Consider the following 69,956-nt stretch of genomic DNA (forward strand, 5'->3'; position numbering starts at 1 on the left):
AACTGCACTTTACAGGAACAGTGACCCAGTTGGCTGGGGTTTTGATTTGTCTCCCTGAGATAGTGCACACAGAGCACTTTCTTTTTAGGGGTGATGGTGTTCATTTGTCAGTTAGGTGCTGAATTGTTTCTGAGGCCTCTGCAGTGAGGGTTGCACACCTTTCTAGTCAGGAAGTGGGGTGGTGGGAGCTCAGCCTCAGCTGGCCTTGCAATGTGGCCAATAATGTGTGGGTGTTTGGTTAAAAACAAGGTTTGATGTCATCCTGAGGCTGGGTGATTGTTGAAAGGGGACACATGGCCGATATCAGAGGTCTTTGCATCTTGGAATGCTGGATGTTGTCCCTTTGAGCAAGAACAGCAAAGTACCAAAGCCAGTGAAAAGCTGGTGATGGTCATTTGGTGATCCTTGAGTCAGGGGTGAATGCGCTATAGCAGCAATTCCCAAACCTGATCCACCCACCCCCATTCCACCCATTCCCCACCTCCCTCCAGCCCCCTGTGCTATCCTACCTGGGGCAGCCAATACCTGGTGCCTGTTGCCACTCAGAGCTGGCCACTTGACACTACCAGTAAGGCCAGCCCATGCTCTCCAGAGAGTCATGTTTGTTACTACCAGAAAGTGTGTTGTGCTGCCAGAACAGAGTAGGATTGGATCATAGGATTTTTTTTTGTAAAACAACAAACATCAAAAATAATGGCCAATGGGGCGCCATTCCATGGGGCGCTGCCTCAGGTCATGGGCAATGTTGGCCAATTCCTGTGGGGTATAGTCTTGCATGGTCCGTACTGTCTGTACAGGGGCCCCCAAAGGCCCCTTGGCCTTGTTGGTGATAAGCGGGCGGGCCTGCACTACAGGTTGTGCCACTCAATCACCCATTTCCTTATCTAAACTTGCACCTGCTGATTCCACCCAGGGGGCGTCTCTGGCTGAGGAAGGGTTCAGAGGGCCCTCTCGGCTGACCCCACAACCCTGCCTCCTTTCCCCTGTACCCTTTGATTCGGCCAGGTGTGCTGCCAGTGCATCATTAAGGCCTTCCATCACCCTGATAATTTTTTTAGCATTTGCCAGGGCCTCCCCCTATGCCAGAATTTTCTTTCTCTTTATGTAAATTACTCCTTTAAACTTGGCGATTTCCTTTTTCAAGGCTTTTATCTCAGCACCCTCCCCACTCAATGTTCTGAGTTTCCGCAGGAAGAGTATGCCACGCTTGACCCATCCCCCAGGTGGTGTAGGATTTGAAAAATGGTCAAAAAGATATGGTGGGAGCATTTGCTTTCCATGTAGCAAGGTTTAGGGCCTCCCAGATCTGCCAGAGATCTATTTGTTCTGCTCTGCTATTACACAAAGGGGAAACTAATTGCTTTGGGTTTAAACCCAAACTCCTGGTACCAAATTGTTCTGCCAAGCTCCCTATTCTGAGCTTTGCCTAGAGATCCTATGCCTACTTTAAGGCTAATTAGTTCCCACAGCTAGATCTAGCAGACTGCAAGAACTACTTGTGGCCCAGCATCAGCAGGAAGGAGACCAGTAGGCGGCCAGCAGCAGGGGTGAATCAAGGGTGGAATAGGGAGATCCTATTTTCCAAATTCTGTCTCTCCAGCCTGGCCCAGACACACCCATTGCTACTCTTCTGATCTCTGCCAGCAAGAGCTGGCACTGAGCTGAGGAGTCCCCAAGGAAACCACCAGAGAAGTAAGTAGAATTTTTCTATACTTACCTCTCCAGACTGATTGGTCCTTTGCCAGCACATAGGATGCAAGTGGTTGCTACACTCCTGCGCACCAACAGAGGATAGTATTGGGCCAGAAGTATCTGCTGACTAACAGCCCAATCCTATCCACACTTTCCTGGGAGTAAGCCCCATTGACTCTAATGGGACTTACTTTTCAGTAGACATGCATAGGACTGGGCTTTCATATTCCATGCCAATGAAAAGCAGACATGGGGTGCAGTCAATATATGTGATTTTAAAATTTTTTTAAAGTGCAGTAAGTTCCCCTTTGCACATGTGTGTCTCTGTGTGGCAAATAATACTGTGCCATGAAAAGGAAAAAGGCTCAAACCACATATGTAACAATGCTCTTGATCTCAAGGAACATATAATTCTATAATAGTTCCACTTAGGGCACAATCCTAATCAGGTGTGCTCAAAGTAAGTCCTATTTTGTTCAATGGGGCTTACTCTCAGGAAAGCGTGATTAGGATTTCAGCCTTAGTATGTCATCTTTACCTGGTGATAGCTGTCTGGGGTCTTTCACTGCTAGAGATTCCCCTTAGCTGGCAATGGCAAGGATTAAAACTGGGAACCTCCTGCATGCAAAACCTAGGATTTACTACCTCGGCTTCAAAAGTACACTTTGAGAGAGGGAATATTTCATTCATTTCAGACCTTATCTGCCTGCTCACAATGTGACCTAGAATATTTCATGTAGCCACAGGCACCCTGAGCTTTCATGAAATGAAGGACAATGGCTGCAAGTCAAGTTTTTGTAATCTCTGAATCTGACATGCTGTTTCTCAGTTGTTGGCAACAAATTGGCCACCTCCCTGACCTGAAGCTGTAATTGTGACAAAAACTGGCAATATCTGGAGTGAAGTGGGAGACTGCGAGGAGGCAAGAGGGAAGTTCAGTTCAGTTCTCCAGTTCCAAAGTAAAAACCAGTGGCTTATAGGTCTTAGGGGTCCTTGTCCTGGCCCAAATGTTACAGTATTTTCCCCCATCCCAATTCAGCATGAGTGTGCGCTTTGCACCTAATCCTAAAGCACTCCTGTATGCTGGAGTCTGGTCTAGAGTCTGCTAGAGGTCTGGTCTAGAGGGTAGAGCCTCCATTTGCCTGAAGATTAACATCCACAAGGTCGCCAGTTAGAGGCCACCGGCACTGTGCGACCTTGAAGCAGCTGACAAGCTGCAGCTGAGCTGTTCCATCTGCTCGGAGCTTGGGAGGATGGAGGCCAGAATGTGAAGCCAGATCGGAATGAAACACCTTGAATGTAGTTGTTCTTGAAAGAAAGAACCTTCTTTCAATTTGTAAAAATCCCTGCGTGGATTTAATAAGCCTGCCTATGTAAACCACCTTGAATAAAGTCTTGAATAAAGACCAAGAAAGGCGGTATATAAATACTGTATATTATTATTATTATTATTATTATTATTATTATTATTATTATTATTATTATGCTGTCACAATGCATTTGACTTTCAAAATGAAATGTTTGTTTTGCACATTTATTAATTAAAATATTTGTAATCAGTGTCAAGATGGCTTACAAAGCATATCCCCCCTCCCAAAAGTACAAATGTAAAATGCATCATATATAAACAAAACAAACTTGAAAGATCACAGCGACAATTCCAGCCAGCAGCAGCAACTGATGTTCGGAAAAGCAGTCCAGAAAAGGCTCACAGTCAAAAAGCCAGACAAGGAAGGACCAAAGCAAAACTTTCCTAAAGAGGGAGTTCCACAGCTTTTGGGCTACTGCAGAAGAGGCCCTGTCCCTGCTTACTGTGCATTAGAGTGGAGGCACACAGTACAAGGCCTCCTTAGAGGATTTTAACTTATGGGCAAGTTTGTCAGAGAGCTGGCTAAGGGGTGTAGTCGGGGCAGGAGTGGAGCTCAGGGACTTCTGCTATGATATGAGTGGTGATGTCATTAGCTGGAATGCTCAGGTATGACCTTGAAACTTTTTCTCAAAGGACATTGACTGAGAAAGAGGCACCAGGCTCAGCAAAAGGCAAATGGAGAAATTTGCCTAGGGGCATGTGAACATCTCAGCCCTTTGTCTTTTGCAAAGGCTGGGTGACCTATATTGCTCCTGTTCCATTAACAGCTCAATCCAGGCCTTCCCTAGGTTTAATGAATTTCCTGTGGCTGACAGCAGTGCATAACCAGACTGGATCAGCTGCTGAAATTTCCAAACACCCTTCAGAGGCAACTCCACATCGCAGCATCACAAATAGTGGCTTATTCTTTTTGTGTGTATTTTTATCTGGCTTCAAATACAATTCCCCTCAAGATGCAGGAATGATTCTTTTGGGACCTGTGGGACAGGGCTCTTGTGTCTTCAACAGTGCCAATGCCGCGATGCACCAGGCAGTGGAGCAGAATGAGATTCTGGGCCTGTGCATGAGGGTGGGGCCCCCTAAATTCTCTGGCAACCTCTTTGAAAAGCATCATCACCATCACTTCGCTAAGACTGCAGGCAGTGAAGTAATTACATGGCTGTCACGGACAATCAAACATGAAAACATTTCCTTTATTGCTGCTTCCCTGCTTGCCTAATACAATTCACTATTGCCTTACAGTGTCTAATTAAAAAGTCAACATGGCATCTTAGAGTACAAATGAGAGACTGGGAATATGGCCAATAAAATAAATTAAAACTGGACTGGGTGGATACGTAGCCACATGTTGGAATAGTTCCTGACTGCATTCTGGGCCTGGGTTTGCAGGACTATGCTGCCTCCTACTGGCTCTCTTACAGGTTACAGATTTACAGGTGCAGATAAGAAAATCCACCTGGACATTATTAAAGAAGGCAGCTTCTGTCCAAGAAGGGCGCAATGATGTCTCAACCTCATATTTCCTTTATTAAGACAAATGCCAGGGTGAGGGATACTTGCAGGGGAGAATCAGTAGGGAAAGGAGATCCATGTTGGCAACCTTCAGTCTCGAAAGACTATGGTATCGCGCTCTGAAAGGTGGTTCTGGAACAGCATCTAGTGTGGCTGAAAAGGCCGATTCGGGAGTGACAATCCCTTCCACACCGGGAGCAAGTGCAGTCTGTCCCTGGTCTGTCTCCCTGGCCATGGGCCTTCTTTCTTTGCCTCTTTGCCTCAGCCTGTTGGCCAAGTGTCTCTTCAAACTGGGAAAGGCCATGCTGCACAGCCTGCCTCCAAGCGGGCCGCTCAGAGGCCAGGGTTTCCCACTTGTTGAGGTCCACTCCTAAGGCCTTCAGATCCCTCTTGCAGATGTCCTTGTATCGCAGCTGTGGTCTACCTGTAGGGCGCTTTCCTTGCACGAGTTCACCATAGAGGAGATCCTTTGGGATCCGGCCATCATCCATTCTCACAACATAACCGAGCCAACGCAGGTGTCTCTGTTTCAGCAGTGCATACGTGCTAGGGATTCCAGCTCGTTCCAGGACTGTGTTGTTTGGAACTTTGTCCTGCCAGGTGATGCCGAGGATGCATCAGAGGCAGCGCATGTGGAAAGCGTTCAGTTTCCTCTCCTGTTGTGAGTGAAGAGTCCATGACTTGCTGCAGTACAGAAGTGTACTCAGGACGCAAGCTCTGTAGACCTGGATCTTGGTATGTTCCGTCAGCTTCTTGTTGGACCAGACTCTCTTTGTGAGTCTGGAAAACGTGGTAGCTGCTTTACCGATGCGCTTGTTTAGCTCGGTATCGAGAGAAAGAGTGTCGGAGATCGTTGAGCCAAGGTACACAAAGTCATGGACAACCTCCAGTGAGATGCTTAACCCTTAACCCCCTACCAAATTCCCCCACAAAAATTCCCCCCATCATATCACATTTTCTCCCTAGCCATGATACAAACCTGGAAAAAAGTCCAGCTTGGAAAAAACACTCGGGGTGCACGTGTGTAGAAATGATTTTTGCAGATGAAAATTAGCAGGCGTTCTCACTGATCTATCCCTGCAGTCTCCATGTTTATTTTTATCCTGCTCTTCTTCCAGAGAGCTCAACGTAGTATACACATTTCTCTTGTCCCTTTTATCTTCACAACAACTCTGTGAGGTGAGTTAGATAGAAAGAAATGACTAGTCTTGATCTTCCAGTAAGCTTTTGGTTGGTGAGGAACTGAATCCAACACTAACCACTGTACCAGCGGTTGGCAAACTCGCGACCACTGTGCAACAAAAAAACAGCCCCTGTTCCAAGCACTGTTCCAGCCATGCTGCTGCTAATCTGTCCACCTGATCTATACAGAGCAATGCTCTGTGCTGTCACGTCTATTGCCCATCACCACAACAGGATTTGCGCCCAACTTTCAGGCAAACGCAACTGCCCAGAGTATTGCTCTGCACAGATTGGGTGGACAGATTAGCAGAATGCGAGGCAGAATGGTAAACTCTGCTCGTAATGGGGAGGGCGTTGCTTTGCACCGGATCCAGCCCACAGGCTGTAGTTTGGCAAACGCTGTACCATACCATAAGTTACATCAGCAAAAACAGGTTTTGGAAACATAGAGTTACCAAGGTAATGTGCCTAAGAGTATGGAAACTGGAGTTGCACAGAATTCTGATGTGAGGTTTCACAGAGCTTACACCACAGCACACTGACATGAGCATATCCAATCTGATCCATGGGACTCAAGATCAAACCAGATATTTGGGGTAATAAAAATAGTGAAGAAACCATAGCTGAGCTACAGCAGGTTGCCTTACTGAATAATCGTTCCATCAAAAACTGAGTCTTCCTCACTCATCGCAAGGACATAATGTGATAGAGGCCTCAGGGGACCATAGCCAAAAGAATGGGTAAAGCTTCTCTGTAAAGGAGGTCCTGAAGGTGAAGAGAGGTTCTGAGTTGCAAGAGTTGGAGAATGTCACCCGTCCTGCTTCATAGTCCAAGCTGACCAGAATCCTGCGGGTTGGAATGTCTGTCTCTGGTCTGGAAGCCGACGTTGCAGGAAGGAGCTGGTATGGGCCCAGCTCCACAGCCCAAACACCGTGTTCTGGATCAAGTACCACCGGCTTCTTTCTATCCACAGATTCTTGAGCCACACCCAGGGCCCAACCACAGTGGCCTTTCACATCCACCAGCCAGTGGTGCCGGCCGTATAGGAAGCCCTCGGAGCCTAGAACACAGAAGGAGGGGTAGAACCTTCTAGAAATATTGCAGTGAACTGGACAAACGTCTCTGCGGCTCACGGTCCTCAGGTCAGCTGAAATGGCAAGGCTGGGATGTGCTGAATCAGGATCCAGGGTCAAGATCTCTGCAAGGACAAAAAGCAAAGTTAATGCAGTGTGTATGTAATATACAGCAGTTGTCAAACTTTTTAGCAATGGGACCCACTTTTTAGAATGATAATTTGTTGGGACTCACTGGAAGTGATGTCATGGCTGGAAGTGACATCATCAAGCAGGAAAATTTTTTAAAAACCCCATAAGACAAATTCAAATCAATTAAGTAAATTAAAATTTACAATAAATATGTTTAAAAAATTATTTAAAATAAAGAAAAACCCTCCAAACCCTCCCAAGCAGTTGATGATCTGTTTTTTAAAAAATCCCCTATCATCCCAAAGTCTGCAATCGTATCCACACTTACCCAGGTGTAAGCCTCATTGACGATCATTGTTAAAAGCATATATATAGTAGCCTGTTCAAAGTACAAATCTGTCACCTTTCCCCAAATTCAGTCTCATACCATGATAGCATCAAGTCTAATACATTCAAAATAGAATACACATTGAAATGAATTCTAAATTGAAATTGAATTCATTAAATTGTGTTGTGACTGTCATGAATATGTACAGTTCAGGCCTAGTAGCATTGCAAGGCCTGAACCAAGCTAAAACAGTAACACAGAAGTGGCTTGCATTTCCTAGCTGCTAGGATTTACAACACAATGGAAGATGATTATGTAGCACCTAGGCAGCCAGAAAGACGCCCATCAAGGATGGAATGCAGCTGCAGATCTCCAGGGGGGAGGGAAGAGCTGAGAGGGTGAACTTCCAGCCCCACTTCTTGTCTCTTGGTGAGAGAGGTGGTGGGTGCACATCGTGCCCCGCCAGGACCATGTGGCCATAGGTAACTGGCCTGAGGTTCTACAAAAGAAGCTGACCCAGGTGAGGGTTAGGAAATAATAGAGTTAGCCAGTTAGCTTTGTTGTTTTATGCTGTTATGTTTCTTAGAAGTTTTTATGCCTCTAGCATTTGCTGCCTTTTGTAACCTTTTTGTAACGCTATGTATTTAATAAAGTAGAAAATCTTTTTACCATGTTGTTTCATTGTCTGTTGGGGACAAATGTTCAGAATCCTGCCTAGCTGTTCAGCAAGCTACCAAAAATCCTCTAAGTTCTAAGGGATCTAAGTTCTAAGGGTTCTACCTGATCTCATCTAGTGAATTTCTAAGGGAAATGGAAACCTTTGACTCCTTCCAATTTCATACTTATGACATACCACCATTGATACTAACCTCGCATCTCAGTCATGTGCTCCCACAGAACAGTCTTTTTCCTAGTTAAATGAAAAATTCTCTCTTCCAGTTCAGTGGTCGACTCCGGCACCCATTTTGGAAATGTCCAGTTTTGACACCTGCAGGTGAGGAGAGAGAATAAAGCAGAGACAACAAATGACAGCATCCCTTGCTTACAAACGATTAATGATTCACACAGCTGGAAGGCATGTCATAGTTGTGTAAAAGCCTACTACGCTTAACTGCAGGGAGAAATGACTGAGCACCCTCCCACCATACAATGGTAAAACTAGCACCCTCTTAGAAAGCCAGAGAGCTGTGAAGAAAAGTTGGGCTATGTGAAAAACATCACACAGAACCCAGGAACAAGATGCTTCTCTTAGCCAGAAGGAGAGGCAGGAGCAAGGAATCTGATGACTGGAAGAAGGTACTGGAAATAGCAACGAGGAATCCAAAATCATGATGGCTGAATAGGGACAGAGTAGGCAATGGGAGAAGAAGTACAACTCTGTGGAAAAGAGAGGCAGAGCAGGAACTATAGAAAGAATGGATCAAGGAGGTGGGAAAAGACCTCATACAGGTCCTGGGGCAGAAAGACTGTGTACTACTTGTAGAAAGGAAGGGAGTAAAAAGACATATGAATGCTTGGAAAGCTGTGGGACTGTGGAGGGTTTGGACCTTGAGGTCAAAGGACATTAAGGCCAAAGACATGAATATGCGGAACAGTCTGTATTGATTTGAGATTTGGGCCTTCAGGATTCTTTGACAACTTAGAATAGAAAGAATGAAACAACACCCCAAAACACTTGCTTACCTGCTTAAGAGAGTTCCAACATCCTAAGAGAAAAAGAGAAATGCTAGGGTGAGAACTAGAATTTTGAACAAAGGGAAGTAAGCTAAGAGGATAGTCTTCACAGAACACCAATTCATATGTTCACATTCCTTTACGCAAATTCATTACGGGTTACAAGTCATAGTAGGTATGTGCAAGCTCTTGGTTTTTAGAGGCAGGCTGCCTCTGATTGCCAGATGCAGGGGAGGGCACAGGGACACAGATTGTGTCTGTTGTCTTGTGTGCTTCCTGGGGCATTTGGTGGGTCACTGTGACATATAGGAAGCAGACAAAGCTATCAGCTAGTAACTGCTATGAAGGTCATACATACATACATACTATGAAGGTCTTTCTTCCAACTGCTATGAAGGTCTAGAATTTTGGACTAGATGGGCCTTTGGCCTGATCCAGCAGGGCTCTTCTTATATTCTTATGTTCTTATAGCTACATGGAACAAGTAATATAAGATGGACTCTCTATGTGAATGCCTGATTGGGCGATGGCTCCAATAATTTTTCCCTCCTTCGGGTATGGTGACCAGGTGTGGAGAACTTGGCTCATTCATTATGTTACCAGCATTGTAGAAGAGAGAAGGTATGCTCTCCTTCACCAGAAGATAGTCATATGTTACCTCAAGGGAATGGTTAAAGCAGCACACTTGTTTGATTCCAGAAAACAGTGTGATAATTATTTCTTATGGAACATGGAACCCTAAACAGAACAACATCCCATAAAATTACATGCATATGTACACACTACCCCTTTTCTTTCCCCTGCCCTTTCTTGTCTTCCTGAACCTCCAGTTTACCTTGAGAAGCTCAGTATCTGGCTGCTGACACACGTGCTCCAACTCGGCGATCAGGCCTTGCAGCAGTGGTGCTCCCTCCTGGACCCTCCTGTTGTTCTCCTGCTGCATTCTTCTCAGGTTGTGGGTCACTTTGGACAGCTCCTGCAGCAGGTGGCTTTCTCTGTCCTGCAAGATCTTCTGCAGGCGCTGGAACGTACAGACCATTCGCTGACTCTTGGCTTCCGCACGACCCTACAGAGGAAGGAAACATTAACACCGAAAGCAGCCTTAAATTCATGTGACACTCTCCTGGGGGAGGAATATTGGTAACAGCAAACCAACATTCCTAAAAGTCAGCCTGAGCAGCACCTGCCATTGCAAATATTCCTTTTCAATAGACTATTGGAGGAGAATGCCATTGAAGCAGACCCATACCCAACGCTCTCGGCCATGAGCTGAAGGCTGGCAACAGCAGGCATAAACACAACCCTTGTCAGGGAAGGGAAACTTACCACCAGCATCTCCAGTCTCTTCCCTCTGTTTATGGCAAGGATCTTCCGACTGTCCCTCTCGCTTTTTAGCATCGCCAAGTGATGTAGAAACTGCACCTGTCCGCAACAAACAGATGAAGTCCACAGCTAAGAAAGCGGATCATTCTCGGTTCCATTTATTTTTCTTTGTCACAGGTCCCCATGGAGATACAGGTAACACATGCAGCTCTTCCAAGATCCCTGTGCACTGCTGAGAGGTGCAAGAACACAAGTCTTTCCAAAAGCAGCAGCTTCTGCCCTGGGTATCATGTGCCCACAAGGGCAGCTCTGTTGGATCAGATCAAGCCCTCATCTCATTCAGCGTCCTGTGTCCCAAAGTGGCCAACCAGATGTTAATAACCAGGGGGACACCATAATGACACTGATTGGTGGGCAATTAAAAGGCAGATTGAAGGAGGTACATCTTCACGCATAATTACTCTGTGGAATTCACTGCCACAAGATTTGGTGATGGTCATAGCTTGGATGGCTTTAAAGAGGTGGATTGGACAAACCATTTTCTCCTACTTCTTCCAATAGAGATTAGATGTTATCGGGAGGCCCACAAGCAGAAAATAAAAGCATGCATCTCTCCTGCTGTTGTTCCTCTGCACATGATATTCAGAGGCATACTGTGGCTGACAGGGAGGTAGTAGACAGGGAGCCATGACATCATGGCTAGTAGCCATTGGCTGATTGTCATTCATGAATTTGCTTAAAATTTTTGAATATTTAAAAATAATATATTCGTCATTTTTTATTTCTTTAAAAACCAATATAAAAAAATTTCACATATAGTGCCAGTTTGAAAAGGCTAATCAATTTTTTTTTGGGGGGGGGGGAGGGCCTCTCACCTACATTTGCAAGGGGATAAAAGTGGAATGGGAAAGATTATCTTCACAGGACTTGTGAAAGGGAAATGTATTTGCAATATAAGGGCCGGAATGCCACAAGGTCACTATGCAGGCAGAAACAGGTATCAGCTGGATGGGTGCTGCACGTGTGGCTTGCCTCCCGATCCTACCGCATGGCCTGTAGATGTAAAGCCCTGCTTTAATTGCTTACAATCAGCTGTTTGGGGTGGGGGTGGGATTTTGTCAAACAGCAGAATTTTAGTACTGAAACCAAGGATCAGCATGCATTAGGTAAGGGCGTTATCATCTAGCTAGGTGGTGATGGAAAGGAAGAGGTGAAAGGGAAGCAATGCATTAGTCATTATTAGTCAGAAGATGTTTTTATTCCAGCAAGCCTTTGATGCCTGATGGCTGCTTTTAATTGTTTTTACTGCTGATTTTATTGCTGCTGGTTGCTTTTTATCTATTTTATTGCTGTTTTTATGTATTTTTTGGATGCATTTTAATGTATTTTATTATTTTTAAATGTTGTTAGCCGCCTTGGTTGCCTTCCAGGGAGAAAGGCATATTACAAATCAAATAAATAAATAAATAAATAAATAATGTACAGTACGTTACTGGGCTGGGGCACTTCCTTGAGGAGCAAAAGCTGCAGCATAAATACTGTTAATAATAATTTGGGGCTCTTCAATCTAGAAAAATGGCGCACGGGGGGGACGACATGATCAGGACACACAAAATTATGCAGGGTTGTATAGAGGGAGGTTCTTCTCCCTCTCGCACAACGCTAGAACCAGGGGACATCCACTAAAATTGAGTGTTGGGAGAGTTAGAACAGACAAAAGAAAATATTTCTTTACCCAGTGTGTAATTGGTCTGTGGAACTCCTTGCCACAGGATATGGTTATGGCATCTGGCCTGGATGCCTTTAAAAGGGTACTGGTCAAATTTCTGGAGGAAAAGTCTGTCATGGGTTACACATGTATATGCAACCTCCTGGTTTTAGAAGTAGGCAACCTCAGAGTGCCAGATGCAAGGGAGGGCACTAGGATGCAGGTCTCTTGCTGTCTTGCGTGCTCCCTGAGGCATCTGGTGGGCCACTGTGAGATACAGGAAGCTGGACTAGATGGGCCTTTGGCCTGATCCAGCGGGGCTCTTATGTTCTTACGCTCTGGAGTTAAGATGCATCTCCTCCTACCCTTGGCCTGAAATTCAGTTGATGGGGGCCTGAAACATGCAAGGTTGAAAGATGTGCTTGCTAACAAGGCATGCGTCACTTCCACTGTGCTGGAATGGGGACTGTGCTGTAAATCCAGCTCCCTGAGCATATGTTACCCAATTCACACTCCCCCGCCATTTTCTGTTTTACCTTGTACTCCTCGGCCGCCTCCTCCACAGGAATCACCATGTGAGCTCTGTGCTCCTGGGATCTGTCACAAACTACACAGATCAAGGCCTGGTCATCCCGGCAGAAAAGCTTCAGAGCCTCCTGATGTTTCTTGCACATTTCTTTAGCAGCTGGCTTGCTGCCAGCCCTGGAAGCTGGATCTGCAGGAGCATGAAGTTGGGCAGGGGCCAAGGCCAACTCCTTAGCCCTTTCGGCCACTTTCCCCAGCTGGGTGTTGGGCCTGAGTTTTGCTTGGCGGGACCTCTTCCTGCACTGTGGGCAGTCGAAACTGGTGCCCTGGCCTCCCCAGAACGTGGTGATGCAGACCCTGCAGAAGTTGTGATCGCAGTTCAGGACCACAGGGTCTGAGAAATAATCCAAGCATATGGGGCAGAAGAGCTCTTCGTGCAACGCCCGGGTGGGATTCACAGCTGCCATGGCTGCTGTAGAGAGGAACACAAAAGTCAGTTTGCAAACGTCCCTTCCTGGCCACCTGCCACAGCCTGCCTCCTCTTTTACTTTCACATTCAAAGTAGGCAGAGCCAAAGCAGAGAAGCTGTGAACAGGAGGGAGGGGAATTCCTCTCTGGCTTCTGAGAGAGGCTGGAGCTGTAAGACCTAGTGATTCAGTTAGTTGCCACCTGCACTGGAAAAAAAAAACAAACCAGGTTGCTCCTGTGCTTTTTAAGCACTGCAGTGATAGAACATCTGCTTTGCAACAAAAGGTCCCTGGTTCAATCCCTGGTATCTCTAGGAAGTGCTGGGCAAGACTTGTCCAAAACTCTGAAGAGCCAGTGCTAGTCAGTGTGCTAGAGGGAGCACTCATCTGACTCGTCATTGTAAAGTTTCATATGATTTGACATGCATGATAGAACTTTATGCGTGTTAGCTGCATTGGTAAGTTTGCAGTGTATCCCCAGCTGCAAAAGAGCAGTGATCCCATTTCTGCTCAGCCCAAAACACGAGCCTTGTATTGCTTTTGATGCCACATGAAAAGGTTCCAGGGTGCTATGCCGAACCAAAACTTGAGCATGGGAGTGGGTGGGTTGGTGGTCCCGGAGAATGGAAAGCAGGAAATGTGTCCTGTTCCCTTTCTTTCCACCAGGAACATCTCTGTATTGTGCAAGGAGAGAAGCTTTTATAGCTTTACCGTTCTCACCCACTCCACCCTCCCCCCACGCCAGAACTCTTCCCTGGGGCATTTGGTGGGCCGCTGTAAGATACAGGAAGCTGGACTAGATGGGCCTATGGCCTGATCCAGTGGGGCTCTTCTTATGTTCTTATGTACCAGAAGCTCCTGTGGGCTTGAATAGGCCAATCCCTTCTTTTTCTGCCCTCCATTTCCCCCCCCCCCAGCTATTCTGTGTCTATTTTTCCCTGTCTGTTACTTGGGCAACCAAAAGCTAGCTCTCCCCATTCCTCATCCTGCCTATCTAATGGTTTTTCAGTTACCTTAGTAATTATGCTGACATGCTGTAAGGAAATTTCCCAGGGAAATTTGGCTAATTAGCTCTGAGCAGGGTACATTAGATCTTGTTTTTCCCTGCACACTGATGTGAGTTTACCTGAGCAAGGAGAAAGTCATTGCACTTTCCTGATTGGCTTATCTCAAGTTCTGGGAAAGGTAGGGTGATGGAATGAGATAGACGGTTTGGCACAATGAGAGGATGCGGGGACAAAGGAGCAAATAAGCAGCCCATCTTGGGGCATTCCATGTATAAATGCTTTTATGCGAATGCCCGAAGTCTACGAGCAAAGATGGGAGAACTGGAATGTCTGGTGACAAGGGAAAATATTGACATAGTGGGCATAACGGAAACCTGGTGGAATGCGGAGAATCAGTGGGATACCGCAATCCCGGGCTATAAACTCTACAGGAGGGATAGGCAGGGGCGTGTTGGAGGTGGGGTGGCTGTTTATGTTAAGGAAGGGATAGAATCCAGCAAAGTAGAGATTGAAGGTGGGTCCGACTCCACTGTAGAATCTCTGTGGGTTAAATTACCAGGCTTGTGCAGCGATGTAATACTGGGGGCGTGCTATCGTCCTCCAGACCAGAAATCGGATGGGGACCTTGAAATGAGGAAACAGATCAGGGAGGTGACAAGGAGGGACAGGGTTGTAATCATGGGGGACTTCAATTATCCTCATATTGACTGGGTCAATTTGCGTTCTGGTCACAATAAGGAAACCGGATTTCTTGACGTGCTAAATGACTGTGGTTTAGATCAGCTAGTCACGGAGCCCACCAGAGGACAGGTGACTCTGGATTTAATTTTGTGCGGTACGCAGGACCTGGTTAGAGATGTAAACGTTACTGAGCCATTGGGGAACAGTGATCATGCTGCGATATGTTTTGACGTGCACGTTGGGGGAAGAATACCAGGCAAATCTCTAACAAAAACCCTTGACTTCCGACGGGCGGACTTCCCTCAAATGAGGAGCCTGGTTAGAAGGAGGTTGAAAGGGAGGGTAAAAAGAGTCCAATCTCTCCAGAGTGCATGGAGGATGCTTAAAACAACAGTAATAGAGGCCCAGCAGAGGTGTATACCGCAAAGAAAGAAGGATTCCACCAAATCCAGGAGGGTGCCCGCATGGCTAACCAGCCAAGTTAGAGAGGCTGTGAAGGGCAAGGAAACTTCCTTCCGTAAATGGAAGTCTTGCCCTAATGAGGAGAATAAAAAGGAACATAAACTGTGGCAAAAGAAATGTAAGAAGGTGATACTGGAGGCCAAGCGAGACTATGAGGAACGCATGGCCAGCAACATTAAGGGGAAAAATAAAAGCTTCTTCAAATATGTTAGAAGCAGGAAACCCGCCAGAGAAGCAGTTGGCCCTCTGGATGGTGAGGAAGGGAAAGGGGAGATAAAAGGAGACTTAGAGATGGCAGAGAAATTAAATGAGTTCTTTGCATCTGTCTTCACGGCAGAAGACCTCGGGCAGATACCGCTGCCCGAACGGCCCCTCCTAACCGAGGAGTTAAGTCAGATAGAGGTTAAAAGAGAAGATGTTTCAGACCTCATTGATAAATTAAAGATCAATAAGTCACCGGGTCCTGATGGCATCCACCCAAGGATTATTAAGGAATTGAAGAATGAAGTTGCAGATCTCTTGACTAAGGTATGCAACTTGTCCCTCAAAACGGCCACGGTGCCAGAAGATTGGAGGATAGCAAATGTCACGCCTATTTTTAAAAAGGGAAAGAGGGGGGACCGGGGAAACTATAGGCCGGTCAGCCTAACATCCATACCGGGTAAGATGGTGGAATGCCTCATCAAAGATAGGATCTCAAAACACATAGACGAACAGGCCTTGCTGAGGGAGAGTCAGCATGGCTTCTGTAAGGGTAAGTCTTGCCTCTCAAACCTTATAGAATTCTTTGAAAAGGTCAACAGGCATGTGGATGCGGGAGAACCCGTGGACATTATATATCTGGACTTTCAGAAGGCGTTTGACACGGTCCCTCACCAAAGGCTACTGAAAAAACTCCACAGTCAGGGAATTAGAGGACAGGTCCTCTCATGGATTGAGAACTGGTTGGAGGCCAGGAAGCAGAGAGTGGGTGTCAATGGGCAATTTTCACAATGGAGAGAGGTGAAAAGCGTTGTGCCCCAAGGATCTGTCCTGGGACCGGTGCTTTTCAACCTCTTCATAAATGACCTGGAGACAGGGTTGAGCAGTGAAGTGGCTAAGTTTGCAGATGACACCAAACTTTTCCGAGTGGTAAAGATCAGAAGTGATTGTGAGGAGCTCCAGAAGGATCTCTCCAGACTAGCAGAATGGGCAGCAAAATGGCAGATGCGCTTCAATGTCAGTAAGTGTAAAGTCATGCACATTGGGGCAAAAAATCAAAACTTTAGATATAGGCTGATGGGTTCTGAGCTGTCTGTGACAGATCAGGAGAGAGATCTTGGGGTGGTGGTGGACTGGTCGATGAAAGTGTCGACCCAATGTGCGGCGGCAGTGAAGAAGGCCAATTCTATGCTTGGGATCATTAGGAAGGGTATTGAGAACAAAACGGCTAGTATTATAATGCCGTTGTACAAATCTATGGTAAGGCCACACCTGGAGTATTGTGTCCAGTTCTGGTCGCCACATCTCAAAAAAGACATAGTGGAAATGGAAAAGGTGCAAAAGAGAGCGACTAAGATGATTACGGGGCTGGGGCACCTTCCTTATGAGGAAAGGCTACGGCGTTTGGGCCTCTTCAGCCTAGAAAAGAGACGCCTGAGGGGGGACATGATTGAGACATACAAAATTATGCAGGGGATGGACAGAGTGGATAGGGAGATGCTCTTTACACTCTCACATAATACCAGAACCAGGGGACATCCACTAAAATTGAGTGTTGGGCGGGTTAGGACAGACAAAAGAAAATATTTCTTTACTCAGCGTGTGGTCGGTCTGTGGAACTCCTTGCCACAGGATGTGGTGCTGGTGTCTAGCCTAGACGCCTTTAAAAGGGGATTGGACAAGTTTCTGGAGGAAAAATCCATTATGGGGTACAAGCCATGATGTGTATGCGCAACCTCCTGATTTTAGGAATGGGTTAAGTCAGAATGCCAGATGTAGGGGAGGGCACCAGGATGAGGTCTCTTGTTACCTGGTGTGCTCCCTGGGGCATTTGGTGGGCCGCTGTGAGATACAGGAAGCTGGACTAGATGGGCCTATGGCCTGATCCAGTGGGGCTGTTCTTATGTTCTTATGTACCACTTGCACTAGCTATGATTCGTAACATATTGATTGGTCCACATTAGGAGGAGTGGGTGGCCATCCTTTTCCCCACACTTCAGTTTTACCTATTTAAAAAAAAGGATGGGAACTCAATTTGATGTGAGATGCATTTGGTAACTTTATTAGGGTAAATTCTTGTTTCCGGTTTTTTTTCATTTGTGGACATGTAGCAATTGTGTTTGCTGTGTGAAGTGTGGAACAGCCTTTTCTTTTCCCTCTCCATCTTAGCACCAGGCTGCAATTCTACAACAAGCATTTAGCACAGGGCCAATTTCATTTCTGCTTCTTGAGAAATACAAGACATTTCAGATCTAAGTTTGCTCCCCAAATCTTTTAATAGAGGATATTTTAACAAATTATTTTATGCTCCAAGTCTTATAAGCAACTTATTTTTCTTGTCACATAAACTCTCCACTCAGCTATGAAGCTTCCTGGGTGATCTTGTGCCAGTCACTGTCTCTCAGCCTCACTTACCTTACAGGGTTGTTCGGAAGACAAAAGGAGGAAAGGAACCATGCACACCACCCTGAGATCTTTGGAGGAACGGTGGAATAAAAATGTGAAAGCTAAATAAATAAATAAATCAAATTCAGCCAGTCTTTTTATTAATTGATGAGGCAACAAGTTCAAAATCTCCTCCAAACGATGCACCCTAGAATAGGGTCAGATGTGGGGAGAGGGCATTCACAAAGAGAATTTAATGTGAAAACTAGGCAACTGTAAGATACAGCTTCCTGGCAGGAGCTTCCAGGATCCAACCAACATGTGAATGTATCCCTGAGGACATTGCATGGACAAGATTTTACAGGATCCAACCTACAGCACCCAGGATGATGTGTAGCTATACAGTGGTTGACCAGTAGTTGCACGATTAAGGTACTACACATCATTACGGTCCAAAACCTTGGCGCAGTGAACAGGTTAGTGCTGAACACTGTGAGAGAATCATTCCTGTGGGTGCTCTATGAGATGGGATGCATAGCAGCTACTGATGCTTCTACTGCATCAATGACCTCTAGTTTCCAAATCAAGTTGGTGCGCCGACCGCCACAGGCAAGCACCATCACAAAGTCTGATGTCTCGAGACCTTCCAACATTCACTTCACTGTTCATTCTCCTGGGTCTTGAAGATAATCCAGCTGCCCAGTATTGGTTTAACTCTACCAGCTCTCATGACTCAGCTCTGTCAGGACATGATCCTTGTCTTACAGTCATCTTCTGGAAGGTCGCTATGGCCTGTTCCATCCGCTCCAGCTCTGAACGGAGCAAAGAAATCTGCGATGAAAAGAAGATGGTTATATAAGGAGATGGATAAGGCACTGCAGTAGGTGAGAGAAGGAAGTCTTATGGACCCAGAGGCACAACTAGGGCAGAGTCTGAGGGGGTACGTGACTGCCCCTCAGGCTCTGTCCCAGTTATGGAGGAGGCACTGGTGATATCGCACCCCCAGTTCCTTCTCCTATGGAGGCTCTGCCTCAAATGAGTGCCCCTCATCTGGGGAGAACCCAGAAATGACATCATGTGATATGTCGGGCAGTGCATTAAATCCCTGAGTGTACCTTTACCTCACAGGTGAACTGGGTGCTCAGGAAACATGGTTTCCTCAACATCCCCTCCCCAGCTCACATTATGGATAAGAGCCTCCTTCAAGAACAGGAGAAACAATTAGGATTTTGTTTTGTTGAATGCCTAAATGTAAAGAGAAAACCTCTTTCTGAAAGAATAAAGTATTTTAGAAATAGCTCTCCACAATCTTCTGGCCCTGGAAGAAAATCCTTCCCTCTGCCTCATGGCAGCCAGTACCTTTTGCTGGTGATCCGATTTGGTTTTTAGGGAGACCTGCTCCTGATATCTGGCCTCCTGAATTCGTGCCGTGAGGTCTGACAACTGCCGCTCCAGTTTCTGTTGCCGAGATGCTAGTTTGAGGAGCTCTTTGGGCGGGTCTACCAGCCCCTGAGACAAAAGCAGAACAGACAGTCAGGTTTACTGCTTGATGAAGTCGAAAAGATGAGAGCCTGTCTTCAACTACACCCCACCAATGGCCCTTTCAGGCATAAACCAATCTGGTCATCTTACACTGGTCTGTACATATTACATAAACGAAAGTTGTAATTTTCCCTCAGTACATTTCAGCTAGATACCATCTTTCTGTACTTGCCTTGTGAACCATGACTTCAAACCCAGAGGTCTACCAATTAGGAGCCTTACCTGTAGAGCCACATAGACGCTGGTGTGATCGTTTGTCCTTACAGCCACACAATCTACAGGTGGCTCTGTTCCTTCGGAATCATGGAGGATCCTCAGAGACCCTGCCAAGGATAGAGTCTGCAGTGGTTCCTGGTACTTCTCATATACACCATGGGAAACTGGTTCTGAGCAAACCAGATACACTGGAGACAGGAAGAAAGATTTAAATACAGATTGTCCTCAGGAGGTCAAGAGAATCAACCAGCTAGTGCTGGTAGAGAAACCTACTATATCCTGTGCAGTGCATGATAGGAAGTCTAATTTCCTACACTAGCCAGGTGAATAATGAGATAGTGCAGTTTTCAAAAGATAACATCTCTTTCCCCGTGTCCATCCCCCCCACCACCACATCACTTGGTGCCAAACCTGTGCCAACAACATATTTGCCATTTTAGAGTAACACAATTTAAGCAACCATTAAGTGGTGCCTCAGAATATCAGCCTCATGGGTATGATATACCCTGCTATCTACTTAAGGCAGCCCCCCTCAATGCAAAAAGGACTAGGTAGGACTAGTTTACCAGGGAGTTGTTCCCCTCTCCTGGCACACAAGGTTGACTTTACTCTCCAATTTTAGTAGCAAACAAAATTATCTTCCATAGTTCATCAGACCTCACCTGCTGGTCGTGCTTTGGTAAGCTGATACGTTGCTCTCAAGGAGCGTACCACTCTCACAACTTCCTGTACTACGAGGAAGTTTGCTTCTTCCTCAGGGTGACACCAATGAGCCTGGAAGGAAAACAAGTAGAAAAATGCCCTTGAAAAATATATTTTTTCTCATAGAGCAGAAAATACTATAACTTACTGTAATTTATTCATTATGAGAAATTCAGAATAAAAAGGGCGGTGATGGCTTGATAAGGTAAACTTCATATGAGGTCAACTTGTGAAAATATATAAGTGAACCTTGAGTGACTCTGGAAGACAGTCCCATTCCAGAGACAGTTCTCTCTGGAATGCCAGAGCCCCAGGTTAATTCAACCCAGAAGTGGACTCACCAGATGTTCAGGGCTTGGGTATCTGGCCACACAGATGCTGGGAGGGGCCTGGGAGTCCATCTTTGGTAGCCGCTGCCACAGCTCCTCCGTCAGAAAAGGCATGAAGGGAGAGAGGAGGCGCAGGGCCAGATCTACACAGCTGCACAAGGTCTGACGGGTGGATTGAAGTCGAACTGGATCCCCACTCCTTAATACAGGTTTTACTGACTCCTGTGTATAAAGAGAGACAGTAATATTACAATGATTTAGGGCAACTGCTTAGTCCTGGAGACTCACTTCTATGAATCAGCAAACTCCATAATGATTGCATATTTACTCAGCTCTGCCTATGATAAAAAGCTCACAGAAAACTCCCAATCCATATAATTTTATTTTAAAACATTTATATCCTGCCTTACTTATCCCATGAGGGAAGCGCAAGGTGGCTCAGAAATTTAAGAACACTCAGTAAAAAAAAGTGACAAATTAAATCTAACAAACCACTTAGTAAAAAAATAATAGCAAATCAATCTAAACATCCAAAAACATGACAGTGAAAATGGAACCAGATAAATCAACAGCAAACAACTCAATAAAAGCCCCCTAAGTCCCCACCTGTCCCTTAATCTAGATCTATGTGCTTTCACTGCTTAGGTTAAGATCCAGCCCAGTTCATCATATTCCCAGGGGGTTCAGAAGCCATAGCGGCAGGTGATGGGAAGCTCACCAAGTAGACGTCACAGAAATCGTGCAGCCAGAAGAGATGAACAGAAGACGCAACAGAGTGTAGTTCACATTCCTCAAACTGCTGGGCACAGTCTTCTACAGTGTGATAGAGACGGCTGAGGATCCACCTGTCCATAGGGGAGCTGGCGAAGACCTGAAGAAGGCAGTAATAGAGACAGGTACGCCAAGTCCCCTTGTGCTTTTCAACCAAAAACAGTCCTCAAAGCAGCTGACACAACAAAGGAATGAGATGGTTTCTTGTCCCAAAGGGGCTCATAAAGACAGGGAGACAGCACTGAGGAACTGTACTGCTCATTAACTCTATGTTCTAAGTACAGTACAGCTTTCTTGCAATGCCACTCAACACCAATAGATGGCAGCAAAACTACACACTTCCATCTCCCTAGCCCTCAGCAGTTGTTATTAACCTTGTAAAATTAGGAGAAAGGGCAACAACATGCCAGCAAGCCTGGCACTTTCCCTGAAGAGAGCATTTTTCTGAAGAGGCAAAGATCGTCCCTGTGATTAAGAATGCACAGGGATTGCCAAAGTGCACTTGTGCTGCCCTTCTTCCCCCAACCAAACACTGATGTATGCATTTTAATAACATCTGCACAAGGCTTACAAAGATACCATATTGGGGGTGGAAAAAAAAGAGGAGGACAATCCCTGTCCATATGATGGCTTCTTAAAATTTGCTTCTTGACAACCCTAACTATAGAGCTAGAAGGAAAAGACGACAACGAAGAAGACCACAACAACAAAGACGGGCGCAACATACTATTTTCACTTTTGGCTAACAAAATAAAAGCTGCAACTTGGATGGCAGAACTGTGAAGCACATGGGGGTAGCTTCTCTACCCTACACTGCACTTATATGTAATTGATATGTGGAACTTCATGCCACAAGATGTGATAATGGTGTCTGGCTTAGAGGGCTTTCAAAAGAGATGGGACAGATTTACAGAGGAAGTGTCCCTCACAAGTTGCAAGCCATGGTGACTGTTTGCAACCTCTGGGTTTTAGAGGCAGCCCATCCCTGAATGCTTGCGTGCTCCCAGAGACATCTGGTGGGACACTGTGAGATACAGGAAGCTGGACTATATGGGCCCTTGGCCTGATCCAGTGGGGCTCGTCTAATATTCCTACCACTTCTCTGCATTACTATTCATGTCCAAGATATATCCAATTATTCAATGCCCATTTAACCACAAATTACCTTAATGTTTTGCCCCTTACAAAGAAAGACAACGTTATCCTCTATATTCACCCCCTCTACACTGCCACCCCTCCAATCTTCCACTTACCTCTTCTGTACGCAGTGGGGTAAACCCTTCTCCCAGGGCTGCCAAGGTGAACTTTAAAGCATTCCAGACTTTATTGCAGAAGCGATTTGCGGTTTCTACTGCAGCTACATTAAGGTTAATGCTGTCACCTAAGGCAAGGATGTACCTGTGAAAATCTCGATTTCTGAGTCAGTCAATTCCCTCCCAACCCAGTTGGGACACCAAACTGAAGCCAAGAAGACCCAAAGACCCCTCTGTATAATATGTTATAGTAATTCCCCATTTCAGCATCAAGGTATGTTCGCAGTCGACTGCAATAGGACATGCCCAGGTAAGTGCATACAGCCATTCTATGAACACTTCATTTAAGAGTAAATTCAATTGAACATAACACTACAATAAGTATAGGTACTTCACAGGAGGGGACAGGGTCGTTGCTTGATTTGACAAATTTTGACTTAGTTAGGAAGGTCAAGCCTAAAATTTGGTCATGGGCAATTCTCTCTCTCTCTCTGCCTAACCTACTTCGCAGGGTTACTGTGAGTATTCAGAGGCGAGAAGGTGTCATACAAAAGTGGTAAACACCATATTGCTGAATATTACCGGAGTAAACTCACCTCTACCACTGCTCAAGTCTAAACTATAGAGCAGGAGATTTGGTGACCAGAGTCCTTTGAAGGGAAAAGTTTCCAGCTCCCTTTAACCAGCCACTTCTTTTTGTTTAATTTATGGCTGCATTACAGATACTGCTGTCCCCACCCCACCCCACCCTACCCCATCCCCGGGGAGGGCATGGAGCAGAAAGGTCTCAATGCCGTTTCTTCTCACCTTGTGCACAATAGGAGCAGAGGGCGAACCGCAGTGCATCAGTGCCACATTCTGGAATGCCCTCTGGAAAATCTTGCCGCTGGAAAGGATCAGAGTAAAGGCAGAAGTGAGGGTGGCCAGGAGCCACCAAGACAAATGAAGCCAGGGAGAAAAGCAGAACGCACCTGGCCTTCCATGGCAATGGCAATCTCCCGTGGATCTAAGTTGCTGCTTTGAAGCTTCTCTTGCAGGGTCTGGAATGGGAAGGCAGATTCAGAATCTGTTCAGAACCTGTTCGGACCTCATCTTTCCATTCTGCCCAGGCACCATGTGGAACATGCGGAGTCCTCGTCAACTGGGGGATAGGGATGCTCTGGGCATCACATCTGCTGTCTGGCATCCCAGAAGGCCACGTAACACGACTGTCTAGAGCAGGGGTGTCCAAAGTTTTTGGAAGGAGGGCCACATCATCTCTCTGACAATGTGTTGGGGGCCGAGGGGGGAAATTAATTCGCATTTAAAATTTGAATACATTTACATAAGTTTACATAAATGAATATATTAAAGATGAACTTATATGAATGAATGAAGGTCTTGCAATAGCTCAAGGCCTATAAAAGGCCTTGCACAAAGCAAGGCTGGCCTTTCCTTTGCTGCTGCTACTGTATCACAGATGTGAAACAGCAAGCTGTGGAGGAAGCCCTCATCCCATAGCTCATGCGAGAGGTCAAACAGTCGCCCTCACACTTAAAGCAGTTGTGTCAGGCCAGTGCGGGCTCCAACAAAATTCTGGAGGGCCAGAGCTAATTGGAGACTGTGGGCTCCCTGAGGGCCGCATTGAGAGACCTCGAGGGCCGCAAGTGGCCCCAGGGCCGGGGTTTGGGCACCCCTGGTCTAGAGCATCCCTATTCCCCAGATTTGTCCAAATCCCAGATCCAACTCCCAGGCCGGGGTTTGAGCAGCCCTGAGCTAAAACATCTGTTTTTGATGCAGTGATTTGATAGACTTTCTTCCCCCCTGAACCAACTTGCAAGTCCTGCCCCTCACCCAGAGCTGCTATTTTCCTCTGCAGCTAAAACATGCAGGTACTTGTAGCTGTATGGAGTGCCCTCCTCAGTTAATAACAGCTCCAGGAAAGGGAGCCAATTTACACTGGGAAAATCAGTATGGGAAGAAAGGGTTAACCCCCCAAAGGGAAAAAAAACAGGTCATGGACACAATTCAATCCAACCCCTCATTACTGCTTTGGGGAAAAGAAAAGGACAACAGGGAAACCAATCCCCATGCAAATCCCTAGTTTGACACTCCGAGTGCAGGAACTTTTCTTTAATGTTGCAAGTTGCTGAGGAAAGAGAGCCGACGTATGCAGGAGAAAAATGGAAAGCATGAGCTGAACGCTTTGAAAAAGAAATACCTGCAGGGAAGCCCCCTGAATAACGTGTAGGGGGTCAATCACGTTCCCAAGGGATTTACTCATTTTCCTCCCATGGGCATCACGGACCATGGAGTGAAGAAAAACCTGTAGGACAGACAGCTCTGCTAGTTATCTTCGACTTTGACCCATAATCACACTCACCCTTGCACAACATTATGTGCCATGGTGTGTAATAATAATAATAAACTTTATTTATACCCCACCCTTCTCCCCAAAGGGACCCAAAGTGTACAGACACACAGGACAAATTCCTATCAATGGATTTTCATGGGATTTGCACTTGGAAATACTCATTACATAATTATGCATTAATTTGTGGTAACAATGAATAATGAGTAATGAGTAATAAAACAAAATGAGTAAGATGCAGATTGAAAGGGATAACATTTTGTTTTTCCCTGGAGGGACTCAGTTCTTATTCTACCCCAAGGTCAGAGGGTGGAACTCACTGATCCAGAAGCACGTTATAAGTGTGGCTAAGTATTTAGGTTCACTTCTGTCAGTCCCATAGATCCTCCCACAATGCCCTTAGGTAGCAGATATACCGGATTTCCAGCAACTATATACCTGAGAGAAAGGAAGTTCTCCAGTGAGCTGTTCTCCCAGCATCACCATCCGGGCTACCCAAAAGAACAGAAGATCACTTCCTGTCTCCAAGAGGCTATTGGGATAGAACTGCTGAAGGTCAGCCGTCTGTGGAGGAAGACACAGATGGCCCTGAAATCATCACGACTTACAGATAAGAACATAAGAAGAGCCCTGCTGGATCAGGCCAAAGACCCATCTAGTCCAGCTTCCTGTATCTCACAGTGGTCCTCCAAATGCTTCAGGGAGCACACACGACAACAGACACAACCTGCGTCCTGGTGCCCTCCCCTGCATCTGGCAATCAGAGGCAGCCTGCCTCTAAAACCAAGAGCTTGCACATACCTACTATGACTTGTAACCTGTAACGAACTTCTCCAGAAATTTGTCCAAACCCCTCTTAAAGGCATCCAGGCAAGATGCCATAACTACCGCAGGCACCTCACTATAGTAATTTTCCTGGGACATTCCAGTCAGTTAACCTTTTATTCTCCTTCCTTCTGCTGCAGTCTGGTTCTGCTTTGCAAATGCTTGCAAAGCAGGTCTGTTTTTTGAAACACCAAGATGGGATCCTCCTTCCCAGGCTACAATTCAGTGCACCATTACTTAAGAATAACACCCATGGAAAGCAGTGGGTCTACTTCTGAGTAAAAAGAGTTGCAAATATCTCATCTCTCTGCTGTGAATTGAATTGCACACTCTCAGTTATGTGTTATGGGTTGTATATTGTATGTAGAGCCAGACACCTTAAAAGTGGATTTGATTCATGGTGGTTCCCAACCTTTTTCACTTGCATATCCCTTGGCAGCCCATTTCCATAAATTGTACCCTTCATATTAGCAAAATGTTTGTCATTAAAAATACAAGCCCGCATCTCCTCCATATGAAAGCCCAGACTTCATGTATTCATCACATATTTTCTCTTTTTATCTGTTTGAAGAACAGAAGATTCTGCCTTTGCACTGTTTTGCACCAGAAGTGTGCTGAGAAATTCTGGGTGATGGATCACTTTCCATATTATGTTTCAGCTTTTTTACTGTGCTGGTTTTCAATCACTGGTTCATACATGAATTGATGACCAAAAACTAGCTATTCGTGGGGCCTTCACAGCCAGCTAGCTACCTCCCTTCCTGCCTTGCTGGTCCTTGCAAGGCATTCTGGAGCAGGCCCTGCCTTTTTCTGCCATTATTCCATTCAAGTACCCCTAAAGGTCGTGTTGACTGTCCCTGGGAGTACATGAATACCAGGTTGGGAACCACTGTTTTACTGGTATGTAGTTTATAGTGCACTTACTCTGATAGTGTTTACAAAAAGGTTGTGAAGACCAGCATTTGATAAAGAATAAAAATGTATCTTATGATCTTTCACTATGTTTTTAATAAATTAGAGACTACAGTTCTTAGGTGACAATTAGTGGTAGGTTATTTTTCAGAATCTGGCCTCAGGTAAAATCAGACAAAACTATAGTCAGACACCCCCCTAAGTTTAACCCCCAACTTATCCAAGGGCCATAGAAAATTCCATGATTGCTGGCTCAAAACCTGCCCTTGACTTATCTGTGGGGTTGACTTATAGGTGAGTGTCTGGGTCTCCTGTCCTTCTCTTTTCAAAGATCGGCATGACATTGTTAGATAGTTAGATGTCTAACAGAGTCCATTTCCTCCACCCAGGTCAGTTTCCTTTTGACTCTGGATCAGTCTCAGGAGCGAGACATCACAGTATTGCAGTGAAGCTGCGTGCTTACCATGTACCTTGGAATCCTGGTTTCAAGAGCACTTCATTGATAAGGCAATGTCTGGAAACCTCAAGTCACATTCTCAGGCTCAGTTACCCATGTGTAAAAGGGGAAGACTAATGACCTGGCTCATGGGGTGCTTTCAGGACAAAGTGTTTTAGTAAAAGTGATCTTTCTATGTGTTATGAAGGTTAAACAGATTTGCATGACAAAAGTTATGCAGGAGACATTAGAGAGCTTAAAATGTTTTTACTCTACTCAAGAAAAGGCTATCTGTTCTACTTCTCCCAAATCTACTCACCTTATGGGGCCAGCCCAATGCAGCAAAAGGGAAGAGACCAGATGAGAACCAAGTATCTAAGACATCCGCATCTGGTAAAGGAAAAAGCAATGCAAATCTTCCATTTAAAAAAAAATCCCTTGTGTTAAAAAATAAATAAGGCTAAGGGGCTGGGAGAAGATCTGAAAATGGAGGAAATAAAAGGAGACAAGCAAAGATCTGCTACAAGGGATGCACACACCACCCCAAAGATATCTCTCTCTCTCTCTCTCACACACACACACACACACACTCACACACACACACTCGTGTGGAATACGTTTGTTTTTGCTTTAAAAATAGCTATGGTATGCAACTTCTATGGTGGCTTTTGATTTTTGGAAAGAAAAAAATCTACATAAATTAAAAACTAAAAGAAATGGAAATAATACTAGGCAAGTCATTATGGTCCATTATGAATTCAGTCCAAGTACCAGTTCATGTATTGACCCAGACACACTGCCACCCTCCCTCCCTCTCTCCCAGAAGCGTGAATAGTTGTGCTTCTGCTTCACCTCTCACAAGCTCCAGGGCTTCTACTGATTTTCCCAGCATGCCTGCTGCTTTTCTCCGAGCTTCTTCTTCAGTTCTGCCCACTACCCATAATCCATCAGCCTCCTCCTGCTGCAATACACACAAAAGTAAAATTCAGGTTGCATTATAGCTGGGGTTGGGAGAAACCAGGGATTCCAATCCCATCTACAATAAGTTATGTTGGCACTTACCTCTCCGATGTTAGGTGATCCAGAAATTAGGACCCGATAGGCTGGAATCTGGTGGCCCCACCACAACTGGCGAGAAATACACCAATCACTGAGAATCAAAATAAAACCATTAGGATGTTACAAACAAAATCATCTCAAAATGGGACTCAAAGCCTGCCTCCTACGAATGATAAAGGACATGCAGTAGCACTCAGGAGCCTCTGCTTAGGGAGCTTGGGAGGAGGAGTAGATAGCATACTCTAGACTTGGACTAGAGAAACCAACATTCAAATCCCCACTCAGCCACTCTAGCAGATTTGGTAGCTGGGACAAGACACTGCCCACAATCTACACACATGGAAAGTGATACTAAAAGACAAAGGTGGTAAAAGGAACTGTACCACTTCAATCTCCAGGTTGAAGATATCATTGTTAAAATGTTTTCCAGATATGAAAACCCACTGAAAACTAGCACATCAGCAGCCTTGCACCAGCTATGTAAGCTTTTATTTGCTAATGGTTTCGACAAAGAGGAACATTTAAAAAATGCAATCCCATCACCTGCAGCCTGACATGGTGCAGTCCATTCTGCCACCTCAGTCAGTAACATGCGTAGACCTGCACTATCTTCTTGCCATAACTAACAAGCAGAGTTATTGCAAGAAAAAAATGAATAATTCCACGTGTGCCATCATGAAGGATGAGAGAAGGGCAAAGTACAATTGTAACACTTGTACCAAGTACAATGGCACACACTCGTTAGGACTGGCCCCTTAGACAGGGGCAGGTGCCAACACAGATAATGCAAACAGGCATTAAAATAAAACACATGTTCTAACTGGCCAGTCATAAGTTAGGCAGCTAAGCTTAGAAGACAAGAAGGATACAGCTGATTAAAGAAGGATGGTTGCCCTCCTCTCACCTGGTATTTGAGAGCCAAGTCTTCCATTTTTTCTCATGAAATTTAGGAGTGAACTTCAAGTATCCAGATTCCACAGCCTTGGGAGAAAAGGGGGAGACAAAATGGATTAACTCAATGCAAGATATGTCAAGATCTCGATTGAAATGGTGAACCTCTAAATTCAGAATGGGTCAGATGCTCAACAGATCTCTAGCAATTTCACTACTGCAAACACATTACAAAGTTTAAAGGTTCCTCAAAATTAGGCAGACCTGCCACCCAGGTCTTGGAACTAAGAGTCTTGTTTCCTCTTCTAGAAAGAAAATGGGATTTAGTGGATCATTCTAATAAAGTTAAAAAGTTACCTCCAATGCCCTTTGAGCCATTGCCTCACATCGAACAAACCACTGGCTCTTCAAGAGATTTTCAATCACATCCCCAGAGCGGCTGCGAATTAAAGATACAGATGCAATAGAGAGCACTTCAGACACAAATCCCTCATTATTTCAGTCTGTATTTACAAGGTAACGGAAAATAACAGCAGCATAGCAAAGAAAATAGAGACAGCACAACGTGCTACATACATGACCACCAGCCTCCCCTGCCTTCCCACACATGAGGGCTCTTGCAGTCCTTTTAAATCACTGTGCGTGAATTAGGAAGGGTGGTGTCTCCTCCTCCTGCTGCTAGCTCAACACCTGTTACAATTAGCAAGCTCTCTTTTCACCTGACTCTTGGTGATTCAGCATTTTACACAGCTTAGGCCCTACATTATCCAGGCCAAATTTCCCCGGGTTGTTTTCTAACCCTGACAACTTTCTGCATCCCGTCCTTGTTAAAAGAGGACTGTGTGATTCAGAGCAAAAAATTCAAGCAAAATATATCCCAAATGTTTCCAATAATACACACAAACCTGAAAAAGGAATGAGAGATGTGGAGAAGAATGGGAAAAAAACAGTGTTTTAAATTTCTCTGCCTTTACCTGCAAAGGGGGAGTACCATAGGATGCTCCTTTGCACCCCGATAGAGGCCTCTCTCCTTCAAAGCAGCCAACACCTTCTCTCTGGCCATGAACCTATTCAGTCCCTAGAAAAGAGCACCCCTTTTAGCAGGAATCTGTCACAGATTTCTGACCTTAATGCGGCATCAGTTCAAATAAAACTGAACAAATTCTGGTCACTCATGGAAACATGATGCTGAACTAGGTGGGGCTTTGACCTGATCCATGAGGGCTCTTCTTACAATCTTAAGAATTCATTGACCTAATTTTTTGCCTACTTGATTTTTCTAAATTATAATTGATTTCTAATTACAAACTGTAAGCAGTGTCATTTGGGATGGGATGGCAGAAGAGACACACTTGGGCTTTGGGATTACCATAGTCAACCAGGGAACAAAAGCACCTAAGAGCGAGAGGGATATTTTCCAGGCAATTGTGCTAGTAAGACACATTGAATGCATGTGTATCCATTTGATGCAGTTGCACAAGAAAGAAAGAAAAACAACTCTGGATAAGTCTGGTTCTGGAACTGTAAAATCAGTTGGGTGAAGTTTTTCGGCAAAGAAAAAAAAGAATTTGCAAAAAAAGATTAAAAAATTAGCCAACAATCCAAGTAAAAGGATACACAGGAGTCTAGACTTCAGTTTCCCATTTCTAGATTTCACTTCCCCAAAGTGAACTTTGGTTCACGGAATCAAAATTGGAGCAGAAAGAAACAAAGCAAACCACTGATGGGATTCTGCTCATCACCCTGGTCATGATGGGAGGTATTGTGGCACTTCAAGAGGAGGGGGTGATATTAATAGGTTTGGGGTTGGCTAACGGAAGTGTGGCCCAATAACAGAAGATAAGAGGTGCACAGAGGCCAATAAAATTGGCAAGTGCTGCCCAAGACATTTTGGTGTCTGAGGTAGAAAATCCAAACCATACATCCCATTTGGTTAAAAACATAATCATAATGAAACAATTGCTATTTTCCTCTCCTTCAATAGTGCCCCAAAATCTGCATCCTCAGACCAACCCTACAAGAGGGAGAAACTGCCAGGTGTGGTATGAACTTAAACAGCTTGTTATGGAAGGTTCTGCAGCAGATCCTGCAAAATGCAACTAGTTTGGAGGGGGGCACCTTAAAAGATTCTCTTACCTGCAGCCACTCCCCACACTCTGGGGTCATAGTGCCATCCTCTGCAATAACGGACACAGAAGGCAGGCCATGCCCACGACCCAGTTCATAGTCGGCGTGGCTGTGCGCTGGAGTCACCTTCACAGCCCCTGAAAGATGAGGCAAAAGTATGAAGGGAAGTACTTCCAAGAACAAGAGGTCCCCACACCAACCATTTGCTTCCATAGGGCAGGGCTGAGGAGTGCTCACCTGTGCCCAAGTCCTGCTCCACTGTGGAGTCTGTTATGATGGGAAGGAGATGTCCAGTGAATGGGTGGCAAAGTCTCTTGCCCTGAAGGTGCTGGCAAAAAGCCAAAAAAAACAGGCTCAGGTCTTGCGGCAGTCAGAGTCTCTCAATGTAATAAAAAAGGTCTCTGACTCTCTCCTATGAAAAAATCTGTCACAGCATGCCACCAGCACCATTTCTAAGCCCACAACTATTAACCATAAGCAGTATATCCAGCCCATTATTGTTTAACCCTTCTAGCTCCAGTTCTCTAGGGTCTCAGGCAGAGATCATTCCCAGCCTTGACACTTGAGAGTCTTCACTGGAGAAACTGTGGATTTGAACCTGGGACCTTCTGCATACAGAGCCATATAAACCATCCCAATAGCCCCTTTCACACAGAAAAGGGAATAAGGCGAAAGAGGCTTACTGTGTACCGTGAGTCATCAGGATGAACAGCAACAGCCACATCTCCCAACATGGTCTCTGGGCGGGTGGTGGCCACAGAAAGTTCCTCATCTGCCCTCAGTCAGGAAAAGCAGAGGAAAAAAAGAGGAGGGCTATTTATTCAGAATCCACATGGGTAAAACTTAGTTTAAGCAGGAAAACAGGCATATGAGAAAAAGAGGGGCAGCTGTTGACATTTGTCCAAAGTTACCTAACCTTAACAAGCTTCTTTTTTCTTTTTTAATTACAGTGATTTTCAAATTTTCTACATTCACAAAATCCTCTCCATGTCAAAGTGCCTGCTACAAAATCCTGGGCACTACAAAAGATTCTAGGGCATACTCTCACACAGTACACTAGCCAGGTCTTGCTGTTGTCCCACACAAACTGAGAGCACACTCTAGGAAGTACCCAATACAGGCACCCCCCTGTATCTGTAGGGGATCCATTTCAGGCACCTCCTAAGGATACGGAAACCACAGATATGAAAGAACCCTATAAGTACAATGCTTCACACCCCCCATGCTCATTACCTTCCAATTTTTTCCCACTAACAAGCAGACATGTTTCTTGCTTGTAAGACACTACAAGAGGAACATGACATGCAGGCAGGCAGGCAGGCAGGCAGCCTGAACACTAGAGGAAAGAGACTAAGCAAATGTTAACAGGATGCTTCTTGCTTCCTATTAATGTTCTTACTGTGTCCCTCTAGGGTAGGGGTCTCTAAACCCTGGCCCGGGGGCCAGATGCGGCCCACAGCAAGCCTCTTTCCGGCCCACGGCAAACCTCTTGTCCCTTGAAAGCCTCTGGCCCACTCAACTGAACATAACTAGAACTGAGCTCTGATCATGTCTGAAGGGTGTTCTGAGGGCCAGGGAGGTTGAATGAATGAGCCCATTCATTCATTTATTCACTCATCTAAGTTCCATCTCTAATTTATTTATTTAAATTTTATATTTAAATTTTTTTCCGGCCCTCCACACCATGCCAAACGTTTGACCCCCAACCTCTGGCCAAAAAGTTTGGAGACCCCTGCTCTAGGGTACAGGGTGCCTGCCTGCTTGTCGCGTTCCTCTTGTAGCATCTGTAGAAGCAAGAAACTTGCCTGCTTTTTAATGAAGAAAACGGAAGGGAATGGGCTAGGCGAGAGCGTGGAGAACTGCGGATAATTGAAACTGCAGAGACCAGGCCTTATTCTCTCGTGACTGTACATTGTTCAGAACAGCAGACAAGTTGCCTTCTACATTTGATCAAGGAACAGCTGTTAGGTACCTACGGCTGCAGCTTCAAAACTATTTACTAGCTCCTGACAAACAGCTGCTTTCAAAAATGCTGAGTGCCTAGGGATATATTCTGAAAATAAATGACACATATAATTCAGTCACTGGGCAGCACCATACTTCAAACCAGAGAATATATCTAGATATTTCACATAATCAACAAATAACTATTTGTTTTCCATCTTGAATAAGTATACATTTTTAACATGATTAAAACTGAAACTTTTGAGAGCTCCAGAAGGCATTTCTCCTTAGCTAGTTGTTTTACAGGTGTCCAATTTTACCAAAAAATTGGTCTGGCTCAGACCAGCTGAGAATCTGCACCATAGGATAGTGGATGGAATCTTGACCCAGGAAATGCGGGTTCAAATCCTGACTCAGACTCAAAGCATGATAAAGGCCCAATCATGTCCAACTTTCCAGCATTGATGCAAATGTGCCAGCAGGGCGTGTGCTGCTTACTGCGGTGGGGGGCAGTTATGGAGGCCTTCCATTTGTTCTCTTACCTCCGATCTAATAACCAACACCTGTGGCTTGTGCAAGCTGTGACTGGATTCCCTTCCTCCAGGTACCCTATTTAAGCCTCTGTTCCTGCTGGCTGCTGCTGAGTCAGCTAGAAACCATCTTGCTGGTTGGTGGCAGTGAAGGCAGAGTGGGGACCTAATGACCAACACTAAAATAAATAAATAAGTAAATAAATCTGCACTGCAGCTGCAATGGCGTTGGATAGGATTGGGCCCTAATAGGTCAGTGGCTTCTGAATAGGCATTCATAGGATTGAATTTTATAGAACCTTCTTCCAAGTAAATATGCATAGGGTTGTAGCCTGAATTGTCTTAGGACAATCACCATCTCTCAACCTAACATGCTTCCCAGGGTTTGATAAAAGTGGGCAAAACCCCATGAATATACGAAACTGTCTTCAGACAATTAATCCACCCAGTCTGGTAGTTTTGGACAGGAGTCTCCCACAGTCCTATAAGGAGAGGCCAAAGGGTTGAGCCCCTTCCAACCCTAATATGTGTTGTCCTGAGCCTGCTGGAGGAAGGGCAAAATCCAACTATAATGATAACCAGCCTAATCAAATCCAAGCTGTTGCCAACCTTCCTCATCCCTTATTCGTTCTTTTCAACTAGCTTGGTACAATAACTCACCCTCCTCTCCTTCCACTTTGTAGGCAAATGTCACCAAGACCCCAAATGGCACCTTGCCCTGGAATCCGGGTACAGAGAGCTCCGTTCGGCCCCCAAGCTGCCTGTTCTCCACCTATCAAGAGAAACAAGCTGTGAGGTACCTCTGTGCCAGACTCTCCCATTCTTCCTAGGACTCCAGCCTCCTCCCACTTACTTCAATGTCAGAAAGAGCTGATCGCAGGGCACATGACCAGTTCACCAAGCGTTTCTCCCGATACACCAGGCCCTGCTCGTGCAGTCGCACAAAAGCTTCGGTCACAGCTTTGGAGAAGCCCTGTGGAAGGGGAGGGCAGGAAATGAAAACAGTGGGAGGGAAATAATTACTATGGCTAAAGATGTTTTGTAGGTGAAAGCAGAATTGAACTCATAGCTACCAGCTTCCATGCCACTCTCCTAATGACAAGGTCAACACAGAATAATCCTGCTTCACTTCCAACAATATTTCAGAACTATTTCTCAATTCTGTTTGCTACTCTTTATTATTTATAACTTAATAAAGTTTGCCCTTCTTCCAAAGAGTTCAGAGCAATATTTCAGTTTCACAACAATCCTACAGGGCAGGCCAAGAGACCATGTCTGTTCAGGGAATTTTTTGCTGATTTGAACCTGGATTTCCCATTGAATCAATACAGTCACCATTGACTGCAATAGGTGTGTTCTACTAAGAAAAAATAATAACTGTACTAACCATACTATATTAGTGGGGTGAAAAAAATGAAGGAAGTTGCTCAGGGTCTCACAGGAATGCAGAGACAGAGTAAACAGCAGCATTTAGGAGCCTTGGTGCCCCTGCCTGACTCGAAAACCAAGACACTTTCCACTCTGAATTGTGGAAAAAGAACCAAGAAATCCTGGAACACAAAGGTGTTCATCTCTCTTGTTACTTACTGAATCCATAGTGAAACAGACTCTGTCCCAGTCCAACGATGCTCCCATCACCTTCAGTTGTTGGAATATTTCATTCCCTTTTCTGATCTCAGGGAAAACAAAAACAAAACCAAGAGCAACCTCTTTCACTAAATCTGAAAACCAAGTTGTTTGCTTTTTATTGCTGCTGTGATACAATCACTTTCCTTGGAGGGAGAGAGAAGATTTTACTACATTTCACCAATCTGAATTCTTATAGAAAGTTCTGGAAAAAATATATCATTGACACCCATGTAATATAGTAGACAAAGAAGGGTCTGTGTGTCTCATGAACATTCCAGATTCCTTGTTTACTATTTTTGTTTATTTAAAATATTTTATGCCAGTTTTAAAAATTAAAATAAAGGTGCAGCCTATTTAGCCACAGATTTTTTATCTGGGTGGGGTACTGAATGTCACACACACCTTTGCCTCCTTTGCCCTGTGGTGGCATCTCGCTTGGCTCCGCAGACCCACTTCTCCCCCCCGTCCCCAGGAATGCCCCCGGGACCGCCTCTCCCCTTCCTGGAACGCCTCCCCCCCACCTCCGGGAACACCCCCATTCCATGTTCCGCAGCCCGGCGGTGGCAGGCACCGCCGAGCTGCAGAACTCGGGTGCCCACCAGGCGGTGGCTCAACGCCTGCCGGAGCTGAGCACCTCTGGTGGGAGCCCGGCGGTAAGCCCCACAAATGTGCCTTACAGCATGTTTGCGATTGTGGTCTGCACCGCGGAGGTGTGGCGCAGACCACAGGATTGGGCTCAAAGCTATTTAGAATCAATTAAAAGTCAGAATAAAAGAGTCAGTTTTTAAAGCCGTTTTGAAAACGTTCAGCAGGGGAAGTTGGTGGACCTCCTCTGAAAGTGAATTTTGCAAAGAATTATTTTTTCAAAGCCCAAAACAAATGTGCAAAAACTCACAAGGAAATCAGCATTTCTCAAGGATAAAGTACATGTTTTGATGCAAACGCCATGTAGGTTTCCTGAATGTGTTTTCCCCACAAAATAAGAAGTACCCTTTCCACTTCTTAATCCATGAGTTTGGAATTATCGCCCCTTCTAACACAAAGTTTAGGGGCTTAGCCCTAGCCTAAGGCATACTCACTCCTCCTTCCAGTTCCAAACTTCCTGCAGAAACTCCTCTCGTGTGAGATCTTGTCGCAAGGCTCCCCGTTCCTTCCAGATCTTTCTTTCCACTACAGCCTGGCCAAATGAAAGAAGAACTGAGGGGAATTCAGAGGTTTATGATAAATTGCTTGCTTGCTCTGATCATTTAGCTCTTGCTTGTTCTGTCATGTTTTTTAAAATAAATTGTTCTGAGTTTTAATTAACCTATTTATAAAAGTGAATAGTGTGGGCACCTTACTGTGGAAAAGTGGTTTATGAATATTATAAGAAATAAACAGGAAGTATAGCAAGAGTCAGAATACAAAGAGATGTTTGAACTAGCTGGAACTGGTTGTTCTCACCTGAGTGGCAATTCCAGCATGATCTGCACCTGGGACCCAAAGAACCTTATAGCCTTGCATCCTCTTCCTGTAATGCATTGATCAGAAACAAATGCAGAATTCAGCAGTTGAGAAGTGAGTAAGTATCCTTTTATGCACAAACACATCCAGCTGAATATGCCAATGTGATGTCAGAGCAGAACTAGTATCCCTAGAGGAAAAAAGGCTTTGCCAATATTTGTCCATAGTGTCCAAGGGAGAAACCACAGCCCAATGACAAAGTGCATGCATTTGCATGGAAACAGTCCCCAATTCTATTCTTAGTGCTCCAATTAAAGCAGGGCTGTCAAACATAGTGACAAGCTACAAAAAACCAATAAGGGTAAGTGTATCAGACTAGGGACCGGGTTAAAGATCCCACAGCCATGGGTGACTTTGGCCTGCCACTGTCGCTCAGCCTGACCTAACTCACAGGGCTATTGTGAGAATAAAAGGGGGAAACAGTACATGCCTCCCTGAAATCTGTGGAGGATGGGCAGGATGTACAGGTGAGACTCTGTATCTCAAGGACAGAAGCAGCTGTGTTCTAAGGTGCAGGACGTATAAAGAGTGGTAACAATGAAAGATGGAACATAAATTCTTAACTAAATAGATAAAGGACAAATGCTATATGAGTAACTGTTTTCTCCTCCTGTGGATTAGGCTGCATCTGGAGGGGCAAACTTACCACCGTACTAAAGCATCTTCAATAGCCACAGTCAAGGCATGCCCCAGGTGTAGGGACCCCGTGACGTTAGGTGGGGGGATGGAGAGGGAAAATGTTTCTGACTTCTGATGAGGCAACTGATGCTGATGAAGAAGAGAAACAGGAAAAGAAATCAGCTTTACCTGAGGTCCAGAACAATCCCCGATAACCAGTGCGCTCTAGGCCAATGGTTCTCACACATTTAGCACCAGGACCCACTTCTTAGAATGAGAATCTTGTCAGGACTCACCAGAAGCAATGTCATGACCAGAAGTGACATCATCAAGCAGGAAAATTTTTGACTATCCTAGGCTGCAATCCTACCCACATTTACCCAGGAGTAAGTCCCATTTACTATCATTGTTAAAAGAATATACATGGTAGCTTGTTAAAAGTACAGGTCTGTAACATTTCCCAAAATGCAATCACATACTATGGTAGTATCAAGTCTAATATATTAAAAATAAAATATTGCAATGAATTGCAAACCCACCTGAAAATGGCTCACGACCCACCTAGTGGGTCCCAACCCATAGTTTGAGAAACACTGCTCTAGGCAGCATCTTTGAGGTACCATCAGCTTGGGGGTTCAGGAGAATATAAACAATAACCTTCATATTCGAAACTCTCTCATTCACCACCTTGGTTCCCTTCAACAACCATGGCTATCACCATTGATAGACCTCTCCTCCAAGAATCTGTCTGATCTCCTTACAAAGCCAACCAAGACAGCAGCCATCATCACATTTTGGAGCAGAGAATTCCAAGAGTCAATCCTGCATTATATGAAGAAATATATCTTTTGACTGTCCTGAATCTATTGCCAATTAATTTCATTGGAAAATTCTGATTTGTAGTATTATGGAGAGAGGAAAAAAATTATTTTCTCCACACCATGCACAATTTTATAAATCTTTGCTTCTTCTTCCATTCATTCACTCATCCACCCATCAACTCTTAAGGGGAGAATCATCTCCGGCTCACTTGCTTATGGCATCTTCTATAATTTATCTAAAGGGACAATTTTTTACCTGGTATTCTGGCTTAAAAAATCCCTCCTTCACCCACCAAGTGTACCAAGCTGCTTCAACATAACGTGGACTATAAGAGGTGGGCAGTGGTCCACTTGTATCTGTGGAAAAGATTAAAATATACATTACTAATGTTTTACTGATCTGATTGATATCCTGACTTTCCTGTAAATTACAGCCTGGCAGCTAAACTCATAAATACAAAAATCCCTTAAAATACAAATATAAACCATAACAATACACAAAATGCAACAGAATAAAAGGGCAAGCACATACAAAGGGATATTTCTGTGGCAAGGTGGTGCCATGAGAGAGAGAGAGAGAGAGAGAGAGAGAGTGTTTGTTCCTTCCCACCCCAAATATAACAGATTCTGGGAAATGTAAGGAGTAAGAATTTGCCTGCTGTACCTTTCTTTTGTCCAGCTATAGTTGGGATGTCATATAGAACTGTGTTTTTCAAGGCCTTACTCTTGCCTTGGCACCCAGTCTCCTTCTGAGAAAAATAAGAACAAAGAAAAGAAAATTTATATAATTATCAGTACTTAACTGGAAACAGCACAAACACTGGGCCCTCCTGCAAAGAAAGTGAAGCTCCCATAGCTGAATGATAGAGCACATGCTCACAATGCAACCAGTTCCTAATTCAATCCCAAACTCTCCCCAATAAAAAGATTCCCAAGCAGCAGGGCTGGTACAAAACTCCACTTTACAGGAACACTGCCCATCACAATACAATACTGATGAAGATAGATCAAGCTTCATAGATATTCCCTCCACATTTATTTATTTTTCACATTTTTTACACCACCCTTCCTTCAAGGAGCTCAGGGTGGTACACCTGGTTCCTACCTTCCTTTTTGTCCTCACAACAATCTTATGAGGTAGGTTAGGCTGAGACATAGTGACTGGCCCAAGGTCACCCTGAAAGCTTCAAGGTTGAGCAGGGATTTGAACCTGAATCTTCCAGGTTTAAATCTACTAGCACCACCATACTATCCTGACATACCAAAACAGTTTCTGTAACACAGGTGGTTTGTGAAAGAATTGCAAGCCTAGTGCTGAAAAGTTGCTTGTTCACAACCAAAAATAATGTCCCTTAAGTGCAGCGATTTTCAGTGTTTTTCTTCTCACGGCACACCAACCTCTATGGTATTCACCTCTTGTGATATCACTTCCAGCTTACAGCAGACTCTTCCAGGTTCTATAGCTCTGTTCTAAGACAACTGTCCGTAGATACTAACTGTCTGTCCCTCTTCCTCCACCAGCTTTGTCAGCAGAGGAAGAGGGACAGGCCATTACTACAGATAGTTGCCCTAGAAACAGAGCCACAGAACCTGGAAGGGTTTTTCACCGAGTTTTCAATGGCTATGCTCCAAGCTCCTGTGGCATACCAATGTGATGTGGCACACTGGTTGAAAATCACTGTGGGCATGCACACAGCTATCTACAACCTAAGTTTAACCTTAACTTCAACTGCTTACCTACACAACCTTAAATTCATTTGCTTACTTTCCTCTTGAATGCTTACATGAGTATTACATAAGTGCACCAACAATGCACTATTGCAATAACCTTTACACCAAATCCTATACGCCTCATCACCTTGTATGGTGATGAGGTCTCTGGCTTCACCCTGCTACTCCACCCTACTTCTTCACTCCCACGATCATCAATCCTTCTTGTTGCCACAAACTGCCTCACCTTCATACCAGCAGCCAGCCCGGCCTCAATGGACTCCAGCCTCTCCCGTTGTCGTTTCTGCTTCTCTGCTTTGTTTTTCAGGTGGGTCATTTTCCCAACCTGGCTCTTGGGATCCAGCTTGCCTGCTTGGGAATAAGATCTCCAGACACCACGCACAGCCCAGCCTCTCTTCTCAGCATGGAGAAGTAGATGGCAGAGAGAACACAGGTTTCTTCTGGTACCCAAATGAAGTTTGGCTGATGGCATGTTTGGAAGGAGATGCTGTCAATTCTTATGTGTGTGTGGAGGAAGAAGTAAGGTGCCCCTCACTAAAAGCACCAATCATGTACAGTTAGTGGAAGCACATTCTCTTTTCATTCCTCAGACCATGGATGCAGCCTGCAAAGACAAGACCCAAACAGAGTAGATAAGACCATGATCGGACAGTAGCTTCAGTATCAGAAATCTCTGTTTATTCGTCAATGCTTGGCATTTCCTACCTCACTGAGAAAAGGAAGAAGCACAAGTGGGTGGCCTATCCATGAGGCCAACTAAGGGCCCAATCCTATCCAACTTTCCAGCACCAGTGCAGCAGCAATGCAGCCCCAAAATAAGGGAAAAAATGTTCCCATACCTTGAGGAAGCCTCTATGACTGCCTCCCTGCCACAAGATGCAGTGCACGCCTCATTGGCATGCTTGCACTGGCACTAGAAAATTGGATAGGATTGGACCCTAAGGCAGTCACCTCAGGTAGCAAACTGATAGGGGCAGGGCCTCTGAGAGGAATTTTATCAGGGGATACAAAGTTTCTTTTGGACCCCTTTGCAAAAGGGGAGGGATGAAACAGAGGAGGTGAGGGTGGTTATGGGCAAGCAGAATGGGGCAAGGAGAAGGGTGGGGGAGAAGGGTGGAGATAGCTGGAAAAGTGTTTGGAGCCCAGGTCTACCCAACCATGTGGCATCGGCAGCTAGATACAGTAATACAGAAAACCAAGCACACTCCTAACAACCCAATCCTATTCACACTTTCCTTGGTGTAAGCCTCACTGACACTAATGGGACTTACTTCTGAGTAGACATGCATCAGATTGGGCTCTAAGTCTCTCTTTTAAATATAGAAATATTCTATATATTCTTTTAAATATAGAAAATCATGCAGAAAATTAGCACCATCATAGTTAGGCTCACACGAGAATGGAAAGTGCCCTGTGTGGACCAAAACCAACTTCTGCAGCAGCTGCAGACTTGCAGCTGTGTTCCTGAGCTCCTCTACACCCCTTCAGAGCAAGCGGATCCACAAGCCAAAGAACCACTGTAGCAGGCCAGTTTCCTCCCAGATATGAAACTGTGTTAAGGAGTGTCATGTATGCATTTCTGGGCCCAGCAGATATGGCTTGCCAGTAGCTGCAGCCACACAGTCGTGGTTGTGTCCCCATCATCCCGTGCAGGCAACAAGTCTGAGCAGTTAGGAAAATGTAAGATCCTAGGAACTTTCTGGGCCCCCTCCTTTGGCTCCTGGGCCCCCTTTTTGACCCTGGGCCCAGGTATAAATTACCCCCTTTACCCCCCTCTCCTAGGCCCTGGATGGGGGGAGACCCCTTTCTATCCACCCATTCACCTCTGCTGCCCCTCCTGTTACCACTCCCTGGATTGGAAAAATAAGTGTGATATGGAGCAGAAGAAAAAGTGCAGAGTCAGCCTAAGAGCTCCTGATGCCTGAGGTGGCATGTCAAAGGCTACCTCCTTAGATGTGCCAGCCTCTGCTCCTCCTACTCACCAATGTTCATGCTACAAGTTTCTGGAGGAAAAATCCATTACGGGTTACACACCATGATGTGTATGTGCAACCTCCTGATTTCAGAAATGGGCTATGTCAGAATGCCAGATGCAAGGGAGGGCACCAGGATGCAGGTCTCTTGTTATCTGGTGTGCTCCCTGGGGCATTTGGTGGGCCGCTGTGAGATACAGGAAGCTGGACTAGATGGGCCTATGGCCTGATCCAGTGGGGCTGTTCTTATGTTCTTATCCACATTTCCCCTTTCTCCCTCTTCCTTTTCCAATCTAGGAAGGAGCAGTGGAGGCAAGTAGGAACATAGAGATGAGTTCCCCCCACCTACCAGATCCTGAGGTGGCTTGTTCAGTTAGCCTCATGGATGGGCTTGCTGGCCCTGCTATGGCCTACCATTCTCCTCTCCTCCATACAGTCTCTTTGCTCCGCCCCTCTTCCCTTTCCAATCTAGGGAGTGGAAGAAACAGAGGCTGGTACATCGCCAGTTTAAGGGGCACAGTATTTGGCCCATCATATTCCATGTGAATATGGTGAGTCTGCCCTCTCCTTCCCAGGATATCCAGTAAGCATGGAAGTTTCTTTTTTGGAGGTAAATAATCAGTAAGTTGTCAGCCTTTCCTACTGGGAGAAGCTGTTGCTCATGGAAGAAAAGCAAGTACTTTGCAAGTAAACAGACAGAAGAAAATATTTCTTTACCCAGTGTGTAATTAGCTTGTGGAACCCCTTGCCACAGGATGTGGTGATGGAATCTGGCCTAGATACCTTTAAGCAATTTCTGGCCAACGTTGCATATATGCAACAGGGACCAAATGTGTACACCTGTGGGCTGGGCAAAAATTGGTTAAAAGGGAATATGACAAATTTCTGGAGGAAAAGTCTATCACAGGTTACAAGCTGTGATAGGTATGTGCAACCTCTTGGTTTTAGAAGTAAGCTTCCTTAGAAGGCCAGATACAATGGAGTGGCACCAGGAGCAGGTCTCTTGTTGTCTTGTGTGCTCCCTGAGGCATCTGGTGGGCCACTCTGAGATACAGGAAACTGCACTAGATGGGCCTTTGCATGTTCAAAATGCAGGTTGCTCAGCCCTGAAGCACTGCTAATGGGGCTCCCGGAACTTCCACCTTCTTTCCTCACTTCAAGCACCACTAGGGTTACCCACACTGTATGCATCATATGCAAAAACCTGTATGCATAGTTTTTTCTCCTAGCAGAGCAACAGCAGGACCCACAGAAACCCCACAACTGAAGCTTCCCCTCCCATGTGGATGCAGCCACTGACAGAGCTTCAGGCTACAGCTGAACTGTAGCCTAGCACCCAGCTCTTAAAGGCACAGGAACAGGAGAGGATCCGGCCCTTTGCCACTTGCTCCAGCCATGTTCACCCCTTCCCACTTTGGGTGCTGGGGACAGAGCCTGGGAGTGCAGCTCCCTGCGCAAGACGAGGGGTCCAGAGAGAGACCGTTTCCAGGAGGAGAGAGGGGTCTGGGGCTGACCTCCAAATGCACCCATTGGAAGGCACCCCGTGCCTGCCACCCCCTCGCATTGCTTGGGTGATACCAACCTGGCCAAGGGAGCCAGCAAAGCGCATCAGCACATGCACACCACCTCCAGTCTCCGGCTCCTTCCCTGCAGCAGCCGTTGGAAAGGCATGACGGGAGCGGAGTCCCAGCCCAGGAAGGGGAGGGCTGTGCTGTGCGGCTGGCTGGCTGGCTGGCGGAGGCAGAGCGTGCGAGCGCGGTGAGTTCCTGGGAAGGGCTGCTGCAGAAGTCAGGAAGGTCCCTTGCTGCGATCGGTGGGTTGCGCCGGGACTCCCGAGGCTGGAGTGTGGGAGGGGGAAGCTGGCACACTTGGGGTGGTCGCCCCCCGCAAGCAGTCCACTGATGCGGTAGTGCTCCATGCAGTGCTCACAGGCAATACAGGCAATACACTGTGAGCTCACAGTGCTCACAGGCTGGAGCAAGGCGGAAAGGGGGGAGGGGATTGATGCAGTGGACCCCCCCAATCACCAGTGTGCATTCTTGTTTCTGCCCCCCCAGCACCAGTGTGTATTCTTGTTTCCTGGACCACCCCAGCATAAGTGTGCATTCCTGTTTCAGATGGGTGTCGATGAAAACATATTCAGCACCCAGCATAATAATGTGCTAGAATGGGGGGGGGGGAGTGCATTTTAAGTACTTATTCTAGTGACCCAGTGTTGTTCAACCAGTGGTACGGGTACCACCAGTTGTACTTGAGGGGGTGTCTGGTGGTACTTGCTGGACCCCGGGATACCTGCCACCCAGCAGCAAGACCAGGAACGCAACAGAACGAACAGCGATAGAAGGCTTGCTGGGCAGGCAGAGCTCCAAGGCATTGTGCTATACCTGTAGATCTGGCCATGGAAATCTTGGCTCTACTTCCACGGGTTCTGAATTCATTCAAGCCAGTTCATGCAATCACAAACTAGGCCTGGAAATTTTTGTGCTAAAAAAAGCCCTCCTGTCCTGAGCCTCTTACTGTTGTTTGTTATGTTGCATGTGGCCTCCCACCCCAGAAGTAACTGGTGATGATGTCATCATTTGGTGGGCCACTGTGAGATACAGGAAGCTGGACTAGATGGGCCTATGGCCTGATCCAGCGGGGCTGTTCCAGTGTTCTTATGAGAAGTGGTACAGCAGAAGACAAACATTGAGAAACACTCTCCTAGTTGGATCCAAACATGGTGCTTGTCGTAAGTGAAAGCATGTTTTGTAGGAGCATTCCAAATTATATTATCTTGCACCCAGCCTTAGGAGATAAATTCTTGCCCTTAAGGAATCTACCACCTCATCTTGCTACACCTCTAGATCTGGCCTTGCCAGTTCATGCAACCACAAACAACACCAGAAATTTCTAGGATTACAACCATTCTGGTTAGCTTCCTATACATTTAGCATATCATGTTGAAAGGATTCCTTGTGAACTGACCCATTCGCAACTGCAAATGCATGGACCTGGCATTGCACTTTTCCCAAACAGAGAGCTCGCTGTAATCACAGAAGCTGTTACCTACAAAAAGCCATGTTGCATCTGATGCTCTCCACCTCTAGAGACAGTCAAGATTTATCATGTCCCACAACAAGGACAAATGCGTTCATGTGAATGCCTCTTGACTTGCTTTTCTTCCCAAGGAAAAGGATCCCTACAAACTGGGTGCTGTCCGAGGTTTTCTATTAGCAGGTAGTAAAAAGAACACGCCTGGTTTATGGGCCTCATTTTCAGGATTAAGGTTGTCTCTGTCTCCACTGTCTGCAGGAGATTTCTAATGCCATACTGTATCCGGAGGGAGAAAGCACACACATGACCAGGCAGGTAGTTTTTCATGCAGGACATTTGATATACACATAACAGGAAAGCAGCCATGTAACTGCACACCTTTTCCCCTGCTGTCAACTCACACAACACCTCCTCTTCCACATAGTCAATGTTCATGTTTCAACCTCTTCTTTGCAGCTCAGATGCTGTCTAATGAAGATCAGAAGCAAGGTTTGCAGGCTAATTTAGATATTCATGAAAATGTCTTCTGGAGTCTGCTACTAGGCTGGTTGTTCAGATTTCCTGCACTTAGAAAACTAACACATGATACTTTTAAAATCATGTCTAGGTTCTCAGATTAATCTATGCATGACCATGGTTTTGTGCCTTGGTAAGAATGTTTTGGGATGATGGTTTTATTACACAATGAATGTGCAATTGATAGAGGGCATCTCAGTGTCTTTCTCCTTGCTATCACTTACATTGTGGGGAAATCAAATTGTCTCAGCAATAAACAGAAAAAGCACAATTCATCCTTGCACCAGAGCCCCCCCCCCACAGTTGGTACATTAACTTCTCATGTTTTTGCTTGTTACCCAATACTCATGTTGACAATTATAACATCATACTAGTTCAAGAAGGGTTCTGAGTCCTATTGAAGTGGCTCAAGCTTGGTTTTGCTTCTACCAAGCTGCCTCTCTGGCTTAGGAAAGGACAAGTCTATCAGTGGCTGCTAGTTGTGATGTCTGTGTGCTACCTCCAGATGCAGCAGTATGCCTCAGTGTATCTCCTGCTTGTAGGCTTCCCAGAGACAGTTGGTGGGCCACTGTGGGAAATAATGCAGGACTAGATGGGCCTTTGACCTGATCTAACAGGGTTTTTCTTATGTTCTGCGTTCTTAACGTCTTCCATAGTGCAGGTGCACTGATGGGCTGGTTTATGTAATATCCTGACTGTTCACTTGTGTAAGGACACAGTTCATTTTGTGCATTGATACTAAAGGTCACTACTGTATTCATTTTGTGCCTTTAGTAAGGTTCTTCCTTTGTTTACAGTTCTGTGTTGTGAAGAGTGAGGTTTAGAAACCCCCGGCTTGCTTGAAGTTCTCTGCCCTATAGATTATTATGGAATCTGTGATGAAGCTCCAAAGGGTGCAGCTGAAATGCAAGAACCTTCATGAATTCCTGCGGGGCCTCAGCCCTGCCATCTTAGACCGGCTGTACAATCACCCCGCCACCTGTCTGGCAGTCTTCCGGTGAGTGAGAGCTCCTTTCTTTCTGAATTTGGTTGCCTGAGCTTCCACTAAGAAGCTTAGAGCCCTATCCTATCCAATTTTCCAGTGCCAGTGCTGCTGTGCCAATGGGGTATACACTGCTTCCTGTGTTGGGAAGGCGGTCATAGATGCCTCCTCAAAATAAGGAAATGTTTATTCCCTTACCTCGGAGTTGCATTGCGGCTGCATCGGTGCTGAAAAGTTGGATAGGATTGGGCCCTTAGTCCCATCACTGCTCACTAGAAATCACTCATCATAATATAATTGAAGCCCATTTTAAATGTGCCAGGGACTCATAGTTCCAGTGCCACACTAATGCTGCATGTGCAGGTAAGGAGACACACAGGCGTATGGAGTACCATGCAAGTAAGATTTTTTGTGTGTATGTATTTTGGTGTTTAAGTTCACCCTTCGTGTTTGGCTAGATCTGGTCACTGTAACAGGAAAGCACATTGCCCACTGTTCAAGTTAAATTGAGTAGTGTTGTCTAGGGGTTGTCTTTTTTTAAAATGAATATTTCCAAATAAAATGCAACATTTCCAGGTTTTTAAAAAATTGAAAAATATTTGATCATTGCCTTTTGTGAAAGCACTACTGCTTATTAAAGCATTAACCATTTTTAAAAAAATCTTCCCAATACTCTTCTTCCCATTCTAGCTTATCTCCTAATTCATTTTTTTTTAATTGCACTGCATTTTCCATAGTAGTTTTTATAATTTATCTATACATGCTTTCATGGGAATATGCTCCACTACACAGTGGGAATTTATTTCTTTGCAAATAAGCAGTGAATCTCACTATCACTTTTTACAGATAGGGGACTGGAGTATAGAGAGTTTGTTTGCCTCCACCACCACCCCTGCTTAAGCACTGACAGATGTTGCTGAACCTTCATGGTATCTCCTGAGTAGAAGTGGCTGTGACGGAAGCATTTAGTACTTATGGAACTTTCCTTGGGTTGTTTTCAGTGAGCTGCCAGGACTGGCCAAAAATTACGTCATGCGGATGCTCTTCCTAGAACAGCCCCTTCCTCAGGCAGCTGTGTCATCATGGGTAAAGAAGGAATATATCAAGTAAGTGTCTAACATGCCCCATCTCAACCAAGAAAGTCTTATGAGAGCATTGAGAAATCTGTTAGGAAAGGCACTATGGAGTAGCTCTGAGAATGTGATTCTACTTGACCTTGCTATTTGGTGCAGAAATATGTTTCCTTACTTTATATTGCATTGCTGTACTTATGTTGTCCTACCCTTCCTCCAAAGAGCTAAGGGAGGTACACATAGCTTCCCTCTCACTTCCCAACTGTATGAGGAAGGTTAGGCTGGGAGATGGTGACAAGCCCAAAGTCAGCTGGTGAATCTCAAGACTTGGCCCTCCCCAATCTTAAAGCCCAGACTTATGGAGGATTGGGCTGCCAGGCAAAGTGCAGTACATAAAATGGTTGCTGATGGCACATACCGCACTCCAACAGCACAAACCCTGCCACACGCAGCGGACCTAGTAAGTCAGGGGTGGGCAGGGAGGAGCTGGGGCCAGGGAGGAAGCGGGAGAAGGTGGATCCAGCTGCAGTGGTGCATGCCAGATCCTGTCCCCTCCTTTTCAAAGCTCCCCATCCCTTTGCTCTCCAAATGTTTGACACTGTGTCAAAATGTTTGAGTACCCCTGTTCTAGAATGAAGCCTTAGGAAGATTTTACATTCTGGAATCTTCTGAGCCCCCATCTAAGTGAAAGTGACAGCAGCTTCTCAGGGTTGCTCCAGGAAATGGTTCCATGTGCCTGTAGGCTCCAGACATGCATTGAGTTGTGTGTCCTTGTGCTCGCACAACCTTGTGGAAGGAGGGGACAACCCTGGTTAGCTGCTTTTCAGTGGCCTGATCTAGGCAGGCTTCTCCAGGTTCCCTTTGGGGGAGAAGATTTCTTGCCTGATCCATATCGCTTGTTCTCTGAAGACCAAGTCCAGCTTCTGCACTTGCTGGACTAGTCTGTCCTTGGCTTTACAACTGATTCTTTTCCTTTAGGGAGCAGGAGGAGAGCTCCGATGTCCTGCTGGGCTTGAGACTCTGGCATACGCAGTTGCTCCCAGGGGGCCTCCAAGGAATCGTTTTGAACCCCATTTTCAAGGAGAATTTGCGCATTGCCCTGCTTGGCGGGTAAGTGAGAGCCCTGAGGAGCAATGCAGAGCGTCAGAGTATTTAATATACCAAAGTGAAATCCCTTGGGTTTTGATCTAATAGCAGTGTATGAAAGAGTCCCATGTTTTTTATTATGACCAGTGCACATCCAGCATGTGCTTTGCTGGTCAAGATTTGGAAAGATTTCCACTCCCTGTCTCTTTTCAAGGTTCACCTTAGCCATGGTTTATTGTTAACATTAGTATTGATGCAAGCTTGAATACACTTAACTTGAATTTGGGGTCAGTGCGCTATGTCAACCATAGTTTTCTCATCTCACTTATGGAGCACAGACCATGTTCAGGTTCTGTGTTGGGACCTAGGGAATTGATCCATGTAGAAGACAACTATGACTGGAGTTGAGAACCTTTGCCCTCGTGTCAGGGTTCGCATAGCAAAGAGCATTGCCCCTTCTGTGACTTACCTCCTCTGAAGCTGTTTGACCAAGTTCCTGGCTTCTCATTCTGTCTCTATAGGGGGAAGGCCTGGTCTGATGATACCAGCCAACTGGGTCCAGATAAACATGCCCGAGATGTCCCATCTTTAGACAAGTATGCCGAGGAGAGGTGGGAGGTAAGCATTTTTGTCCTGATTGGCTTTAGGGTATGCCCCCTTGGGGACAGAGGGAACTGTGATTGGTGCAGCGCCCTCCAAATTAAACCCATCGGGACTGAGTTTGCCCTCTCTCCCCTTACCTAAGAGTCTAGGGCTCAATTCTAGACTCTTTGCCCTGAAGGATGAAGGAAGAAAAGGGAGGAAGGAAATCTTGTGATTTCTTGGGTCCTGGGCATGTTTGTTTTATTCTAACTTAGGAACACCAGGTAAGGCTTGTGCTATTGGATCCGCCAAGCAGACTCCATTCCGAATGGATCATCATCTCTCCTCCTTCTTAATTGCTTTGTACTTAAAAGTAGGCAGTCTCTATGCTTCTCTCCAGTTATATTGCTGGCCCATGGACACTTGCATAGTGCTACTTCCATAGCCTGTCCTGATTTGCAACTACTAATTGGCTCAGAAGCCCTTCTCACCACTATTTCTGTTAATTTGCATGACCCTCAACTGAGCTCCACACAGCTTGGAACTTGGCATTCCCAGAAGTTCAGCAGTGACATACGATGTCATGACTGAATCTCTGGGGACTCTATCACACAACAAGGAAGGGGGTCCACAGAGCCGCCTCCTGCTGTTGCTGCAAGGAACCTGCAGGCCCAGAAGTCTTCTGTCAGGCTTCGTTGTGTTGGGACCACATTTTCTGTCAGGCTGGGCCTTGAGACTAGATTTTGTTTGCAAGGCCATTCACTGTGAGTGAATCACTGAACTCTGAGTGAAAACGGAGCTTCTGTGTGGGTGTGCCTAGGCCCATTTTCACTTTGGTGCAGAGCCAGTGACGAACCAACCTTTTCAAAAGCACACATTTGGTTGTGCTTTGGACACGACATCTGCTTCTGTTTTTCACCTTGTCTCCTTTTTAGGTCATCCTGCACTTCATGGTGGGTTCCCCAAGTGCGGCGGTGAGCCAAGATTTAGCCCAGCTGCTTATTGAAGCTGGGCTGATGAAGAGGTAAGTGGCAAAAACCAGAGAGGAAATCCAGGAGAAAGAGAGGAATTTAAAAGTCGGGGATAAGAGATTGTGCATGAATAGTAGATGGAGTGATCTCGGCTGTTCACCAGTGTTTCCACAGTAACAACACCTTTGTGAGAGTGTTGGCAAGCCAAGCCCCTGTCACAGATGCAACTGTAGTTCCTATTCCTCCCCACCACAGGAGAAAGCATTTGTCTGAAGAGGCAAATGCTTTCCCTGTGGAGAGAGTGTCCATACACACTGGTATACTGGGGGCGTCTTCAAGATTACAGCACTTAAGGAGATACTTTAGACTTGTGTATTGCGGGTGAACAATCTAGAAGTCAGACACACCTTCCTGAGATACGTTAAGCTGTGCCTTTCTTTTCTCTTCAGCAGTGAACCTGGAGAACCACCCTGTATCACGTCTTCCGGCTTCCAGTTCCTGCTACTGGACACCTCATCCCAACTGTGGTACTTCATGCTGCAGTATCTCCAGTCAGCTGAGGTGAGGAGGGGCTTGCCTTCCACCTCAGCCCCAGCTGCTCTGTGTCCTGTTCCCCCCCCCCCGGTTCTATATTAACTTTCTTCCTTTCTGTCTCGTCCCCTATAGACCCGGGGCATGGATCTGGTGGAGATTCTTTCCTTCCTGTTTCAGCTCAGCTTTTCCACTCTTGGCAAGGTGAGATAGAGAAAGGCACATGCTCTCATTAGACCCAGGAGGAGGGAGGAGGTAAATTTCATCATTGTGAGCTGCAGGAACAAGTGCAGTGGGCCTTCGGTATCCATGGGAGATCCATTCCAGGGCCCCCCATGGATACCAAAATCCATGGATAATGAAATCTGCCGAGGAGCCTGGCACAGCATTGCAAAACATATCTGGGGACCTGGCCCTCTGGAGGTTGCACGCAGCCTCCTCAGAAACATGACAGAATGTGTCACGTTCTCCTCCAAGACGTGGCAAAGGCACTTCCAGTTTGTGCCGGAGACTTCCTGGCCCTCTAGGGAACTTCTAGGCCCTCCAGCCACGGGCTGTGGATACTCAAATCCAGGGACGCTGAGCCCACGGCAAGGCCCACCTGTTTCCTTTTTTTCCTGAACGTTCTTTCATTCAGTTCAATGGGTGACTCTTTTATTCATGCTCTCCACATCATTCATAATTTTACAGACCTCTGTCATATCTCTCCCCCCCACTGCCCTTAGTTATAATTTTTCCTTAAGCTAAGAATACCAGTTGCCCAGTGCTGAAGCACCCAGTGTTTTACCTCAATGAGTGATGCAACCCTCTTTCTTTCTCTCTGTTTCCAGGATTATTCAGTAGAAGGGATGAGTGAATCTCTACTCAATTTCCTTCAGCACCTTCGAGAATTTGGCCTGGTCTTTCAGAGGAAAGTAAGACACGGAAGGGCGTAAGAGCACTGATTGAGTTGGATTATATGGGGGTGTGGAGAAAACCCAGGACTGGGGAAATCTAGGGCATTGAAGATGTTTTGGCAGTGATTAGGAGTTGGAGCTTTTGAGCCGAGATTGTCCATTTGGACTGAAAATTGTTAGAAGAGCAAAGAACCTGGCCAAGAGTCTTGATGCCAATGTCTGTCCTTCCCTTCCAGAGGAAATCCAGGCGGTACTACCCCACCCGCCTGGCCATCAACCTTTCCTCTGGCATCTCAGGAACCACAGTCGACACCCATAACCAGGGCTTCGTTGTTGTGGAGACAAACTACAGAATCTATGCATACACAGGTCAGAGTTCAAAGTCTGTGTGTGTCCCTGTCCTGTTGTTACTGTTTATTCACCTGAAGTCTGCCTGGGTAGTTGCTGCCTGTGTGGTCACTGGGGCTCACCGATTCAACTCTATTGGGCCGTTGCTTCAGAGACTACACTGGCTACCTGTTCATTTCCGGGCTCAATTCAAAGTGCTAGTTTTCACTTCTAAAGCCCTTTACAGCTTGTTGTTGTTGTGTCCGACTCTTCATGACCTCATGGACCACAGCACGCCAGACCCCCCTTTCTACCACTAACTTCCGGAGTGTGCCCAAATTCATGTTCATTGCCTCCATGACACTATCTAACCATCTCATCCTCTGCCGTCCCCTTCTCCTTGTGCCCTCAATTTTTCCCAGCATCAGTGTCTTTTCTAAAGAGTCCTCCTTTCTCATGACCAAAGTATTTCAGCTTCAGCATCTGTCCTTCCAATGAACAGTCAGGGGTGATTTCCTGTAGGATTGTCTGATTTGATTTCTGCAGTCCAGGGGACTCTCAAAAGTCTTCTCCAACACCATAATTCAAAAGCATTTATTCTTCGGCGCTCAGCCCTCCTTATGGTCCAGCTCTCACAGCCGTACATTACTACTGGGAAAACCATAGCTTTGACTATATGGAGCTTTGTCAACAAGGTGATGTCTTGGCTTTTCATTAAGTTGTCTAGGCTTATTATCGCTTTCCTCCCAAGAAGCAAGCATCTTTTAATTTCCTTGCTGCAATCTCCGTCTGCAGTGATCCTGGAGCCCAAGAAGATAAACTCTGTCATGTCTTCCATTCCTTCCCCTTCTATTTGCCATGGGTTGAAGGGACCGATGCCAGGATCTTAGTTTTTTTAATGTTAAGTTTCAAGCCACATTTTTCACTTTCCTCTTTGAGAGGTTCTTTAGTTCCTCCTCGTTTTCTGCCATTAAAGTGGTATCATCTGCATATCTGAGGTTATTCATATTTCTCCTGGCAATCTTAACTCCGGCTTGTGACTCATCCAGCCTTTCGCATGATGTACTCTGCATATAAGTTAAATAAGCAGAGTGACAATACACAGCCTTGTCATACCCTTTTCCCTAACTTAAAACAATCAGTTGTTCCATATCCGGTTCTAACGGTTGCTTCTTGACCTGCATACAGATTTCTCAGGAGATCGATGAGGTGGTCTGGTACTCCCATCTCTTGAAGAACTTGCCACAGTTTGTTGTGATCCACACAGTAAAAGGCTTTAGCAAAGTCGATGAAGCAGAAGGAGATGTTTTTCAGGAACTCCCTTGCTTTCTCCATAATCCAGCAAATGTTGGCAATTTGAACATTCTTTGGCATTGCCTTTCCTTGGGATTGGAACATAAACCAATATTTTCCAATCCTAAGGCCAGCGTTGAGTTTTCCAAATTTGCTGGCAGATTCAGTGCAGCACTTTAATGGCATCATCTTTTCAACTTTTAAGGAGCTCAACTGGAATATTGTCATCTCTGCTAGCTTTGTTGTTACTGCTGCTTTCTACGGCCCACTTGACTTTGCACTCCAGGATGTCTAGCTCAAGTTCAGCAATAATACCATCGTGGTTATCAGAGACATTAAGATCTTTCTTGTAGAGTTCTCTATGTATTCTTGCCACCTCTTCTTAATTTCGTCTTCTTGTGTTAGGTCCCTACCATTCTTGTCCTTTATCCTGCCCATCTCTGCATGGAATGTTCCTTTGATATCTCCAATTTTCTTGAAGAGATCTCTTGTTTTTCGCTTCTGTTGTTTTCCTCTTTTTCTTGACATTGCTCATTTAAGAAGGCATTTCTATCTCTCCTTGCTGTTCTCTGGAAACTGCATTTAGTTGGGTATATCTTTCACTTTCTCCTTTGCCTTTTGCTTCTTTCCTCAGCAACTTGTAAAGCTTCTTCAGACAGCCATTTTGCTTTCTTGCATTTCTTTTCCTTACGGATGGTTCTAGTTGCTACCTCCTGAACTATGTTGCAAGCCTTAAGGCACTCTCTCTGACAAACCTTTAAACCTATTTGTCACCTCCAGTGTGTATTCATATGGAATACGATTTAGGTCATACCTGAATGGCCTAATGTTTTTCCCTACTTCCTTCAGTTTAAGCCTGAATTTTGCAATAAGAAGCTCATGATCTGATCTGATCAGCTCCAGGTCTTGTTTTTGCTGACTGTATAGAGCTTCTCCATCTTTGCCTGCAGAGAACATAATCAATCTGATTTCTGTGTAGACCACCTGGTGATGTCCATGTGTAGAGTCGCCGCTTGGGTTGTAGGAAGAGAGTGTTTGCTGTGACCAGCGTGTTCTCTTGACAAAACTCTGTTAGCCTTTCCCTACCTCATTTTGTGCTCCAAGGCCAAACTTGCCTGTTATTCTGTTACCTCCTGACTTCCTACTTTAGCATTCCAATCCCCTATAATAAGGAGGACATCGTTTTTTGGTGTTATTTCTAGAAGGTGTTCATAGAATCAATTGATTTCATCCTCTTCAGCGTCAGTGGTTGGAGTGTAAATTTGAATGACTGTGAGGTTAAAAGGTTTCCCTTGAATTCGAACTGAAATTATTCTGTCTTTTCTGAGATTGTACACTCTTTTGTTCACAATGAGGGCTGTTCCATTTCTTCTATGGGATTCTTGTCCACAGTAGTAAATATAATGTCTATCTGAATTAAATTCGCCCATTCCCGTCCATTTTAGTTCACTAATTCTCAGGATGTCGATGTTCAGTCTTGCCATCACTTGTTTGACCACATCTAGCTCGTCTTAATTCATAGATCTCATGTTCCAGGTTCCTATGCAGTATTGTTCTTTACAGCATCGGACTTTCCTTTCACTTTCAGACATATCCACATCTAAGCGACCTTTCGGTTTTAGCCCAGCGCCTTCATTCTTTCTGGGGCTAGTTGTAATTGTCCTCTGCTCTTCCCCAGTAGCATATTGGACACCTTCTGACCTGAGGGACTCATCTTTCAGCATCATATCTTTTTGCCTTTTGATACTAGGGTCCATAGGGTTTTCTTGGCAAGGATACTGGAGTGGGTTGCCATTTCCTTCTCCAGTGGATCACATTTAGTCAGAGCTCTCTGCTATGACCTGTCCACCTTGGGTGTCCCTACACAGCATAGTTCATAGCCTCATTGAGTCATTCAAGCCCCTTCGCCACGACAAGGCAGTGATCCATGAAGAGGCTTTACAGCTCAGGTTCAGAGTATTTGAGGGACCACCTCCTTCCATATAATCCTACCCGTCCTCTCAGGTCATCAGAGGGGACCCTTCTAACTGTGCCACCACTAGTAGAAGTGAGGGGGGTGGCAGCAAGAAATAGGGCCTTATCTGTGGTGGCGCCCTGTCTGTGGAATTCCCTCCCTCTGGAATTGAGAACAGCTCCCTCTTTGGAGTCCTTCTGGCGGGGTCTCAAGACCTTTTTAATTAGAGAAGCTTTTAAATGTTGACATCAGGGGGCTAGCGCTTTTTATGAAACTTCTTTTAACTGAATCCAGTTATGTATTATTGTTTTTATGGTTTTAATTGTTTTATATAAAAAATCTTAGAATTGTTTTGATTGTTTTTGTAAGCCGCCTTGAGCCGCCTTAAGCGGGGTGGAAATGCAGAGAATGAATGAATAAGGTTAGTTAAACTGAAATTAAACAAAGGTAGATCAAGAGCCTCGAATTGTCCAGGCTCTCTCTTTACCATCTTCCTTTAAAGTAAAGGCCATGTATTTACTAGGGCATGGTTCAGAACCTAATTTCCATTCCAGAGCTCATCCATGAAACACATGCACATTTGAGCATGTCCAGGTTTGCTTTTTATCACCACCACTTCAAATCTGGCTTTAGGAGAAGGTCAGAGACCATCCTTATACGTAGAAAGGCATGACTGCCTCTTCGCTTCCTGCTTTGGAAACTAAGCGATTACTGTTTTTCCTCTGCTTTTCTTTCCAGATTCCGAGCTGCAGATTGCGCTCATTGCCCTCTTCTCTGAGATGCTCTATCGCTTCCCTAACTTGGTGGTGGCTCATATCACCCGGGAGAGTGTGCAGCAAGCCATCGCCAATGGCATCACAGCAGATCAGGTGAGGGAGGCAGTCAGACCCCATTGACTGCTTTCCTATTGAGTGAGCCAGTTTAATATAGTATAGCTTGCATCTTTCTGGAATCATTAGTTACCCCCTTAGCTTCCAAGTGAATGATTCCAAGTCTAGATGCAAACTCCATTGGAGATGATAACATGATTGAGTCACAATGTCTGACAAAATGCAAGAGGCCTGTTCTGGCTCATTTACTTGGTTCTCGCTCATTTCTACAGATCATTCATTTCCTCCGAACCAGAGCTCAATCCGTGATGCTGAAGCAGGTAAGGAAAGGGTTGGGGACTCCTGAGTTCCCCTAGCAAGACATGGGGCAGGACACCCCTTGGATTAGAATACATAGGAGACTTCCCTGTTTTAATAGGGCTGATACTGTTTCCAAGGCTGGGGAGCAGGGCTTTTCTCAGAAGGACATTGGAAGTGTTTGGGGCATCATACTGGACCAGGAAAGGGTGACTGAAGGATTCTGGGCTGGGAAGTTGTAAGGAGATGCTAAACCAAAGCTGCTACAGCTATAGGAGAAGCCAGTCTTTTTAAGGTACTTTGGAAGAGGGTGCTTTGCCATGCACATGATCATAATTCTCTCATCTGCTCCCAATAGACCCCGGTGCTGCCCCCCACCATCACCGACCAGATCCGGCTGTGGGAACTGGAACGGGACAGGCTGCGCTTCTCTGAAGGTGAGCATCTGAAGATGAGAGAGCAGATGAGTAGCTGGGTGAGGAGGGAGGAAATATGACAAGGAGCAGCTCTGGACCATTGCTTCTCAACCAATGACACTGCTGGTGGTGCTTCAGAGTATGGCAGGCGGCACTTGGCCTGGTAGAAAAATCGAAAGGGGTGTGAGATGTTGCTGCCGCCACCACACAGCACTGCTCTGCGTGAGCCAGAACGAGAATGGCTGGGATAGCAGGAGTTGCATCTGCACAGCAGCCCAGGTTTCGTCCTTCAAAAAAAGGCACAGGAAGATGCCTAGTTGAGGAGAAACCAGAAGGCAGCAGTTTGCAGAGGCTCTCCCTTGCTGCAAGAGCAACTGTCAAGTGAGCCACATGGTCCCCGTTGTAACAACCACCTCTGCAGGGAGCAGTGCTCACAAATGTGGTATTTGCAAAGAAGTGGTATTCAAGTTGGAAAGCCCTGGTGCAGAAGCTGTCCCTATCACACAGGCCTTGTGTTTTCACCTGTGTGTGTATCCTGCCCTTCCACCCAGAAGCACAGACGTTCTCAAGGGACATGGTTCCTCAACCCTCTTTTAACTTCACAACCATTTTATGAAGTAGGCTAAGTGGAGAGATAGTGACTACCCAAAATCATGGCAGGGGTTTGCCCAGGGCTTCCTGGCACAAGGCTTCCAGCTCGTGCTGGTCTCCCATCATTTCCATCTTCCTGTATTCCTCTATTTCACACCCTTGCCCTGCTCCCTCTTCCTCGTATTTGTGATGTGCCTGTGTATGTGGGTGTGTGTGTGAGAGAGAGAGAGTTAAACAGCTAGTTCAAGCAGAACCCACCACATTCCCTGCCTGTCAGCCCCTTCACACAATTCTTTTAATAGCACAACGAGGGAGTTCTAAAATCTCACCTGCTTTAATCTTGTATATGGAAATTCTTTTTTCATGGTAGCAGAAGGACCGCTATAAAAACCTTCCTTTCTTCTCCACTGTGGACTCCTTTCCTGCTGCCTCCATATACTGAAAGCATTTGTTCCCCCTAGTAATTGTGGGAGTGATCATGCGGCCCAACAGAACAGCTTTAATGTTTTTATTTATGAATAAAGAGGTTGCTTTATTTGCTCAGCTAGTCTGTTATGAGGGAAACCTGCTGCCAATACCTGGACAGTGTGACTAAACCATTTAAGCGGAAAGGGACAGTTGGCTATCTCAGCCCCACTCACACGCTGGAAGGCTGGCTGGCTGGCTGAAAGGCTGGCTGGCTGGCTGGCTGGCTGGCTGACTCTACCCCTCATGTAGATTCAGGACTCCAGCAACTTCTTCCTAAACAACCTTCCATGTAAGCTGTGTGGCAGCCCAGGCACACAGCTGTAATTGAAGCTCCGTGCAGTTCCAGCTGGGTTTTCCTATTATGGGCCAGCTGCATTTCTTTATATGACTTTTGGATGAACATCACAAACAAGTAATCGCAAGACCAGTAGAGGAAAACATTAGAACAGGGTTCCCAAATAATATTTTGCAACATCTGAGGGCATCACAGCATACTCACAGGGGCACTGTGGGATGCCTCTGGTTGCCGTCGTCCTTGTTCCCCCTGGTGCCGCCATCTTGGATCTCACAAACTCTCAGGAAATGCGGGTGCTTGCATCTAGCAAGATTTTACAGTATCCAAGATGAAGGCACCTGGCTGAGCCGGGAAGAAGAGGCTGCAGGGGTGTCATGATTGAGTAAGTTTGGGAACCACAGCTAGAGAGAACATGGTTCCTGAATTCCTCCCTTGGGTCCTTGCTCTACAGCCATCAGGGGACACGTGCTCCTGCTGATCATGTTGGCATCCTTCAGTCTCGGAAGACTATGGTGTCACGCTCTGAATGGTGGTTCTGGAACAGAGTGTCCTCTCCAGTGCATGAAGCCTGGGTAAAGTAGGTATGGAGGATAGGCTGTTACCCATGCAGCAAATCCCCCCTCTCCACGTCGCTGAAATGGTCCAATGGAAAGACAGAGGCCAATACGGTTGGTTCCAGCGGCGTCGCAGGAGTTGCCAGAACATGACTGTGTTCAGCCATGAACTGCCTCAGGGACTCCAGCTCTGGATTTTGCCTCGAGGTTGACTCCTGAAGCCTTTTCCATAACTGGATGTAGCCACAAGGCAGTGGAGGTTTGGGATCAGAGTTTTCCTTCTCTCAGATGAGCTGCCTTCCCAGGCTGATGAGTCCCATCTACCCGGTGGCTGTTTAGTCGCCTCTTACGTCAAGTACAGCCAAACTGAGGGCCTGTTCTTATCCCCAGCCTCCAGGGGTTAAGCCCCTGGTTCAGCCTCTGCTGAAGTGCCATGCAAAGATGCCAACATGTAACCAGATTGTGGTATTTTGTTTAGAAGTGGCTTCTGAGAAGCTTTCCTTTTAAACTCTCTCCCCCAACTTCCTCAGTGACTGTGTGAGAATTCCTCTTCTAGTCTTCATGCCTTCTGCCTTTCAATTGTAATAAGCCAATGCAGACTCTTGGAGGGAATTTTGAATAACCAGCTGGAAGTGGTCACTGTTGACCAGCCAGAACTGCAGGTTTACAGTGGTCCAGACAGTTCTAGAGCATCCAAACTTCCACAGTTCTGTTGTCTTTGAGAACCTGCTATTCTCTATGGTGACTGACAAAATTCTGCCTCATAAAATCTCGACTTACCTCTTCCTCCTGGGACCCTCCTCCTCCTGTCCCTCTCATTATGTCTCTCTTCCCTCTTAGGCGTTCTCTACAACCAGTTCCTTTCACAAGTGGACTTTGAACTGCTGCGTGACCATGCCAGAGAACTTGGGGTACTCGTCTTCGAAAATCCTGCCAAGCGTCTCATGGTGGTGACTCCCGCTGGCCACTCGGATGTGAAGCGTTTCTGGAAGCGGCAGAAGCACAGCTCCTGAGATCTTTCCTCTTTCTTAGTGCTAAAAACTGGTGGGGTGTTACTGTACCCTTCTTCTCCTACTCACCCAAAGTTTTAGTACAGTGAAGAACTTTCCACAGGGTTTGCGAAGACAGAAGATTGCCTGATGATTATTCTTCAGGCAAGAAGAATCCCTTGAGTAGGAAATTGCTGGGAAACCCACCCCATGTGCAAGAGGTGCTATTCAATGCAATAGAAATGCACTGTGCTCCAAGTACACATACCATGCGCAGGAGGACAATAATATTGTTGCCCTTATTGTCTATGTGGCAATGAAAAGCTGCAGGTCTTTTTCTCTCATGAACTTGGGCTGTGACTTGAGAATAGGCAAATGATGTTTCATCATTTATTATTGGTTTTTAATCCATAAAAAGGGCTGATTTGTTCTCCCCGCTTTCCCCCATTCTAAATTTGTGTAAGACGCCATTGAAGGACATGCTTGTTCTACCCTTGGATGATGGAGACTGTTTTTGCTTCTGTGTGCAAGACACTATCGTAGCCACACTGCACTCTTCCCCACATTTAGCACCTTGTTTTATGGGCTGTGAGCCTTTTGAGCACCACCAGACAGGCAGACATTCAACAAGTGCTACTTGCCCTGTCCTCATGTCTCATGCTGGAAAAAATAAAACTCCACCTGTTGATTTTGTCTCTGTTAGCCAGTCTTTAAAGGAACCAGGAATCCCTAAAAAGGAACTTTTCTTACTGCCCACCTTGGCTGTGTCTCCTCCTTAGAGCCTTTTCCATACGTGTGTGGGGAGTACCATGAAGGCAAAACCCTCTCAGTGGACAGGCACACGTGAGGTAAACAGATAAGACATGTTAAACTATTGAGATGGTACCAACCATTTCAGGCAACCGCAGGGGTTTTGTTTTTGCTTCTGGAGGTCTCCTTGCGGCAAGGGGATATTTGTTCTCTTGCTCTGGGGGAAGCGCCAGCAGCTGCAATATGTCAACTTGAACCTGCACAAGTCCATGTTGATCTGTGCAGCAGTTCAGGTCCAGGATGGCGTTTGGATATAATACACACCGGCACTGTTGACTCCACCTCCTTCCAGGCCTGATCTGTCCCACCCCCTACTGCCACCTTTCCCCTGCTCTCTACCCCTGAACTGGATATACCTGATCCAGTGGGCATCCCTATGACCACTGGTTTCCCTGGGAAAGCTCTGGCCTTTCAGCCGGCTTGCCTGGGCCTTGCACTGTCGCAAATTGTCTTACAGAATTGGGCCTTACACAAATTGTCGCAAAGTGCTTAACGACACTTTTGCAGCAGTGTGTAAGTCACAGAAGTTATTGTAAAACACAAGGTTCTTGTTGCTTTTAAGAGACTGAAGTCCAAAGGGCTGGGGAAGTAAACAAGAAGTTGTTCTTGGAATTAATCATCTTTAACCCCCTCATCAGTGTTTTGATTTTGTCTGTTGTAAAGATGCAGAGTCTGAGCTGGGACATATTGATATCACTCGAATTAATATATAGTTCCAAATGCCATGAAATTTGGTGTGACAAAGAAATCAGAGGCTGTGTTTGAAAATAATTTTTGGGGGTATATGTTTCTTTGGAAGAAATGTATGAATAAAATGCTACATCTGCAGATTGTTTTTTTTTATAGAAGCTGCCTTTTCCTTGTCTTCTTTTGGGATTAATCTTTTCACATGGGGGAAGAGCTCAGTGCCCTTAAGTGGCCAGAAAGTAGGCTGTGAACCATGGAGGGATGTGTTTCTGGACCAAACACAAAAGCATGAGATGATGTTTGCTGCTTTATTGAGAAGAGGGGCAGAGGCACACACCTGCCTGAATCCCACTTCATCATCCTAAGTGGTATTAGGAGAGAGGGTAGCCATGGCTATTGACATACTAAGGAAAAAAAATATGATACACCTTCCCAGGGTGGGGGAGCCAGGGCCTAGAAGAGGGGCATAGAGGGGGTAATTTGTACCCGGGCCCAGGGTCAGAAAGGAGGCCCAGGAGCCAAGGGAGGGGGCCCAAAAAGTTCCTATGTTCTGACATTTTCCAACTTCACCCAGACTCACTGCCCGCATGGGATGCACATGGTAGTGACTACTGCCAGAAGGCACATGCACCAGGCCCAGGAATGCGTACATTCCTTAATAGTGTCACATCTGGGAGGAAGCTGGCCTGCTGCAGGAGCTCTTTGGCTTGTGGATCTGCTTACCATGAAGGAGTGGATGGGACCTCAGGGACTCAGCTGCAGGGTTACAGCTGCTGCAGAAGTGCTGCCTACCCCTATTCCCCCCCCCACTGTTTCATCCCCTCCCTCTTTGGGAAGGGGCCCCAAAGTAACTTGGTACCCCCTGATAGAATTCCTCTTGGAGGGCCTGGGGGGAGCCACAAGAGCTGCCTTCGTCCTGAAGATCAGGAGAGCCAGACATGGTTAACAGTAGGATGCTATAAAGTGTGCCCCAAATTTTATGCAGAGAGCACAGGGAAACAGATCAGCCAGTCTCCCTTGGAGATACCTTGAGGAGACCAGGTGCCATAACCCCCTTCCCACTCCTGCTCTGAGGCAGCATTAAGGGCTCTATCCTTTCCCAGTGGTTTACTGCCCACACCACCATTATCTGCAAAAAGGGGCATGCTCCATCATCAGCATGGAGTATTGGGGCTGTGGTGAATGGATGGTGGCAACCACCCCTCCCCAGAAATTCTACTTTGCATTTCTAAAGTAGTGTGTGTTTTTCTTCTGCAAATTGTTCCCAAATGCTCCCTATCCTGAAGGGGCTCACAATCTTACAAAAGATGCAGGAAGCCAGCAAGCAGCCACTAGAAAATTGCTAGGGTGAATCAGTACAGTTCCTCTCTCCCTGCTGCATTTCAGAGTACCATGTGGAAAAGTGCCCCTTTGCCTAGAATAAACATTTGTAATATGTTATGATGGTTATCTGCCCTTGACACCTCTTGACACCATCTGCACCTTTCAGAGCATGCAGATCTTTATCAGGCCCTGCAATGAAAGGATTAACATCTTTTAGCACTTTTTGCTTAAAAAAATGGGTTAGTTGGTTTAGGGCGCAATCCTAATCCCTGACATAAGGACTGACATAAGGATAATGCAGGTCCAAGGTAAGGGAACAAACATTCCCTTACTTTGAAGAGGCCTCCATGAGTGACAACCAACTGCAGGATGCAGCACATGTCCCATTGGTACTGCTATGCCAGTGCTGGAAAACACTGACATAAGGGATTAGGATTGCACCCTTAGTTGGTTCATTTAGCATTTGACTCTTGGTTTAAGAAGGGGATGGTGACAAATGACATCAGCTTAAACAAGTTGATATAAGTGGGTGCCTCTGTAGTCTACTTTTAATTCATAGTCAGAAACTAAAAACGGAAAGGCAGCAGATCTGGCTTCCTGAATACCCCTCCCCCCATCTTCGGCCTGAGTGCTCTTCTAAGTGGCCCAAGCCTTTCCGGGTGCACAGTATTTGCTCCCAGGCAAGAGTCCTTTTTAAAGAAAGTTTGATTTGCTTGGGACAGAGTCACAGAAGATGCATTAAGCTGGCACCTGAAGACTGGTGAGCCTGAAAAAGATGCTCCGTCACCATCAACAGGTGCCAATTGCCCGCTCCAGCCAGCACCGATAGTAGTAGAAGCAGTTGGCTAGCTGGGAGATTGGCAGCATGGGGGGACAAGGTGCTTCCCTTCTGGAACAGGTTTTACATACATCTTTCCAAAGGCAGCCCTTATACTAGTGAATATGCAGGGGTTCCAGGGGTCCCCAGGGTGGCGGGTGGTTCAACCCCAGGGTCCTTGATAGCTTGCAGGCATCTGGCCAGGGGCCCAAGCTCCAGAGTGAGATGGCCAAGGTTTCTTCCTGTGCCCCCTAAGGGTACTGTGCAGGCCTTAGACACAGCTGGGGAGGGGATTACTTCACCTCCCTTCCTCCTCCTCCCAGACCTTGGCTCTATCATGTACCACTGGCAGCCGACGAGCATGGAGTAGTGCCTGCCCAACTGTGAGCATTCTCAAGGACTGAGGTTACAAGGTTATATTCAAGTGTGCCCTGATTTGTCTCCACCTCATCATCCTGCCTCCTGGAGCCAACCCACACACCTCTCACCAAGTCTGTAGCTTATGCTACAGACACCTTTGGAAAGATGAAATGTGGCTTCTGGAGTGCCTACGAGGTCTTTCTGGTCACCATGGAAGCAACAAAAAAAATTAGCAAGCGCAGACACCCAACAGTCTAATACACTCCAGAAACTTGAGTCAACAAGTCAAAACCCGTTTCTAAGAAAAAACACAAGTCACTTCTGGTTTCAAAAGACACGTGTAACTTGAGTTCCTATGAGTCACAAAAAATGCTTGTTTTCTCAACAAGTCCAAGTCATTCAAGTCTCAGTCCATCCCTGGTATCTAGGTCATTCATTCATTCATTCAGCAGCTCAAGAAACTTCATTCAAATGCCTTGTGCCTCAGCCACTTCTTCTATCTGCCAGCAGGTGGTGTGGCGCTATTGATTTACCTAACTTTTAGCCTATGGTGATTCATAGTGGAAAATCTCCCTGGTACAACAAACCACAGTCACAATATGTATATTGGCAACCTTCAGTCTCGGAAGACTATGGTATCACGCTCTGATAGCCCTAATGGGATCATTAGGAAGGGTATTGAGAACAAAACGGCTAGTATTATAATGCCGTTGTACAAATCTATGGTAAGGCCACACCTGGAGTATTGTGTCCAGTTCTGGTCGCCGCATCTCAAAAAAGACATAGTGGAAATGGAAAAGGTGCAAAAGAGAGCGACTAAGATGATTACGGGGCTGGGGCACCTTCCTTATGAGGAAAGGCTGCGGCGTTTGGGCCTCTTCAGCCTAGAAAAGAGACGCCTGAGGGGGGACATGATTGAGACATACAAAATTATGCAGGGGATGGACAGAGTGGATAGAGAGATGCTCTTTACACTCTCACATAATACCAGAACCAGGGGACATCCACTAAAATTGAGTGTTGGGCGGGTTAGGACAGACAAAAGAAAATATTTCTTTACTCAGCGTGTGGTCGGTCTGTGGAACTCCTTGCCACAGGATGTGGTGCTGGCGTCTACCCTAGATGCCTTTAAAAGGGGATTGGACAAGTTTCTGGAGGAAAAATCCATTATGGGGTACAAGCCATGATGTGTATGCGCAACCTCCTGATTTTAGAAATGGGTTATGTCAGAATGCCAGATGCAAGGGTGGGCACCAGGGTGAGGTCTCTTGTTATCTAGTGTGTTCCCTGGGGCATTTGGTGGGCCGCTGTGAGATACAGGAAGCTGGACTAGATGGGCCTATGGCCTGATCCAGTGGGGCTGTTCTCATGTTCTCTGAATGGTGTTTCTGGAACAGCATCTAGTGTGCCTGAAAAGGCCAATTCGGGAGTGACAATCCCTTCCACACTGGTAGCAAGTGCAGTCTGTCCCTGGTCTGTCTCCCTGGCTATGGGCCTTCTTTGCCTCTTTGCCTCAGCCTGTTGGCCAAGTGTCTCTTCAAACTGGGAAAGGCCATGCTGCAAAGCCTGCCTCCAAGCAGGCCGCTCAGAGGCCAGGGTTTCCCACCTGTTGAGGTCCACTCTTAAGGCCTTCAGATCCCTCTTGCAGATGTCCTTGTATCACAGCTGTGGTCTACCTATAGGGTGCTTTCCTTGCACAAGTTCTCCATAGAGGAGATCCTTTGGGATCCAACCATCATCCATTCTCACGACATGACCAAGCCAACGCAGGTGTCTCTGTTTCAGCAGTGCATACATGCTAGGGATTCCAGGTTCAGTTTCCTCTCCTGTTGTGAGTGAAGAGTCAGTATGTATAAGTGAAGATCCTTAAAAAGATAATAACGGAAGTTCAGACCACTTCACTGCCTGCTCGCCAGCCAATCAGGAGCTGCAGCCTTCTGCAGCCCCGCCCCCTCAGTCACTCACTCACTCTCATTCCACATCTGAGTGAAACTGTAGTTGCTGCTCTGCTCAGCAGAGATTCTTTTGGGCACCAACTGGAGGGCGGTTTAAAAGAAAAGCTGTAAGTACTGCTTTGCTCAACTATGGGGGGAAGTAAATTCAATTACTTAGCTTTAAAAAAAAAACTTATTTAGGCTGAAATCCTGCCCACACTTTCCTGAGAGTAAGCCCCATTGAACAAAATAGGACTTACTTCTGAGTAGACCTGCTTAGGATTGTGCCCTTATATATAAATGTTCCTTTGAGAAGTGAGTAGTAGAGCACTTGCTTGCTATTAATAGACACCACTGAGCAGTCATAATTTGGGGAGGAGGGATGCAGGACTGGATTACTTAGCTTTAAAAAAAAAAAATTTCTTGCTTGAGAAAATCATGTATTTGCTTGCTACAGTGCTGTGTTCAGCAATACACTATTGCGCTACCATGGCCGTCACTGTTTAGTTTACCACTAAGGCAGCCAGCTGTGGGAAACGGAGATAAAGAAAGCAGGACTAAATTGGCCTTGGCTTAGGTTGAGTCACACATGCCTAGGAAGAGTATGGGTTGTTTTGTCCTGCAGAGTAGGAGACCTTTCGCTTTACGTGGAGATCTGCGTGGACGCCTCGTTTATTATTCAGGATTGGGGGAAAGTTCCTTGATTTGCCCTGTAGGTCACATTTTAGAAGCAGGTTCCTCTTTGCTCCTGAGCTCTCTGGGTTGAGTGAAAATCCAGTGAATTTCTAAATCCTTTTCTCGATCCTCTGGAGTGAGTAGTGTATTTCTGGTGAGTAGGGTAGGTTTTCAGTAAGATGGGTGATAGTAAGATACTGTAAGTAGAATATGGTAAGATATCTAAGAAAGGATATAGTAAGGTGGGTTTAAGTCTTACTGAACACAGTGGGCTTACTTCTCTGAGTAAGGTAAACAACACCGTTTCAAGCACCTCTAGGAATGAGAGATGGGGAACGAATTCATTTTAAGTTTAGGCGAAAATCCAAGTGTACGCTGTGTGTAGGAATGGGTGGAGAAAGTGGGCTCTGCTGCCTTCTAGTTCATGCCGCAAAGGGCTGCAATCTTATCTACCCGCTTTCCTGGGAGTGAGCTCCAATGAACAGTGAGACTTCCGCAGAGGATTTATACTTCTGCATTGGAGGAGTGTGTTGTAGATCCATCATCTCCCAGTCTTTGGGCTGGAGCTTGTTCTTGCAACACACACGCTGAAGCTTGCCGGCGATGAGGGGAGCAGCCTCATCGGCGCAGCAGCGCGCCCCATCGCTTCGCTTTGGGTACTGCTGCATCGAAAGGGAAAGATGGAGACTGTTTGTCGCTGCCTGCCTGGCGTCGCCCCACCACGCGGGGGACAAGGTAGGCTTTTGCTTTTGGCCTCCCTGGTCGGGAATGCTGTGCTGTTGCCTGGGCGCCTGCAGCGCGGAGAAGCCGGAGAGGGCGCGCTGCGTGGCTCTGCCCTTGGCAGGGGAAGGCTTGAGGAAGGGGCTGTGGCTCGAAGGTGGGGCCGCTCGCGAGTAGTGAGGCTGGGCGAAAGAGAACGGAGCTGCGTGGCTGTGCTGCAAGTGCTGGCGGCCTGGAAATGCTGCTTGGAAGGGTGGCTCTGACTCCCTCTCTGCGTAGCTCATGCTGCACAAGGAGAGCATATACCAGGGGTGCTCAATAGGTGGATCGCGATCTACCGGTAGATCGCGAGGCAAAATGAGTAGATCGCGGAGCCCTGTCTCTCCAAACTGTTAATATGTCACTAGTGACTAGAGGAAACTGACATATTTAGCTGACACTAAACTGACACTGAAACTGACACTTTAGCTGCTCTTCAGGCATGCAGCAACAAAACTGACGAAACTGACTAGACTCCAGCAGGGGCTCCATACATTAAAGGGGGTGTCTGTCAGACGCTTCCTTCCCCCCTGGTAGATCTCCAGGCCTTGCTGGGTTTCAAAGTAGCTCTCGAGCCAAAAAAGTGTGAGCACCCCTGGCATATACCTTCGCGGGGGAGGATTTAACCGGTTGTTTCCTGGCCCCCAGGGGCACTCGTCTGATCCCTGTTGCGCATATGCTACTTTGGGGCAGAAGTGGCTTCATGCAGTTCACGGGAGGACAAGGCGGGGGGCCCCAAGTCTTAGTGGCTGAGCATTGCAGAGCCTCTCCCTGGAGGAGCAGACTCCCCCCCCCCCCGGCTCCCGTGACCGAGGCAACTTTGGTTCTCAGAGAGTGGGGGGGGGGGGAAACTGACTTGTGGGTCATCCACCTCGCCCCAAAGACAGAGAAAGGCTTGGAGGAGACCCCCCCAAAGGCTCCTCATGGCCCCCCACAACTGTTTTTGGAATGGCCTGCTGAGCAGGGGCACTTGTGGGTCTGCCCCTTCACCCCGAAGGGGGTGAATCTTGATGCCCCCCTTGATGCCCCTTGAGGGGGGCATCTGGAGCATGGGAAGGGGCAGCAACCAGGCTGCACTGGAGAATCAAGGTGGCACCTTCCAGGGGCTGCAATCCCCCAGGGTGTCTGGGATGATTCACTCTCTCCAGCACAGCAGGAAGCTCATAAGAAGAGCCCTGCTGGATCAGGCCACAGGCCCATCTAGTCCAGCTTCCTGTGTCTCACAGTAGCCCACCAAATGCCCCAGGGAGCACACAAGACAACAGGCACAACCTGCGTCCTGGTGCCCTCCCCTGCATCTGGCAATCAGAGGCAGCCTGCCTCTAAAACCAAGAGCTTACACATACCTACCATGACTTGTAACCCCTAATGAACAACTCCAGAAATTTGTCCAATCCCCTTTTAAAGGCATCCAGGCCAGATGCTGTCACCACATCCTGTGGCAAGGAGTTCCACAGACCAACCATGCACTGGGTAAATAAATATTTTCTTTTGCCTGTCCTAACTCTCCCAACACTCAGCCTTCCTGGATGTCCCTGCAGCTAGCAGGGCTAGTCTGGGGGTGGGGGGGGGAGGGAAGGAGAGAGGAGCAAGTCACATGCAGGCTGTGAGCCTGAGGCAGCAGTGAAGGGCAGAACCCTCTTCTTCCTGCTCTGTCCCTGGCTTGCTGCCATCTTATGGGCTGCTGCCTGTGGGTGGGCGGGCCATGAGGTCTGAGTGCCTTTCTTGCAGAGCAACAAGAAAGCTGCTTTCTTGGCTCTGCAAAGCCTTTGGAGTGGGGGGGGGGGAGCAGCCCCTTGAGGCTTGCATTTCTTCCAGATGCCAAGCAAGAGCCTTCTGCAGGTTTCTTTGACTGCAGGCCTGTCCACACTTTCCTGGGAGTAAGCCCTGCTGACTATAATGGGACTTACTGCAGAGTAGACATGCATAGCATTGGGCTCTCAGGCTGCAATCCTATCCACGCTTCCCTGGGAGTACACCCTGCTGACTATAATGGGACTTACTGCAGAGTAGACATACAGAGCGTCAGTGCCTCTCCAGGGCACCCATCTCCTATCCTCCTATAAAGGAGGAGGGGAGGGGGTGGCTCTGTTGATGGAAGAGGAAAAAGGAGCAGGCAGCCAGCTGGTTGGGCTGCTTTGCACTTCCTGCTGTCCCTTGCTCCTGAGCAAGAGGAAGGCCACAACCCATCTTCATTTACCTGGGAAAAAGCCCTATTGACTATTATGGGGCTTACTTCTGAGTAGATACGCCTAGGATTGGGTATTAAGTCCCTGTTGCCTCCTCTGTGTGCTGTTTGAGGAGCCAGAGAAGCCTGGAGGAGCTCTGGGCTGGTGGTGAGAAGAGGGAGCCAGGAGCAGGCAAGCAGATATGAAAGGAGGCGGTCTGCTGAGAAGACCAGCCTAAGAACTGTTTGGCTAAAAGGATCCTGGAAAGTCTTTTTTCCTTGCCAGTTTACCTGCAACTCCCCAAAGCGACCCTCCCTGCATTGCCTATTGCCTTTTAGGGGAAGGGCATTGGGCCACAATCCTATCCACACTTACCTGGGAGTAAGCCCCATTGACTATCATGGGGCTTACTTCTGAGTAAACATGCCTAGGATTGGGCTTTTGGTCTCACTCTTTTTTCTTAAATGCAGGAACAAGCAATTGGCACTTCTCTCCTCACCCCACTCCCTCCCATAGGCACATCCCCTCCCCAAATCTCATAATTGCAGTCAGCACCTCTCTTACTGTCCCTCCCCACACCTGTCCCCACCTTCCAGAAGTCCAGAATCACTTGCCTCTCCCCCCACTCCAGCTGAATCCTGCAGTTGTTTCAATCATGTCTCTTCATTGCCCCTCACCCCACATCTCTCTACTATGTGCTCAGTCTGACCTCTCTTTGCCAACACTTTCTGGCATAACACTTTAATAACATTTTTCCTCCTTTCCAGAATCACATGTACTTTCCTCTCAAAGCTGCTTGTGAGTTTCTTTGTCATGTAATGATTTAATTGTATTAATTATTTTAATTAAAAAT

General features: G+C 46.2%; 3 protein-coding genes across 5 annotated transcripts; 1 reads left to right on the plus strand and 2 right to left on the minus strand.

Annotated features, from left to right (window-relative positions):
* Positions 1-5,505: 5,505 nt before the first annotated feature.
* On the minus strand, positions 5,506-12,985 carry LOC136639045 (E3 ubiquitin-protein ligase TRIM7-like). Its single transcript, XM_066613072.1, has 6 exons — positions 12,530-12,985; positions 10,289-10,384; positions 9,798-10,028; positions 8,972-8,994; positions 8,158-8,276; positions 5,506-6,953 (listed from the first exon to the last, which is right to left on the minus strand). Exons 1-6 carry the CDS (start codon positions 12,983-12,985, stop codon positions 6,436-6,438), a joined length of 1,443 nt encoding a protein of 480 aa, XP_066469169.1. The 3' UTR covers positions 5,506-6,435.
* A 4,880-nt stretch (positions 12,986-17,865) lies between these two features.
* VARS2 (valyl-tRNA synthetase 2, mitochondrial) lies at positions 17,866-43,536 on the minus strand. The gene is made up of 30 exons (XM_066613483.1): positions 43,466-43,536; positions 40,137-40,514; positions 38,844-38,928; positions 38,436-38,536; positions 37,387-37,508; positions 36,681-36,747; positions 36,317-36,414; positions 35,196-35,277; positions 34,462-34,581; positions 34,269-34,380; positions 31,818-31,906; positions 31,372-31,462; positions 31,144-31,271; positions 29,982-30,085; positions 29,365-29,446; positions 29,021-29,097; positions 28,120-28,207; positions 27,910-28,018; positions 27,377-27,447; positions 25,323-25,448; positions 24,735-24,839; positions 23,506-23,574; positions 23,342-23,420; positions 22,535-22,662; positions 21,229-21,381; positions 20,523-20,732; positions 20,142-20,253; positions 19,486-19,667; positions 19,081-19,230; positions 17,866-18,552 (listed from the first exon to the last, which is right to left on the minus strand). The coding sequence occupies exons 2-30, from the start codon at positions 40,380-40,382 to the stop codon at positions 18,448-18,450; spliced, it is 3,291 nt and encodes a 1,096-aa protein (XP_066469580.1). The 5' UTR covers positions 40,383-40,514; positions 43,466-43,536; the 3' UTR covers positions 17,866-18,447.
* Positions 43,537-43,618: 82 nt separating this feature from the next.
* On the plus strand, positions 43,619-59,594 carry GTF2H4 (general transcription factor IIH subunit 4). Of its 3 annotated transcripts, none has more exons than XM_066616416.1 (14): positions 43,619-43,641; positions 46,233-46,432; positions 47,419-47,523; positions 48,469-48,600; positions 49,098-49,194; positions 50,094-50,182; positions 50,579-50,690; positions 50,796-50,864; positions 51,491-51,574; positions 51,793-51,925; positions 55,869-55,999; positions 56,233-56,280; positions 56,616-56,694; positions 59,422-59,594. In XM_066616416.1, the coding sequence occupies exons 2-14, from the start codon at positions 46,302-46,304 to the stop codon at positions 59,592-59,594; spliced, it is 1,383 nt and encodes a 460-aa protein (XP_066472513.1). In that variant the 5' UTR covers positions 43,619-43,641; positions 46,233-46,301. The 3 variants fall into 3 exon arrangements, with proteins under 3 accessions (XP_066472513.1, XP_066472515.1, XP_066472514.1); XM_066616418.1 differs by having other exon boundaries at positions 50,582-50,690; XM_066616417.1 differs by lacking the exon at positions 43,619-43,641 and adding an exon at positions 43,658-43,696.
* The last annotated feature ends 10,362 nt before the right edge of the window (positions 59,595-69,956 follow it).

The sequence above is a fragment of the Tiliqua scincoides genome, chromosome 2, assembly GCF_035046505.1.
Source record: "Tiliqua scincoides isolate rTilSci1 chromosome 2, rTilSci1.hap2, whole genome shotgun sequence".
NCBI lineage: Eukaryota > Metazoa > Chordata > Lepidosauria > Squamata > Scincidae > Tiliqua > Tiliqua scincoides.

Coding starts and splice junctions, on each gene's coding strand:
- LOC136639045 (XM_066613072.1), bottom strand. CDS start 12,985: ATGGCAGCTGTGAATCCCACCCGGGCGTTGCACGAAGAGCTCTTCTGC. Junction 10,385..12,529: donor AGGCGGCCGAGGAGTACAAG/GTAAAACAGAAA, acceptor TGTTGCGGACAG/GTGCAGTTTCTACATCACTT. Junction 10,029..10,288: donor AGAGACTGGAGATGCTGGTG/GTAAGTTTCCCT, acceptor CTTCCTCTGTAG/GGTCGTGCGGAAGCCAAGAG.
- VARS2 (XM_066613483.1), bottom strand. CDS start 40,382: ATGCCATCAGCCAAACTTCATTTGGGTACCAGAAGAAACCTGTGTTCT. Junction 31,907..34,268: donor CAAAGTGGAAGGAGAGGAGG/GTGAGTTATTGT, acceptor GACTGAGGGCAG/ATGAGGAACTTTCTGTGGCC. Junction 29,098..29,364: donor TGGCTCAAAGGGCATTGGAG/GTAACTTTTTAA, acceptor TTTTCTCCCAAG/GCTGTGGAATCTGGATACTT.
- GTF2H4 (XM_066616416.1), top strand. CDS start 46,302: ATGGAATCTGTGATGAAGCTCCAAAGGGTGCAGCTGAAATGCAAGAAC. Junction 50,691..50,795: donor AGTATCTCCAGTCAGCTGAG/GTGAGGAGGGGC, acceptor CGTCCCCTATAG/ACCCGGGGCATGGATCTGGT. Junction 56,695..59,421: donor CAGGCTGCGCTTCTCTGAAG/GTGAGCATCTGA, acceptor CTTCCCTCTTAG/GCGTTCTCTACAACCAGTTC.